The sequence below is a fragment of the Lactuca serriola genome, chromosome 5 (genome assembly GCF_051521515.1).
Source record: "Lactuca serriola cultivar US96UC23 chromosome 5, Lser_US96UC23_V15, whole genome shotgun sequence".
Lineage (NCBI taxonomy): Eukaryota > Viridiplantae > Streptophyta > Magnoliopsida > Asterales > Asteraceae > Lactuca > Lactuca serriola.
Window position 1 is genome coordinate 269,586,936 of NC_136412.1, and position 60,948 is coordinate 269,647,883.

The 60,948-nt window shown below is 34.5% G+C and overlaps 1 protein-coding gene across 1 annotated transcript; it reads right to left on the minus strand.

Annotated features, from left to right (window-relative positions):
• Positions 1-54,915: 54,915 nt before the first annotated feature.
• On the minus strand, positions 54,916-56,451 carry LOC145054272 (uncharacterized). Its single transcript, XM_079002423.1, has 2 exons — positions 55,945-56,451; positions 54,916-55,681 (listed from the first exon to the last, which is right to left on the minus strand). The coding sequence occupies exons 1-2, from the start codon at positions 56,312-56,314 to the stop codon at positions 55,272-55,274; spliced, it is 780 nt and encodes a 259-aa protein (XP_078858549.1). The 5' UTR covers positions 56,315-56,451; the 3' UTR covers positions 54,916-55,271.
• Positions 56,452-60,948: the final 4,497 nt, after the last annotated feature.

The window sequence follows — 60,948 nt, forward strand, 5'->3', positions numbered from 1 at the left end:
AGTGCAAAAGGGTGTGTTATGAATGCCGTGAAGAAGGGCATGTTGCTAAGGATTGCCCGAAAAAGAAAGAGGCGGAAAAACCAAACATTCCGCCAAAACCGAAGGCAAGAGCATTCCATATGATCCTAGACGAAGCAGACGACAATGCGAGGATTCAAGAATGACGGCTTGACATCCAAGGATCGAGTTATAATGTAGCCATAGAATCATATGATTTAGCCTGTTAGAGGCATAGTCTAGGGTGAACTTGAACACCTATGTAATCGTTTCAAGAAATAATATGAAACCTTTGTTTTGTTATCTGATGTGTTAAGTTGTTTTTTTTTTCGTGTATGGTGACTTGGAGAGACTGCGGGACAATACTTGGGACGAGTATGAGTAGGTGTGAATGGTAGTAGAGGCCTATACTACCGGAAGCACAGGACTCACACTTGGATCAGGGAAAGTCACAAGGTTACCAAGAAGCTAGTAACTGATTCTGTTTTTTTTTTTCAAGTATGTCATTACCATCGTTTCGATAATGACTAAAAAGATTGTTGATTTCCGACCCTAGTGGTCATACCGAATTGAGTCTGACTACGATGAGTATGTTGCGTGGTTCAGAGAACCAAGTTTGATGTAGCGTCCGACTTAAACCAAACGATTGAAATCAAAGCAATCAATAGAAGTATCGCGTTCGTTGTTAAAGAAGTTGGTAGCCAGAAACGCTACATGTTAAAGTGTGATTATATCACATTAGAACATGAAGGAAGGCATAGTCTATTTTAGAATTTAACTCTAAGAGACCTAAGTCTAAATGTGCATCACATGATGATAGGTCATAATTTGAAGTCTAGCCCGAGGTAGAGAGCAGGTGCACGATCGAGTACTGCTTACAGTCAATGAGTCTAAGAGATAGACTTGAAGGAATATAGAAGTTATAATTATTAACTAGGATGAAAAGATGACGTATGGAGTCATTATACGAGCCCTGTTTCGTTGATGATTCCGGGACGTAATCATCCTAAGGGGGAGATAATTGTAACGCCCGCAGATCCGGGCTAGTCAATTTAGAGGCAATAGGGGTCGAAAACGACTTTTTGACAAAAAGATTATTTAGAATAAATAATCTTAACCAATTTGTAGAATATGTCACAAGGTTTCCGTACATATAAAGAACGCTGAAATCCGAGTTATAACGAAGAAGTTATGACCCGTCGAAGTTTCGCGTCGGAACCGGCACGGCGCCGGGAAGCGTAAATAGTAAATTTATGATATATAGAGATTTAGCCTTAGCGCTCTAAACAAAAGTCGTAGAATATGTTAAACTAAGAACATCGATAAAAAGAACGCCCAAATCTGACTTCGTATGAAGAAGTTATGATTTTTCGAAGTTTCGGATTAGCGGTGTACAGCCCGAAATTCGAATTTTAGATCGATTGATTTTTAGCCGACACAACCTAAACAAGAATCGAAGATCTCGTTATTAGTAGCGTAACGATAAAAATACAGACGAAAATGGACATCGAATAAAGAAGTTATGAGATTTTAACGGACCAATCCTGTCCTGGCCTGTTAAAAATATAACTTTAAAAATAAAGTCAAAATTAACCAACGGAGTCTAAACGAAAGTTGTAGAGTATGTCTCCACCTACGCGTGGATATAAATAACGTCAAAAACGGAGTTCGTATGAGCGAGTTACAAATTATAGTAGTATATTTACGTATTAAAATAAAGTATAAATCATGTATACGTACACATATATATACATATGTATATATCATTAGAAAGGTATCGACGATGCGGTTATTATAAAACTAATGTTGAGTTCTTTCGACATTAGTTTAGTACAAAGATCATTAAATCCATTTAAAATAGTATTATAGAGGGGTGTTTAGTTGTTTATATAACTAAAAGGTCATTAAGTAATTATGGAGGGTAGTTTTTGAAAATTCAATTAGTATAAATAAGAGCCTTGGGCTCTCATATTTCTTGCACCATTCTCTTGATTCAAGAGTCTTTCTCTCCTTATCCCCCGAGCATTTCGGTCCCTCGTGATTCGACTTCTCTTTCTGTAGTTTTAGTATAGTAAGGTGAGCGCTGAAGCGCTGCACGAATCTTTCTTAGAAAGATTCAGCGACGAAGTTCTGCCCCTGCAGAGCCCGACTCTTAGCTAAAATCCCCTTGAAAGTAAGTTATTCTTACCCTATTTTAAATATAGTTTATATTTAAAATTAGTATGGTTATTATAAATTTATAATAAATATTTGAGCTATTATTATGACTTATATAAGTGTCGTTATAATATCTTTTAACTACTCGCGGTACGGGGAATCTGGTTTAAAGGGCCGCATAGGGTTGTTGGATTTCAGAAGTGCTATATGCCAAAATGGTCCTGCCCTCCGGTGTTTTATGTCTGGCCCCTGTCCGTACATAGTAGTTGGAAAGTATTGTTTAAACGTTTATATAATAATAATAATAATAATAATAATAATAATAATAATAATAATAATAATAATAATAAGACTAATAATTAGTCACGGTAATATTAGACTAAAATCTAGTGGTGATAATACTAGGTTTCGTCAAAGGAAATTATTTTAAAGTAAACGAAGCGCTGTCCGAGTACCGAGTCACCACCTTCTCAGGTGAGTGCATAGTTACTTTCAGCTTACACATAGATATGAAGTATTTTATATAAATTACGTGCTGTGTGTGTATATTATCTGTATACTTGCTATCTATGCTGGATGAACGTTTTATACATGTTTTCAATGATTTAAACTGTATATGTATTTTATATCTACAAAATGTGTTGGGTAAAACATGGGTAGATGTATTAGTTGCTGTGTGATAAAATGAAATAATGAGATGCCTCGTTATAGATGTTCTTGATGATCTAGTCATCTAGCGGAGTATAGATGACGACCACAGACTATTCTAGACAGTCCAGTGGAACACTAACAGGCTCGCAACCTGTAGGTGTTTATTCGAACTTTGTGTTTAACCGAACTGTGTGTTTATTCGAACTGTGTGAACTGTGTGCTCACCAGATATACTCCATCCCAATGATAGTCCTTTGACTAGGTCCCTTGTGTTAGATGTTTTAGGGACGTAATGTGAGGATAACGGGAATGGGTAATTGGGTTGATTGTTTGATGTTTAAAAATAATAATTATATTATTGTGGGTTGAAAACCCTATGTGCTCACCAGGTTTCCCAACCTGACCCACTCAGTTTATTTTTATCACAGGTGTTGATATGAAGTCACAATACACTGAGAGATTTAAAGAGATGTAGATCACTAGTGTAAATAATTGTAAGTTCTGTTTATGCTTATGTTTCTGTATTAACGATGACATCCCAAACGTTTTAAAATGAAATAAATACGTTTCATCGAAAATGTTTTAATAACATATTTACCATGTTTTTCTGGGAACAAATTCCGCAACATTTTTATAAAATGAAGTACTCTGATTTTTATAAAGCATAAACAAAATCGGTCTTTTCTGGCCGTGAAAATGGGGATGTCACACAAATTAATTCCCAATTAATTTATGACCAATACTAATTAAATAAATATGATTTCTCCTTTAATATATTATTCCTATAATATATTAATAAATCATAATACTCTCTATTTCTCCTTAAATTACCATGTTAAGTTGCTTTGGAGAAGGCAACCCAAAAGGACCATGCACAACCGGGTCAAGTACATACCAAATATAGTTACGGGCTTAGACACTATTCCAACACAAACATGTGCACATGTAATCATATAATCATGTAACAGATAATCATGTAACAGTCTATAGACATCAATCAATCTAACATATCATACCACATAATATTATCCTACTCTAGAGGATACCGATATAACAGATCCTACCACTTATCATATAATTAGATAACAATCCAAAGGGTCGGCCTTGGTGCCTTAGACCCTTGAGTATAGTGAGGATAACTCACCTGACTAGTAGTGTCGAAATGCTGAAATTCTAACCGCTGCCTCACTGGAAATCCCGAGCTGACACACATAATAAATACTATGTTATTACCTAACATCACTCCTTTGACTAAGTGTCCATTTAATTCATAAAGTCCATTCCTTTTTGTTGGTCCAAGGCCCATACCAAGTCCTTATCTTGAGGGCCCATCCTCTAAAGTCCTTTATTTACCCAATTTACCAAATTGGGCCCAACTTCCTTATTGGGCATAACCCCATGATTCACTATCATAATCTGGCCCAAAATATCATATTTGCAGAGTCCAACAAAGGCCCAAATCCATTTAGCCCACAAACCCTAAGCCTATTTGACATGAGTCCAATCAACGAGCGTACGCGTGCCGTACCTCTCTGGTTACGCTGGGCGTAATGCCGTTCTACGCTGACTGACATCGGGATAGCTGACCCCGTACACTGGGCATAAAGAATTTACGCTGAGCGTACGCGGGGTTTCACCAAGATCCTCATAAGTGCTTAATGGCTTAATCACTTAAGCCCATATCCCAGATCCATCGACCAAATATGCCTTGGGACCATAAAGTTTAGGACTTTATCACTTTGGACGTCCAGAAAGTCCTTAACTCATGGTCTTAACCCATTAAGACCTTCTTGCTTCATGCATGGGACAAGTCTAGCCTTTGGGAACTGATTTTTATCAATTAGGACCTCTCCTAAGGTCTGAAAGGACAACTTAATTCGTCTAGGACATCACATGCATCTTCTTGGGACTCTTGGGACAATAAGACCTCCATAAGGTTAAATGTCTAGATCTATAAACAAGCAAGCACAAAGTTTCAATCTTTTTACCTTCTAGAGCTTTAATAGCACAACACAACTTCAGATCTATTGCCTTGCTCTCCTCTTCTAGCTCCTTGGAGCAATGTCTTCACTTCCAAGTTCCAAAATGCACACTAACTGTGACTTCCCGAAAATCACGGCCAGAAAAGACCGGTTTTGTTTATGCTTTGTTTAAAAATCAGAGTAACATTTTAAATAAAAGTGTTGCAGAATTTGTTCCAAAACAGAATATGATAAACATTTATCAAAAGCATTTCCAAAGAAATGTATTTCATTAAAAGACTTGGGATGTCATGTTCGATATAGATCAAAAGCATAAACAGTACAATATAGCCTTACTACATTATTTCATATCTATAGGCCTATATCCATAAACCCTCATCCAAACATCACATATATGCTCATGCGCCACTACTTGTAATACAAGAAAGTGAGTGGGTCAGGCTAGGGAGTCTGGTGAACACATAGGGTTTTCAACCCACAATAAATAAGTTTATTAATTTCATCAATCAACAATAACCCGATTACCTATTCCCGTTATCCTCACTTTACGTCCCTAAACACCTATCATAAGGGACCTAGCCTAAGGATCATCATCGGGATGGACACTACTGCTAAGGGGATTCCTCAGCAATAAATGTCCTAAAGGAAACCATGTGGGGGATGGAGTACACCGGTGAACACATCGTTCACAAACACCTACAGGTTGCGAGCCTGCTAGTGTTCCACTGGACTGTCTAGAAGAGTCCGTGGTAGTCATCCATACTCCGCTAGATGACAGAATCAACAACATTAACATCAAGGCCTCTCATCATTTTATCACACATCACCTATTACATCTACCCATGTTTTACCCCAACATTTTCGTAGATATAAAATACATATACAGTTTAAATAATTGAAAACGTGTATAAAAACGTTCATCCAGCATAGACAGCAAGTATTCAAATATTATGCACACATAGCACGTAATTTATATAAAATACTTCATATCTATGTATAAGCTGAAAGTAACTATGCACTCACCTGAAAGGTGGTGACTTAACACTCGGACAGCGCTTCGATACTCTCAAATAATTTTCCTTCGATAAAAGCTAGTACTAATACTACTAGAGTTTAGTTTAACGATAACCGTGACAAATTAATAGTCTGACTATTATTATTATATAAACGTTAAATAACACTCAATATAAATCGTAATAATATCCCAGATAATTATTTTAAGGACCTAATAACATTACTATAATTATTTGAAAGCTATATTAAAATTTGCATAAGCGTAACTCACTTATAGCGGATTTTAAAGAAAAGCAGGCTTTATTTGGAGCAGCGTTTCGAAACCGAAAGACCCTTTTTCTCGAGACTACGGGAGCCTCGGGGCTTCCTTAAGGTGCTAGGGGTTCACCTAGACTTTAGGGGACTCAAAAGGGGCTAGAGAGAGAATGAGTTTTGTGTGCTTTTCTTCGGAAGCCCTCGCAGCCTATTTATAGCTGCGAGTCTTCGGTCGTACGCTGGGCGTACAGCAACACTACGCGGGGCGTAGTTCGGATAAGGTTATAGGCGGCGCGACTTCGGTGGAGCGACATGGAGGCTTGTAGACCGAGAAAGGTTCTTCGTACGTGGAGCGTTCCGAGCTCGGACGTTGGGCGTAATGGGAGGGGCGACGTGCCGCGATCCAAAGCGACTTTTAAGACGATCATCGGACGGTTGTGGTGCTGCCACGTCATCGATTTAGCAACAGACTTCGCAATTTCATGCTTCAACTTTAAAAATTCGTAACTTTCGCGTACGGGCTCCATTTTTGACGTTCTTTATATCCACGCGAAGGTAAGAACGTACTCTACAACTTTTGTTTAGACTCCGTCGGCTAATTTTGGCTTTAATATAAAAGTTATATTATTAATAGGCCGGGACATGATTGGTCCGTTAAATTCTCATAACTTCTTCATCTGACATCCGTTTTCGCCCATCTTTTTCTCATTACGCTACTCTTAAACGAGATATTCGATTCTCATTTAGGTTGTGTCGGCTAAAAACCACTCGATCTAATATTCGAATTTCGGCCTGTACACTGCTAAGCCGAAACTTCGAAAAATCATAACTTCCTCATACGAAGTCAGATTTAGACGTTCTTTTTATGGACACTCTCGGTTTAATGCATTCTATGACTTTCGTTTAGATCGTTAAGGCTAAATCTCGCTCTTTTGTGAATTCACTATTTACGTTTCCCGGTATCGTGTCGGTTCCGTCGCGAAACTTCAACGGGTCATAACTTCTTCGTTACAACTCGGATTTCGACGTTCTTTATATCCCCGGAATCCTTGTTTCGACCACTACAACTTTATATAAAGGTATCGGGTTTATCTCACACTTTAATTTTGAAGCTTATTTTTATTCTTTATTAATTATACATTTATAATTAAATAATAAGCACATAAATACACATAAATCACATAATACTCAAATATTTCATCTTTATTCCTTCAAAAAGAGTTACAAGAGTTGACCTAGACTATTACATTGTCAAAAATACTTAGCCCTGAAACCCGGACGTTACACTAACTCACACTTCTTTACACACTCTAGGGTTTGGGACGCTTTCTGAGGTATGGAGGCTGAGGATGAGCAAAAGAATGAGTCATAAAGGTGTTTATATAGGCCTCAACCCCGAATATTAGGGTTTTCATTGGACATAAGTACGCCTAGCGTACATGAGTTTACGCCCAACGTACTAGGGCGCGCCCAGTACGCTTAGCGTACCTTTATGTACGCTCAACGTACTACTTCAAATTCCAAAGTTGCAAGTCTATTCCTTATACTCCTTGTGACCCAAAACAACCAACTCCAAGGACCGACAATGACAACTAATAAAGGAAGAAGGGTTTTCAAGATATACCTACAAGGTTCGGGCGTTACATCATCATCTTACTAATCTCATCTAATTTTTTATTTTTTGTGTTATTTAACATATTAATATAAATGTCTAAAAATTTACATCATAAATCAAATTTTCATATTTTTTTAAAAGTAGTATTTTTCGTTTTTTTTAAATGCTGATTTTTTAATGTTTTTATAGAAAACACGAATTTTTGAAAAAACAATTGAAATTTGTTTTTTAAAAAATATGTAATTTTTTAAGAAAACTGCAGTTTTTTTTTTTCAAAAAAACTACAGTTTTTTTTTTAAAAAAAACTGCATTTTTAAATAAAAAAATTGTAAGTTTTTTTTAAAGAAAGTTACATTTTTTTCAGAAAAAACTGCATTTGAAAAAAAAATGCAATTTTTTTAAAAAAAAGCTGCATTTTTTTTTAAAAAAAAAAAGTAAATTTTTAGGTGCATATGTGCATATTTTCACAACAAATCTCATATTTATTAATTAATCTATAAACATAATAATACAAGTATTTTATTCGAAACAAAATAAAATCTAAAAAATAAAAAATGCTACAAATTTCAAAGCGTTTTCATGTCTTCGTGTCAATATTTTCTTATTTTCTTGAATTTAGCATTTTCACCTCTTCAATATTCACCACAATTCCTTCCAAATCTACCAGAAAACTAAAAAAAAATTATTGATGCGAAAGCACTCACAAAAATACATATGTGATTTTTATGTGATTAACATATGAATCACATGCAATTCACATATGAATCACATTTGCATATGACATCATATGTAAATCACATGTGATTTATATGTAAATCACATGTGAATTACATGTGAATCAAATGTGATTCACATGTGAATCACATGTAATTTACATGTGAATCACATGTAATTCATATGTGATTTACATGTGAATCGCATGTAATTGATATGTGATTTACATGTGAATTACATGTAATTCATATGTGAATTATATATGATTTACATGTGAACCGAATGCAATTTATATCTGAATTACATATGAATTACATTTGAATTACATATGAATTACATGTAATTCATATATGAATTACATATGAATTACATTTGATTCACATGTAAATCACATGTGTTTTACATGTGAATCACATGTAATTCATATGTGATTTACATGTGAATCACATGTAATTACAAGGTTGAACTTTATATAAATTTAGCTAAGTAAAAAAGTGTCACACCCCGAAAACCGAAGGCGGAAACAATTCCGGGATTGACTCCACGTTGAGTCTCAAATCCAATGTACATAGTAAGTAAAGTAAACAACCATTACATTACATATAGAAAAGTTTTACATTTGCTTCAAAAGCAAAAGTTATACATGTGATACATAGTATATATGAACAACACAAAACGAGTCTTCTGAGAACTCCGTCTTCGCACAAAAGGATCTTCGGGTACCTGTCTAACACGGACCTAAGAATACAAGCGGTTTGAAAATCAGCATAAAGCTGGTGAGTTCATAAGCGGTTAGTTTTTCTGAAAATGTACGAGTTCCTTTGTTTTCCTGAAAAAGTGGTTATCCAAGAAAATCCCATATTTTCTTATGTAAAGTTAGTTTCCAAATCCAAAAGTAAAGTAAACGATGTATGATGAAAACATGATTGCTCTTATGAATTGTAGTTCAGTTGTTTAACTTGTTACACATTTCTAGTTACGTACTATTGTTACTCAGGAAGAACCCCATGTTCTCTTGACTGTATGTGTGTGTGAACTATTACCAATTCTGATTATGTTCGGTGTCCTTCCCAGGAAAACCACATGTTTCCCTGACTGTGTGTGTGTATCTTTGCCGGTTCTAGTTATGTTCAGTGTTCTCCCCAGGAAAACCCCATGTTTTCCTGAATGTGTGTATGTGTGTGTGCTTGACATCCTTGAACATACATTATCTTTACTACATACATAAAGCTAGTAAATGAGTCTAAAGCGTTAATTATCTAGATTGTGAGTCCTTAACCATACTCAGACTGGATATGACTCGAGTCGTGGTCAATATCCTTTTTATGACTTTCGTCACCCTTGAACCTTTCGGTTCGGCTGTAGCTAGCAGCCAGGTATGGGATTGTCAGTCCCGTATAGATCTATACACTCAATCCACGCTCTCCTACGTTCGTAGATTCTAGTTATAGGGTTAGTCCTCCACTATCTCGTGCCATGGAAGTGTTACAAGGACGTGTCTCCAATCTTTAAGATTACTCTTTACTTTTCGACTAGGAAAGTAGTATTTACGACTAGCTATGTTCTACGTACCTATCCTTTACACTCGAGCCTAGGTGTTTTATTAAGGACATTACACTCGAGCCTAGGTGTTATCTAATGATGACTGTCCTTTACACTCAATCCTAGGTGTATTATTAAGGACATTACAATTGATTTGTGTGTCATGATGGTGTTTATCTTTCACACTCGAGCCTAGGTGTATTGTTAAAGATATACAGATGTTTTATGTTTTTTGATGGTGTCTGTCTTTTACACTCGAACCTAAGTGTTTTATTACAGACATTACAATATTTTATGTGTTCTATCAATATAAGTGTGAACAATCATATGTAAAGTATACAATATAACAGTGTATAATAAGAATTGAAAATCGGGTTAAAACAAACAACTCTGCAAGTTAAAGCAGTTTGATAAAAGGTTTTCAATTCTTAAAAATGTACAATTATGAAACCATTTAACTGAAATCATGTGATTGAGTACAAGATATTCTTGTACTTTTGCTTGTATTCCCCCCTGAAAACATTGAAAAACCATTGAAAAAGGGTAGGGGTATGAACTCACCGGACGCGGAAGTGTGTCGATTTTGGATGCTAAATGTCGAATCGAGGCCTGATAACACGCGAGGTTCCTATGTAACAGGAAATGGCATACAAATATATCTAATTAGATTCACGAACTCTAATTAGATATGAAGTTACACTCCAACGAACGAAAACACCTCAAAACGGGTGTTTGGAGTGACCCGGGTGACATCTACGGACGGGAATTGAAGCGAGGGACTTGGGATTTGAGTTTACTCCCCAAGAGTAAACCTCCTAATGAGTTTACGGCCTAAAAACTACCCACACATGAGTTCACGGCCGTGAACTCATGTTGGCAAGGGTTATGGAGCTTAATGGGTCATAAATGGTCAATATCACTTGGGAATGCTTGGAATAATTTTTCCTAAGGCTTGGAATTAATTTAAAACATCCATTAACACACTTAAGGGAGTTTACGGCCTTGGCATGGAGCCTATGGCCGTAAACTCTCATATTCCCTTGAATAAGTGTTTTTAAGGTCCCAAAGTTAATCACATGTGATTCTAAAAATTCCTACAAGCCTTGAAATGATTTTTGGGCACAATATGACATACTTTTAGGAGTTACGGCCATGGAACACATGCTATGGCCGTAAACTCTCAAATGAAGAGTTTTGTTGTGTTTAAGGCCCCTAAACTATTTTTGGTTGGTTCTATGATTTATTCCAAGGCTTTTGGTGATGTTGGATGGCTTTCTAACACCTTAAAAATGAGTTTATACCCATGATTGAGGATTTTACGGCCCAAGCACATGCCTTGGCCGTAAAATCATACAAACCCCTCAAAATTCATGTCTAAGGTGTTCTAGGTCCATAACCAATATTCTAAAAGTCATATCTAAGTCTTGTTTGTGTCTTGGAAGGGTTTAAGGGCTTAAAAACCCTTTAAATATGGGTTTATGGCCTAATCACCATCCTGGGCCGTAAACTCATATACAAGCCTCTAAATCATGAATAAATCTCGAATTTGAAGGACCAATATGATGTAAAATGAGTATAGGAAGATACCTTGAAGATTTGAGACCTTAAACTCAAGATTTGGACCTTTAAATCTAGTTTGAGGAGAGAGGTTGAAGTGATAGTTGTAAAATGGAGCAAAAGCTTCAAAATGGAGACTTGGATCACTTTAAATAGTGTCCAAGTTCGGGACACGGTAGAATTCTACCCGATACCGACGTTAGACGAGGCTTTTGGTCGCACCTGGCCAATTTGTCGTAACCCGATATGGTTGATTCTAAAAATGTTCCGATCATTAATATGAGACGTTAGAATGAGTTCTAAGGGTATTAAGACACTTATTAAGTCATAAAATAAAATCCACAATAACGACTTAATAAAAGGCCGGAAACGAAACGAAATCGGAAACAGCGATTGGATGATCGGAACGAGTCGCGAGAAGGGTTACATTTAGGGATATGAATTTCGAGTTGTTACAAAAAGAAACAACCATAATTGTCTAGATTTAAGTGTTGAACTCTTTAAGCCCATTAAGTGAAAAATAAAATTGCCCATGAGTTGTATTAAGAAAGAAAATAGAGATCAAAGATTCAAATCTATTTTTCAAAGTTATAAACCAATTTTAAATAAGATATTAGAATCCAAGAGAATACAACATGACTCAACATAAGTTGACATTTAGTAGAAAGTCGTCCACTGCTGCTCTCATCTAACTAAAAATAACTTGTTGTATAGTGCTTTAGGATCCTACATAATTTTCAACTAAACCAACAATTGACTAACAAATTAGATTAAATATATAAATAACAAGAAACATGATAAAACTTATATTGAAACTATATGGGTAAAAAATGACAATTGCCTCAGAGTGCAAGGACCAGATGCGTACAACCATTGATTTCCATAGCTAATGATCCTGGCAATGCCACATGGGATGAAATTTTTATCTTTGAAGTTCCTCGCAAAGTATGTTGAAATTTCACAACTTATAGTAATTATTTGTTAATAATCCTCAAAAATGTCATTTGGTATTGTTACAAGGGATGGCTAGGTTGGAGGTTGAGGTGACTAATCTTGGAACCAAAGCAGGAAAAGGTAATTTAACCCTGATATGGTAAAATATGTTTACTATTGGAAAGTAATAAAAAAATAAAAAGAAAATGATGAAAGAAATAGAAAATAATTTACCAGTTCAATGAGCACCCTGTAGGGAAAGAAATACCAACTTGTAGACCATTTTCTTGTATCAACCTACGAACAGTATTCTCCAAGGTTTCACAAAGATCAACCATCAACATTCCAGGTTTTATAATGCTCCTAACATATTTCCTAACCTGCAAACAGATGAAAAAATTGCCATATATTATTAAGAACACAAGTAGTAACAAATATTCTATACTCTCAAAGTCAAAATATAATTCAAAACGAAACATTTGTAGCATAGTGATATCAAGTTGTTGCAGGATCTAATGCCTTCTCTTCCTTATCAGGTAACCATTAACAATTTCCTTACACTGATTACTTATCTAAAGTTTGAATTAATAGTGGTTGTGAAATGAACAAATATTGTTTCTGGAACTAAGGAAAGTTGAAGAACTTGCTGAAGAGAATGTGGTTGAATTTGATTTATTGGTGATGTTACTGAAAGAGCTCATTGAAACTATATTTGATTGGATTTCCAGAAACTATGAAATCTGGATAACTAACAAGGAGGATACAACTTTTGATGAATCTGATAGATTAATTCAGGTGAAAGATTTGGTTTCAACCTACAAGAGTGTCTTTAAACATGATTTAGTTAACTTTTGTTTTCACAACAGTTTGCGGTTGACATACAATTTATGGTTGAAATCGCAAGGCATGGAGGATATTTAACTACAAATATGATGAATTCTTCAAAAGATGTTATATTAGAGATGGAATCAGCCATGGTTTCTGGTGGATTTGATATAAACAGGTGCATAATTCTCATTATATTGCATCTTCTTTTGCCATCTCTATGATACAACATTATCAAACATACAAATCATACATAAGATTTAGAAGAATTACAAATTAAATAAATATTAATCAAACAAAAGAAATGAATAGCTTCAATAGATATAAAAAGGATCAAGAAGAAGGCATACTAAGAAAACGGAGCTCAGTCGTATTGCGATCATCAATCGAGAATCATATTGAAAAGTTGTAAACAGAGAATCATATTGAAAAGAGTAATGTTGGATTTAAATAAATTGTAGCAAGCAAATCTTCAATCGAGCACCTAGACTTTGGCAAGCTGGCGGCATTCCCGCATAGATCGATGTAGAAGATAGAAGAAGGAGACGAAAGAGGGGATATGGAGGAATAAGACGAATCATTTGAAGTCTCGTCCGGTCAAAGGTCTCCGTCCTGTCGCTTCACAGGGATTACGTCGGCATACAGCGGCGAGCGGGGAAGGAGTTGACATGAGAGTTGACGATAGAGATGCGATGTTGTAAGTTGACATGAGATAGTGAGAATAAATCCGTCAGGGAGAGGTAGAGGCGGCCGATGAAGGGAAAAAGGAGGCAATTGACAAAGGAGGGAGGAGGCGCTCGTTGATCGTAGGTGAAAAAGACTGGAGCCGATCTAGGGTTTGTGTAGTGAGAGAAGAAGAAAGAGAAAGAGTGTTTTAAATGATTTTTGGGAAAAAAAAATTCATATACCCAATTTGCCCTTATGATAATTTTCTAAAATCCTAATACACCATTAAAGTTGATCATATTTACATCTATGCCATTTTTGATCTAGGCCATTAAAAGTTTTCATCTAACGTTCCACTTTTAGTTCTCGGGTTCTCAGGAAACTATAGGTTCTCAAATAATCATTCATCTCTCTCTCTCTCTCTCTATATATATATATATATATATATATATATATATATATATGTGTGTGTGTTTGTGTGTGTGTGTGTGTGAGGTTCAATAGAGAACCATAATTAACAAGGAACCAAGAAACCAATCATGAGCGTCAGAAATGACAATGATCACCGGCCAAAGAAATAGATATACACTTCTATATTGGACGCACACACATCGAATTATACCAAAAAATTCATCTCTTTACCAAAAAACCCACCTCTTTTTTTCGTTTAATTTTTTTATGCCACATTTTTATCGAAAAAAAACCGAATATACCGTTGTTCACAATTTTCCGTCATCTTTCCATAGAGATCCATGTTGGTATATAAAAAAAATGAACTTTTTGTACGAAAAAAACTCACTTCATTTTGTTATTTTTTCAATATTTAAGTTTGTTTTTATAAAAAATAAAACTAATTATACCAAAAATATTAATTTTTTGTACTCTACACAGATTTAAAAATAAAAAAAAAAACTCGTTCAGTTCATAATTTTACTGTGAATCTAAACTGTAAATATTTCAATTTGTAACATTCACAATATGAATTTGACTTACTATTTCAACTCTTTGATACTTCGCAAATTAACTTAGTGAAATTTATATATGAATCAAAATATATTCCAATTAGTTTTATAATATTTTAACGTTTTCAATACTCATAAATTAGTTTTGTAAAATCAACAAATAGATTTATTCACATTGTGAATCTGACTTACTATTATTCACATTGTCAATCTGAGCAGGTTCACACTATGAATCTGAGCAGGTTCACAATGTGAATCTGAACAGGTTCACAATATAAATTTGAACTAAAATTTCGATTTTTTTTAAACATCAATATGAATATATGTTTAAAGAGTACCAAAAAATTATAAATTTTGATATATATATATATATATATATATATATATATATATATATATATATTTAATAATTATTCTCTACAAAAAAATAGATCTTAACTTTTCAACAAACAAAGAAAATGAAGTGAGTTTTCTGGAAAAAAAAAGTTTATTTTTTATATATCAATATAGATCTCTATGGAAAGATGATGAAAACTCACAAACAATGGTATATTTGGTTTTTTTCGATAAAAAACATGGCCTAAAAAAATTAAACTAAAAAAAAGGAAGTGAGTTATGTTATAGTCTGTCGCATATGTGTCAATTGTAAAAGTCTACAACTCTTCCTTTTGTCGTTGACTGTTTTACATTTCGACGCTTTCAATTAGTTCCTTGTTTTTTCCTTGATTAATAATGGTTTTCTATTGAACATTTTCCGACGTGTGTATATATATATATATATATATATATATATATATATATATATATATATATATATATATATATATATATATAATCAAGATCAAATAAGAAGGAAAATTTTGATAGGAAGGTAACAAATTTTTTATACATATTTTTTTAGAAAACAAACGAAATAAATCATTAAATGATTCAAAAGTAATATGATTATATATATATATATATATATATATATATATATATATATATATATATATATATATATATATGGGTAGGTTATTTTGTTTCTTACATTTATTGTGTGCTACAATGCACCAATATGAATTTAGTAAATTAAATAATTATTTAATTAAATAAATATAAATGTTAAATGATTTCCATAATTATATGTATATTAAATGATATCCATAATTATAATTCTCTTTTTATGGAAACTAATTAAATTCGTCATAAATGTCAGCAATAACATTCTTTCAGAATGAATTCGCATTTAGGTTTTTATATATGTGTTCGTATTTTGTTTCAGGACTCACTCACTTACAATACAATAAAATTACATGAAATATGAAGAACGAGAGTGCATTCTACTAGAATACAGTCTCATTATTCTAGATATGAATTCATTCTGAAAGAATATTATTGTTGACATTAATGACGAATTTAATTGGTTTCCATAAAAATGAGTTATTAGTATGGATAGCATTTAATATACATATAACTAATACTAAATTCCTATTGGTGCATTCTAGCACACATAGTAGATGTGAGAAACATTTGAACCTACCTACCTACCTATATATATATATATATATATATATATATATATATATATATATATATATATATATATATATATATTAATGCATGTAACCCTGAGGAATAGTAACATTGCAATCTTGTCATTTTTGTCCCAATATTTTAATTTTAAAGGATTGACAATTGTATATATTAATTTTTTTGCCTTTTGGACTTTCACCACAACACTTTTTAGATCTATCATTTTTTCCCCTTAATTTCAATTCTTTATGTTTTGGCAACATTCTTTCCTGCAAATTTATATAATATATTTTTTAATTACTGTGGTGGGCGACTGGGCATGGCCCATCCCTTGAGTACTACACGTGTTCTTCTTCGCTTCTTCCAGATATTCGACTGATCAATTCACCCTTACCCATGCATCTCTAATGCACCGCTATAAGAGCTATTCAAGGGTTTCATTGGGCTAACTGCTACCTATCATGGTCTCTGATCGTATTCTAATCAACTTTAGTTTTCAACTTTGAAACCCGTTGTTGTCTTCCAAAATTGATCGTCGATTTCTCGTGCAGGTTCATTTTGTTTCATTTTGGTTTGATAAATATTCTTGGATAAGTCACATTCCTACTAGCTGGACACTTATCTTCCATCTTATCTTCGCACTTGAATCAAGTATTCTTGGCTGCGGAGGTTATCCTGTGGTTCTTGGCATTATAGTGTTCACTTCGGAGAATGCAGACTATAATCTACAGAGCGACGGTGACTTCTTCCACGCGAGGAGGCGGAGTGTCCTAGGCACTGCTCATCGGTAACGGGGTGGACGAAGTGCCTGAGTAGTGCGAACATCTTCTGCAACTACTCTTTCGAAGGTTCTGAGTTTTCTCGATCTAGGTCAAATCTACTGGGTATAGGATTCCGTCACTCGGAACTTAAATCTCCTCATCCATTCTTCTCAGAGTTTAAGCGTGAGTGGATGGTTGTAGTCAATGTCCTTGACTCTTATGACTCAGATTTCTTTACCAACCGAGGGTGCCAGCTACTATGTTGGCTTAACCGGGATGACAACAAATTTCGGATTTGTGGTCATTATAGTAGCTCAACCCGCAGGGGTTCTCTTGAATCTAGCTCCTATTCTATGGAATAGGATGAAGGGTTTACTATGAGGTTCGTGGTAGAGCTCATACTTGGCTTAACCACTAATACTTGGTGTATGCAAGTCGTATATAATTGAGTTCGGCAGGATGTTCAGTTGTGCGACTCCACCCCAGACCCATAACCCAACGAGGAACAGGGAGTAGGGAGGAAGCACACATCTTAAATCTTTTTGATCTTAATTATATATCACCCTTATGCATAGACTCAGTTATAGTGGTCAGTCCCATGAGTTCTATCCTCTTGATTCACGAACCTGATTGCGAGGTGCGAAGGGTCTTTCTGGGGAATCTACGGAGTAGGCTTCGAGTGGTTATCGTCTTCTGGAATACCTGCAGTGTCTTTCGCTTCGGTTTCTACCTGTCTAAGAAGGGTTGGTTAACAGCGCGCGGTACCCTTCTCCTGAGTACTTCGGAAGGTTTGAAATAAGAGTGAAGACTGACAGATCACATTAGTCTTTATTATTTTTATTATGTTTAGGTTCGGTAGAACCTTTATTTGCTAAAATGGCTACGGTGAAAGTTCTTTTTACACAACACTAGGGAGTTACACACGGTTGCACGAATTCAAACCATGATTGATAGAGGCGTCGAAGTTTGCATACTTCGACATGATATAGAATGATAGTCGATAGGGTCATGTGCTGAACGGGCACACAAGTTCTAGGCGTCTCGGGTTTCGTACTGTGTATCACTGTCACGGATACTTGGACCGATAGAGTCGACGCGGAACTATAGAGGGTCCTGAGTGTTCCTGAGTAAAGTACCTTTTCATGAATGGATTTTCACAAGGCATTTCTATAATCGCCTAACATATACTAGTCATGTATAATTAAGGTGGGGAGGAGTGTTGATTGAGCGACTCCGCCCTAAATCCACAAGCAAACGAGGAACAAAAAATGAGGCGGCGTTAACTCACTCTAGGTCTATCCATCTCAATTATACATGGCCGTAACGTATATATCTAGCCATTATAGTTTTACCTGATGAAATTTTAAATTTTATAACAGTGTTGCGACTTTCGCCTTAATGGGGAAGTATTTACATTTAGAATTAGCTTTTTAATGTTTTTGGTTAGTTATCTGAGATTGAGAGACGTACCAAGAATCTACCGGGTTCCTTGATGCTTCTCCCCCAAGCATTAGAGTTAGACTCCTCATGTGTCCTTGTCATTTCTTTCCATTGGACAGTCCCTCTTGAAGTGTCCAATCTCACCACATAGACGGCAAACTGTATTGGTCGCCACATTGGTGGTTGATGTAATAAACTCAACCGGGGTTCTGCAGATGCGAGCAGTATGCCCCCTTCATGTTGCACCTAGCACAAAAGAGTTCCCGGCATATACCATGATGATGGTAGCTACACTTTCTGTAGTGGGGAAGGTTTCCTAGGTATGGTTTTCTTGAAGTCGGGATGGAAGGGCTAGCAGGGGTACTGACTGTCTCGGCTCGTTGCCCTTCGAAAGGTCCTTGAGTCGAGGTACTTCCCTCCTCGACCTTGAGTTTTCTCTTCAGTGGATTTGGTTGAGGTTCTTGGGTGGCTGGGTATACAGAGGTTGGCTGCTGTTGTCCATGACTAGGATCGGAATTCCCGATAGGGCTCTTGCTAACATTGGCGTTGTTAGCATTTAGTTGAGCCATGACAGCTGCTACGGCTGCCGAGACTGCAGCCTGGAACGTAGCTTCATCGAGTAGGATAGTCGGTTTCTTACCAGCGGATGGGTTACACTTCTTCGGAGGCATGGGATTTACCTACACGGAAAGGAACACAAACTGATGAGAGACGATGGTTAACCCTGGACGTATCAACCCTTACTATATTAGGCATAAAATTTTCCAGTGCTTCGGATACTGGTTGTCTGAGTGTCGACCTACATCCCTATGATGTAGTCCAGGTATTCAAGGTAGGAGTATGAGCATCGGAAAAGCCATAAGATGGGAGTCGTTCCTACTAAGTTACCTTTATACTGGGAAAGGTTTCACTCTCCGGCTTGGAAAGATTTGAAAATAGTTTGGAACGAAGACCGCGGGAAGAAAGGCTCATGAAGACTTATGGCTAAACACCCTCAATAGAGGTGTGGGGATCCGCTCTAATCGTATTACTTGCAACGGTAAAAAGGCGATTTCCTAACACATAGTGTGAGTAGTGAAATCACCAACTCACTAAATTGTATTATTTTATGGGTGTATTAGCATGACGAACACGAGGAAAAGACACTTCTCGGGTTCCATGTACTGGCTCCCTCTGTCTACCTCGTATCTTTGACCGGGACCAGCGTTGGTTTCCTTCGGGTAGTTACCTAGGGTTCTCTTCTCCTATAGACATATTGAATTTCTACTCCGCCTTACTTCCGAATCCGACTCTGGGTGTCATCACTTCATGATGGATGACTGGAAATCTCAGAAGTTTAGGCGAATTTCTCACCGATGTCCCTAAAAAGATATAGGCACTTGGTGATTTCAATAGTCTCGACCTAGTTCATTTATTTCCAAACTGGAAATCTTCTCAATGAACCTCTTCGGGGTCTGAATCAATTCGTTTTTCGAGTACTGAAGTGGATAGGGTTTTCTACAGGGTTCGTGCGAGAATGGAAATGTCTAAAGAATCCTAAGAGATTATTAACATTTCACTGGGTGACCCATATCGAGTCCTGCTACAATTACATAGGGTACACAAATCATATATAGCTTAGATCTGATAGGCCTTCGAATATGTGATACTACTCTATATCCACATCCCAACGAGGAAAAGGAAGTAGAGCGAAACCACACATTCTTAGCCTATGGGATCCTTATTATATATAATCTTGGGAGTATACCCTCTGTAATTGTAGGTATATCAATAAGGATCTTTTTAGTTCTTCACACAAGGTTATCTATGGATCCTAAAATACCCCTATGGTATTTAATTTCTTGTTTGTTTCTTATCTTCTGAATATGATTCTGGGATTAATGTGAGTCTTTTAGTATTCCAAAATACTCCCATAGTATTTTAATCTTTATGTTTGGCTCTAGCATTCCTAGTTGGTAAGTTTTAGACTTGTTTCAACACCACTATCACTCCCAAGCACACGTTCATCGCATCTCGAATAAATGTAATTGATCAGGTTACATTTATTCCAGCTTATGATTACATAACTGCCCAAGTTTGACGGTAATGCTCAACATCCGAAGACTTTTATTCTTGTTCTTCTTGTGATAATTGTGTTCGCGTGTTTAGATTTTGGATGTTCTTATACTTTGGTAAAATATGGTTATATTTTAAAGTATAATTCTTGGTCAGGGTGTTTTATCCCTATGTATTTATAGGTTGTATATCTTTTATGAATTGATATACTTAGCTCACTATAAACAATGCTCTGATACCAATCTGTCACACCCCAAAACCGGAACGGCGGAAACGTTCTGGGGTGGATGACGTCATGTTAAGTATCACAACATATGCAGTATAGTAATCAAAGTAAAACAGCCATTGCATTAATAGTAATAGTTTTACATAAGTTACATTTCGTAGCAACATTAAAGTAATACAAGTAATAATATAGATGTAGCTTGCTACTAGGTTGTCTCCACAAAAGCTCCTGGGATGTACATGTCTATTGCTGACTTGAGAAAAGAAGTTATTTTGAAAGCGAGTATCAACATTTTTATGAATGCTGGTGAGTTCATAAGTATTTAGTGTCATTTGTGTAAGAGAGCATTTTATTCAAATAACTTTATAAAAGTAGTAGTTTAGAATCAACGGTGTATTAGAGTCCTTTCCAGAAAATCCTATATTTTCTAAATAAAAGCAGTCTTCTACCAAGACTCGACAGAGTTATGTTTTAAAGAGTAATTTTCCCTGAAATACTATCATTACCAAAATACGGTATTTGATTTTAAAGTAAGTAGGATAAACAATAGGGAAAATAACATATGCCTCAGCAGTAAAATACTGCTGACTAAGACAAAAGAAATCATAGACTTTAGGAGAGTATCGAATGAACGACATGCCTGGCTCAATCTAACAAAATGAGACACAGACCCAGACGGTATCAAATGTACGATACGGCTAGCAAGGTCTAAAACAAAGAAACGCAGACCCCAGACAGTATCAAATGAAAGATACAGCTAGCAAGGTCTAAAACAAAGAGATATTCTAAGAGTGTGTTTCCAGCATACAGTTTTAATTATCGTTACCTTAAGGCCATGAATTATAAGGTAAACATGGAGATACTCGTAACCATATTGTTCGACACTAGAGTACTTGACGCCCTGTAAGCGTCGGTGTAAATATGACATTTGTCACCCCTTGGCTTGGTAGGCCGTGGACTGTAGCTAGTAGTCAGGGTGCGGGGGTGTCAGTCCCGTATAGATCTATACACACAATGCCCGCTCTCCCTACAGGAGACTCTGGTTACCAACTCGACGACGGGGAGATCCGTGTCTTCAAGATGCATCTCGTAAAGTGAATTCTGATGTAAGTGCTGGACTAATGATAGAGACTCACAACTGAACTGACTCTTTTGAAATTTGCGTACGAGAAGGAGCGAATAGAGCTTCCTAACTATTCCTATAATAGTTACTAGTGTCCCTGATCTATGAGTGACGAGTAGGAGGATGCCCTTGCTACCCAAGGGAAAGGAACTAGCCGATGTAAACCTATATGTCTATACATGTATACATAATATATAATTAATGATTAAACGACCTTCGGACGGATATCCGGTCCCACCAGACCACATCCAAACGAGGAAAAGGAACTAGCCGATGTAAACCTATATAACTATACAAGCACAGACATACATTTAACTAAGTAGAAACATTTAACGAAGTAGAAGCGTTAACAAAGTAGAAGCGTTTAACGAAGTAGAAGCGTTTCACGAAGTAGAAGCATTAACAAGTAGAAGCGTTTCACGAAGTAGAAGCGTTTCACGAAGTAGAAGCGTTTCACGAAGTAGAAGCGTTAACAAGTAGAAGCGTTTAACAAAGTATAAGCATAACGAAGCAGTAGTATCTAACAAAGTACGAGTATAAAAACATGGGAGAAAACTTTGATGAAAACTTTGGAAAACCTTTACACTTAAGAAAATCATGACTTGGTATTCTTTTGTAAAATAAGTTTGAAAACCTTTAGAAACCCTTGAAAATCTTTCATAAACAAGTTTTGATTATAACTTTGATAAAACAATATAAGTAAAGAAAACCTTTGTTTAAAATACTGTTGTAACTGAATTTGAAGTAAAACATACAGCGCGAGAGACAATTTGAGAAAAGATTTGAACGAGTAAGGACGTTTTGGAAAACCATTTACAGTATCATACTTGGTAAAACAGTTGACAGTGTAATAAATCCTTGTGCATGCGGGTTATCAATCACATGTGATTGATATGATAACTGACATGTTTTAACTTGTATCCCCCCCCCCCATAAAAGCATGTAAAAACATTTAAAAGGTTAATTCATGGGTATGAACTCACCTGTTGTAAGCGGATCGAACGAAAGGGCCAGTTAGGTGATCGGTGTCAAGTAAAGACTTGAACACACTTAGTGACCTATTAACATATGATGACATATGTTTACATACAATTAGTAAATATAATACTAATTAAACACATATACACATCCTAAAATGTGGAAAACACTTTGGTCAAGTGCTAGGAGTGTCCCGGGTAACATCTGAGGGTGTGTATGGCCTAGATAGGGAGTTTACTCTTCAAGAGTAAACTCTTTATAGAGTTTACGGACTTAAGACCTTATCCCCATGAGTTTACGGCTGTAAAATCATGGGTGGTGTGTTCTTTGATGCATTAAGGTCTTATAACACTTGTGGAACTAGGCTAGGTTCAATTCTAGGGCTTATGAAGGGTTTAAGGCTTCAAAATGGACCATTTGAGGAGTTTACGGTCCATTGACACTCCTTGAGGAGTTTACGGCCATAAACACATGAGTTTACAGTCGTAAACTCATGCTTGGCCATTTCTTTTGTTGTTTGGTGGTTCTAACTCATGCATGTAAGGTTTTAGTCACTTTTAGGAGCTTAGGAAGGTGTTTAGGGCACTTAAACACCTTGGAAAGGTGTTTACGGTCTAAGAAGATGTTCTTGGGGAGTTTACTACCTTAAACACATGATCTTACGGTAGTAAACTCAGTTTGTCCATGAATCCTATGTTTTGGTGCATCAAACGAAGGATTACAAGGCTCTAGGCACTCGTGGAAGCTTTTGGAGGTGTTTGAGGGGTAGTTTAACACCTTAAAAGGTGTTTATGGTCCATGAATATGGGTTTATGGTCTAAGGATGCTGTTAGACCGTAAACTCATGTTTACTCCCCAAAATTCAAGTTTTTGGTGTTCTAAGTCCTTTTGGATAAGCCTCTAAGTCATTGCTAAGCATTAGAAGTGGTTTGGAAGGGTTTTTGAGCATTAAAACCCTCTTCAAAGGGGTTTACGGTTTTGGGAGGCTCCCAAGACCGTAAACTCATGTTCTTGGGGTTTTTGGATGATTAAGCCATGAATTTGCAAGCTAGATAAGATAGACAACGAGCTAGGAAGGTTAACTTACCGATTTGAAGCTCGAAGGGGTGGTTTTGACAAAAACCCATTTTGTAGAGAGAGAAAGTAGAGAGAGAGTCCAAGGTGGGAAAAAGGTGGGAATGAAACCCACTCCACCCTTATATAGGGTGGAGCTTATGGCCTGGTTGGGGTTCACCTGACACCAACCGCGAACGGGGTTTTTCACAACTATTTTTAATCACGGCAAATTTTAAAATTATACCGCCTTAATTTTGGTTCGCTTGACGAATATTATTTAAAATATTCTAACGGGTTTAAATCCGGTCAAAAATATTTTCGGGATAAATTTGGCTAATTTTTGACGTAATTAATTTCGACGTTACAACTAATGGAAACTTTTGGGTTGTCACAAATAAATAAATGCAACCTAGTGAGTTAGTGATTATACTACTCATGTTAGGTATTAAGTTTATCATCTTTTTCCGTCACAACTAATAACAGTAAATCAGATCACAAAATCTCAATTGAGAGTCATTATTTATAAAATTCATGAGTCTGCTTTATGACGACTCCGCTATGAATTGTTTTCAAATCTTTTCGCAAGTTGGAACATGATATCCACCAATCAAAGATAACTTAGTTCGGATGACACTCGACTTATAACCATTCTAGAAACTTACTTTTGCTCTTTACCAGGAGTGCATCATAGGGATGTAGGTCGAAACATTGAGAACCGTATAACCAAAACGAAAAATTTATATGTATATATATAAATAATTAGAATACATCTAGAGACAACAATCATTGCTCATGAGCTCATTTTCTCATTGTGTAACAGAATTATGCCTCTGAAGAAACGTAACCAACCCTCCGACATAACACCAATCCTTCAGATAGATTTGGCTACGTTTCAAGCTGCAGTCACAGCAGCCGTAGCAGCTGTCATGGCTCACCTTAATGTTAACAACGTAAATGTTAGTGGAAATGTTATCGGCAATCCCAATCGTGGTGATAACCAATCTCATAAAGGAGTGTATGCTTGTAAAGACACTCCAGACCTCAAATCTAATATCCTGAAACGAAAGTTCGAGAACGAAAAAGGGAGTTGTTCAACACAAGGACCTACCAAAGGGCAACAAACTGGGGTAGTCAATACCCCCATCAATCCTGCTATCCCAACACCAACCACACCATACCTAGAACCTCCCACACTGCAGCAAGTGCAACTACCATCATTATGGAGTCTGCCGAGTGTCGCATTGCAATAGATGAAACATGAATGGGCACATCGCCCGTTCCTGTAGAATTCCGACTGAGTACCTTACTTCAACCACCAATGTTTGAATCAGTCCAATATGCCACCTTTGTGGTGAAATAGGACATTTCAAGAGGGACTGTCCAACACAGAAGATTAACAGGGGAGCAGGAGGAGTTTGACCTCAGTGCATGGGGAGGCATCAAAGAAGCCTACTATATTTTTGGTACACTTCCAAACCCCAATAATTAGTCATAATTAAACTTACTCTCTCGTTCGGACCAAATCGCAGCAATCTCATAAAATTAGGAACCCTAGCAGGTAAGCTATGATGGCTTAGTGTATACATATGGGTCATTTATAATCAAGATTTGTAGACTTGGAGTGAGTGATTTTGCCTAATTTCCTGTTCCTTTGTTGGTTGTGGATTTAGGGCAGGGTCACTTAGTCAATTGTCTTACCAATCTTAATTATACATGACTTGTGTACACCAATAGGTTATAGAGAGACCTAGTAGGGATCATTTCATGAAAGTTCATTATTTCAAATTATCAGAACCCTCATATTGTTAGTACTCGTTAATTTCAAAGCAAAAAGTTCACGGTAATAATACCAAGAACAAAATCGAAAGCACTGAAAACATATGTGCATAATTTAGCACATCGCCCTAATAATCTTTTCTTCCAAATCGACTTAATATGTATTACGTCGAGAAGTTCCGACATCATCATCCGACATGGTTTGGCTTGGTCCTCACCATGCAAAATTCCTATGTTGTGTAAAATAAATTTTCCCTTAATCAACAGTCAAACGGAATTCTTTCAATCTATAACGACAAACCTAATACGAGCCCTTATATTGTATCTCGCTTCAGAACTCCAGAAGTACCCATGCGAGGGGTACCACACCCTTCTAGCCTACTCAGTAGATAGGAAACTCGAAGCGAAAAGCACCAAAGGAGTCTCAGAAGTCAGTAACCACCCGAAGTATCCCCAATAGATCTCATAGGAAGATCACTTGTACCGCAGGTCAAGTTCAAGAATAGAGACTAAGAGCTCATTTGGTTAATCTATCGCTGCTAAGTGTATACGTGAAAGTGGTATATAATTTAGACTCAACAAGATTTAGGATGTGTGATTCCGCCCTATCTCCTGTTCCTTGTCTGGTTATGGACTTGGGGTAGAGCCACCCATCCGAAAGTTTTGTCAATCTAAATTATATATGAATTGTATACACGAGGTGATGGTGGATGAGCCAAGTATGAGTCTTATCATGAACTTCATAGCAAAAGCCCATAGGATTACTACAACAACTGGAGATACCTGAGTGGAAGTGGTAGCGGATTGCAATGGGTTTCATAATCAAGTTACCCAAAGCAATAGGTGGATTTGATACCATTTTGGATGATTGTCTACAGATTAAACAAGTCCGCACACTTCCTGCGAATTGAAGGAAAAAGACAAAATAGATAAGCTAACTAGAACGTGTGTCCGAGAGATTAGTTAGAATGCACGGTGTTACAATATCTGTTATCTCCGTTCGAGATAGTAGAATCGTCTCCATGTTCAATCAGTCGCTTCAAAAATCTCTGGGAACTAGGCTATTCATGAGCGTAGCCTACCATCCTTAAACCGACCGACAGAATGAGAGAGCGGTTCAAGCATTAGCAGTCATGCTGAGAGCATATGTGATCAACTTTGGTAAAGCATAGGATACCCATTTACCAACTAATTGAGTCCTTTACCATACTAGCATTTAAAGTTTCTCCATTAGAAACCTTCTATGGTCGCAAGTGCAGATCCTCTCTCTACTAGACTAAAGTAGGTGACACACAACTAGCTAGTGGTCTAATTTCCAGAGAGCACCTTCACTGATCTGGAAATCATACTAAAAACTACCAAAAAGAGAGTACGAACACAAGAGCGACGTGAAGCTCCTATAGTCAGACAGAAAAGCTACGACTTCAATAGGAGAAAACCCTTGGAATTCTAGGTTGGTGACCTCATCATGTGAAGGTCTCACCCCGGAAGGGCATAATATGCTTCGGAAAGCATGGAATACTAAATCCAAGGTACATAAGACCATTTGAGATTCTTACTAGATTTGCTCCAGTAGCTTATAGACCCTGACTACCTTGAGAATTCAATAACATACACTCTACCTTCCACGTCTTTAACTTGAAAAAGTGTTTGTCCGACGAGACTATTGTTATACCACTTTATTAGATCGAGGTAACTAAGAGCCTCAAATTTGTGGAAGAATCCATAGAAATCCTAGTCAGCGAAGTCGATAGGACTAATATGATCCCTATCCCGATAGTGTGAGTCTATTTAAGTGCATAGCGAGGACCCAAATTCACTCGGGAGAGTGAGGACCATCAGAAACATAAGTGTCCACCTCTTTTCCTTTAGTTCATATGTATACCTTAAACTTTATTTTGGGACGAAATTCCCTTTAACGGGGGGATAGTATAACACCCCGTTATTTTCTATTGTGCAAAAGTCAACCCAATATCAACTATAGTCAAACTTCTTATTTTGATATATCTTAATCAAGAAGATTTAAATTCTAGATAGGTTCAAAATCCTTTTAAATTAGAAGTGTTGCATGAATTTGGAGTGTAATGCATGAAAACCAAGAATTTCATCCGAGACGTGAACATCCGAGCTCATCCATATATATATATATATATATATATATATATATATATATATATATATATATATATATATATATATATATATATATATATATATATATATATTGAGTTTAGCTGATTTTATCCTCATTTCTTCATTCCTAGCCGTGAGCTCATCCATTCTCTCTCAAGTTTCATCAACAAAAAACCCTTATCTCCTCAAAATCGTAAGAAACACTTTCCTTTCATGTTGTTCATCTGAAGTTATTTGATTTCAACTTTGAATCATCATCTTTTATCAAGATCTTCAAGTGTTCTTGGGTCGTGAACCATTCTTAGGGCCGTGAACACCTCAAGGTGGCCGTGAACCCCTCTTCAACCTTCAAATTTCGATTCTAACACTTCTTTGTAAGTGTTCCCTACTTCATTGGTTGTTTCCTTTACACATTAGCTGTTAAATACACTAATTGTGTGTGTGTATATATATATATATATATATATATATATATATATATATAGGGTTAGGATTAAATATGAACTACAAATTTAGTGTGAATGTATGACTACTTTTGGCCCATTAGATTAAAAATAATGAAAGGTTAAGATCTTAAGGTACATGTTAATAATATAGGATAACATGTATTATATAATTACATTTAATTAATTGTAAGGGTAAATTAGTCAAACTGGTTAACAATAATTTATGGAAAGTGAAGATATTAAAAGATGCAATTAAATTAGCTTTCAAAAAATAAAATTATTATTTTGCATTTAAAATTAATTATCGTATTTGGAGTTTTTTTTAAAAGTGATTATTATACGTACATTCTATAAGAATATGGTATAACAAATTATGCATATTGTAAATTCTTTAAGAATTCATCATTTCTTATCGTTATCATTCTGGAAAAATTTGTTGTTATTGAAGTTTGCTTTCAACGTCTCCAAAAATGCAATTCAATTTTGATTAGTAATAAATTATAAGTTCATATATGATATTCTTTAAGAATAATAGTTACATTTTGGAAAAAATAAAAGACTTTCTTGAAGACTAAAAAATTAAATATAATTGGACAACTAACATTCTTGAAGAATAATATAACATTTTTGAAATAATAAAATACATTCGTAAATAATAATACAACAAAGAATACAATAAATTTTAAAGAAGAATATAACACTTCTTTAATAAACATGCATATGATCTTTTGTTCTTGCAGCTCATGACATCAAGTATAAGTTTTAGAGTAGGTTTTGTACTTCCAACATCAAAACCTTGATAGACCTGTCATGAGGAAGATCATCAAAATCCAATTGAAAGTAGACAATATGTATTATAAATGAACCAATAATATAGAATTAGCACATAAAAGAAAAATATGATACTGACATTAGATTGAGCACAAAGTGTGAAAAACAAAATGAGATTGTAATACCTGGAAGACAAGCAAAAATAACAAAAATAATGGAAGAACATGGTAAATCCACATGTAGAAATATATTAAGACAAAAAGGTGAGAGGTTTATGCAAGATAGGATCCCTGGTAACTATCATCCATGATTAAAAAAAATAAAACTCATTAAACAAATGAGGATGAATGTTAAAAATTAAATTCAACTACAATATGAAAACATATAAGACAAATTACTCAATTATAACAATCAAATAAAAAGCCATTTAAAACAACTTTTATGTTTGGAAAAGTGTAATTTCATATTGTTTTTAAACCTTTTGATAAATAAACACATCGATAGAAAACATAAAATCAATGTGACCAACAATGAAATAAAGAGCATATATAACCTAAAGTCTAAAAACACTTTATCCAAAATGGGAAAAAATATACATATGCATTATGACATTTCAAGTTGGTTAAAAATAGTTTTTGTTTTTTTGTTTTTTTTTAACTAATAAAGGGTGTGCATTCTTATTTTTTTACTCTACTAAAATTATAAAAAAAAAAACAAACAAAACAAATGGATGAAATCTACATATTTCTTACAGAATGGAAGTGCTAAATTTTACCAAATAAAAAACACATTCATTCTTCGTGAATATTACTTCATCAATCATTTTGACATTTACCTAATAAACCACACATTCTATAAGAATATAGGGCTAAAAGCCACGATCTATAAGAATGCGTCACCAAATAACAATGTTTATTTTTTACCTAATGAATACCACACTCATTCTTCTAGAATATTTCTTCAACAACTAGTTTTACATGTACCAAATACACAACATTCTGTAAGAATATGTGGCTACAAACCGTTGCAAATTCAAAGTCACGATGCTAGAAACTTGGAAACAAAATATTAAATCCTAAATCTGCATAATTCTTAATAGAACATGAAGAGTATTACTTTAACCAAATTAATCTCATAGCTTCTACAAGAATATCTATTATACAGTGGGTTATTCTTTACCAAAACTTGTTCTTAAGAGAAAAACCCAACAGAAAAGCCAAGAAAATGCATCATAAAAAATATTATCTTTTTTTGTTTTATAAACAAATTTAGAAATTATGTAATCACAGTTATGAAATCTTATACGGAGCTATCCTTCAAATTAACTCAATAAATACAGGATTCAATCTGAAATAACTAAAACCTTTAATCAATTAAATTACTTTTAGTGTTCTATTATTTAAGAATATAAAGATCAACGAACCTGGTGAGGGAGAAACAAGTTCATCATCGTCATCTTATGTGAAAAAGATTTTATGCTCTGTAAAACTTTTTTTTGTCTCCATACACCAGACGATTCATGTAGTGTTGATTAAATGGTAGCAAAAGCTCCATTGACCAAATGATCAAGAAACATAGAAGAATATCGACATCAAAAGATTTACAAAGGGTGTACATCGGGACATCAAAAATAGACATCAATTTTTGGAGAAGAAAAACTTACAGATGAGGGAGGCGCTGGCAGAGGAGGGCAGGCTTAAGGATGGAAGATGTTGACGTTGGAGGTGGCAGTGTGGGAGAAACCGAAAAGAAAGACGACACATGTCATGGTTAAGCAAGAACAACTCATACTCATCCAAATTCATTGACTGTAAAACCCTAGCAATTTCATTTTAGGGAGGACGAAGGAAATGGGGAAAGGGAGAAAAGGCACAATTAGTGAAATGTTTCAAATAAGGGTTTGAAATTGCGATGGAATGGTTTTATGTTTCTAAAAGGGAGCTTCCGATTGAGGACCTTTGCTGCTAGATATTAGCATTCGATGACTTATGTTGCCGGAGGGGAGTCTTTAGATGGAGGAGGAAATATTGGGTGAAAAAAAGGGTTGGATAAATACGGGTAATACAATATATTAGGGAAATTATTAAGGAATTAATTAGTTTACCATAATTAAATATAATTGAATTACTTTTATACCCTTCTCAAATGATTGGTTGAAATTTAGCCATACATTCACACAATAGTTATGGTTTATATATGAACCTAACTCTCTCTCTTTCTCTCTCTCTCTCTCTCTCTCTCTATATATATATATATATATATATATATATATGTGTGTTATTATATGCTAAATAGGATCCGTTTGTGCTTCGGGACTTCACTAGTGGAATTTAGCATCCTATATCGAACGTTTTTATCAAATCACTCACTAACAGGTGAGTTCATACCCCTATAATCTACATTTTTAATGATTTTAAATGCTTTTAAGGGGGAAAACAAGTTGAACATAATTAATATTGTGTTAATATTTACCTGTGACAACAATCACACAAAAGGTTTTCTTATGTTTTTAAATATTGTGTTAACAATAAAAGATTACCAAATACTTCCAAAATGATTTAAAGTCATGTAGACTCTTTTTAAACACTGTTAAACTCTTTTAAGATATTTTATAAACTCTTTAAACTTATATTTGTCAAAATCATGTTCATATATGTATAAGTATATAAATAAGACTTAAAGGGCTTAGGACTAATGTGTTGCCTTATTTCCTTTTCCTTGTTTGGATGTGGGCTTAAGGTGGGGTTATTTGTCAGAAGGTCGTTTCCCTCTTAATTATATATATTATACAAATGAGAATATAAAAGGTTACTTCAGTCAATATCATTACCTTTGTTTCACGCTGAGCAAAGGGGTACATTCATGAGAGATCATGATAACCAGATAGAATATATAAATAATAATAGGTATAATTTATGAAACAAATGAGAAATCTATTTTTACTAATAAGTATATCAGTTTAAACTACTTTGTTAAGAAAAGGATAAAATTCGATCTTTACTTAAACCAGATAAACCAGAAATGTGAGCCACTACTTCACGGTATAGCAATTTACTTGTTATGTCGCGTTTTGTAACCAGAGTCTCCTAAAGGGAGAGTGGGCATTGTGTGTATAGATCTATACGGGATCGACTATCCCACATCCCGGTTGTTAGCTACAGTTTGGTCGGCAGGCCAAGGGTTGACAAATGTCACACTGTTCGACGCCAAAAGGTCGTCGTGTTTATCCTTGTCAATTAGCATGGTTACAACCATATCACATTTTAACCCTAATTAACCAGTTTAATAATAGGGTAGTTATTACACCAGTAGTTTATTTTTAAGAAATACTACTATATTAATCACTTTCCACAAACAAAACAGAATGGTTTTATGGGTTTAAAAGTACTTTATAGAACAGTTTTATGAGATTAAAACTACTTTACAGAACGGTTTTATGGGATTAAAACTAATTTACAGAACGGTTTTATGGGATTAAAACTATTTTACAGAACGGTTTTATGGGATTAAAACTACTTTACAAAACGGTTTTATGGGATTAAAACTACTTTTCACAAACAAAACAGAAAACATTCTTCTTATAATTTTATGGATAGTTAAAATTATGTTAAACTTTATTATAAGTACAATAATACTTAAACAAAATGGTTTTATGGGATTAAAACTACTTTTCAGTTGTAAAGCAAAAAATATAGGATTTTTTGGAACTTAATCAATCACTTTCTTAAAACTAAAGCAACCATAACTAATACTTATGAACTCACCAGCTTAAATGATGATCCTCCCTTTCAAACTAACTTGTATTCTCTGGAATCCAGTAGACAGGTATATTCCCGGAGCTTTTGAGAAGGCAGCCTAGTACCGTGCTGCGTCTTTTGTCTTTTACTATATATACTTTTGATGTTTGAATATGTAATGTTTAAACACTTATGTAAAAACTTATACATTATTAATGCAATGGTTGTTGTACTTTGATTACTATAATGCATGTGTTGTGATACTTGACATGACGTCCTCCACCCCCGAACGTTTCCGCCGTTTCAGTTTGGGGGTGTGACATATAAAGGAGTAACTCGCTCCAAAATTAAACAATAAATTGGCAGGCAATCCATTTACAAGAAAGGTATCTGAAGTGACATCCACTACATCCATTGCGGCTTCGAATGTTATCTGGAAAGCTATGGCTTTTGGCTTTGGTGGGAGATTGGGCCTTGCTGCATACTTCTTCTTTGGGCAGTCCTTCAAAATGTCCCCTTCTTCGTTGCACCCATAGCACACCCTTTTGTTGGATGTGCACTCGTTGGCGTAGTGCCCTGTCTTTCCGCATTTTAACAAGTGACTTCCTCACTACATTTCCCAACATGTATCTTTTTACATTTGTCACACCATTTTGCTTCGCCTCCTCTTCTTCTCGAACCAGACTTCGAGAATTTGCTCTTCTTGTTGGAACCTGAAGTTCCTTCAAAATTTCTCTTTTCGCCAACTTCAACCTTGTTGGAGGCTCTCCTCTTGATCATATCTTCAACTAACTTGGCAGCCCAGATAGCTGCCTCCAAAGTATGTTCCTGATGCACTTGCACCGCATACTCCCATGGAAGTCCCTTTGCGTACCTATCAATTTTTGTCAGCTCATCTGGGACAATACACAAAGCAAACTCCATTTTGTCTGCGAATTTATTGGTGTATTCATCGATGGACATACTTCCCTTCTTTAATGTCAGAAATTGGTTCTCTAGCTCAAGCAGATTTTGGGTCGAGCAATACTTGCGCTTGAATTGCACCAAGAACTCTGCCCAAGTCAGTTGCAGTGGCTCATTAGGGCTTAGGGTATTCCCCAGAGTGTTCCACCAGCAAACAATGCCACCTCTGAACTGACGCACTACAAATGTGGTTTGTAACTTGCCTTGGCAACCACATGTCACGAAGGCCAATTCCATTTCCGAGATCCAATCCATTACTCCTACGGGATCTTCTTTTCCAGTGAAAGTTGATGGCTTGCAAGTCATAAAGTCTTTGTACTCGCATCAATTTCTCTCCACTCCGTCCTCGTGGTTATTCCTCCTAACCACAAGCGGTTCAGTTTAACCAACATATCTACTATAATTTCCTTCCTCTGACTGGTTGTCATTTAATTCAGGTTGTTCAACATGCATTGAAGGTTCATTCATGTTTTTCAGCAATAATTTTCTCATTTCCTCCCGTTGTTCATCCATCATAGCCTGAATCATGGCTTGTACTCCAACCATTGTGATCGATTCTAGTGCAGCTTCTGCTATAGGCACCTGTTCCATCACTTAGGGTTGAGGTTGCTGATTTCTATTTGCATTTCCAGCTCTACTTCGGGTTCTTGCCATTTTGATCTATACACCAAATTAGGAAAATTTAGATCTTTATTCATGATAGATATTTAAATTCTCTTTATCACTCCGAAACGTTACATGTTAGTTCTAATATCGTAGTCGTACGATTAGAATCCTGAACACATAAGGTTTCCAGATCCGGTCGGCAACAGACCATAGATCCGAACAAATAATGGCATATATGGCAAACATATAGCATTTAGTACATAAAAACATTTTATGCATCTTTCCTAAAATATACTAATGCTCGTGTCTAAAATATGGTAGACACTCATCTCACGATCATCACTTAGTCTTCCAAGTTTAAGTCTAGATATCCTACAAATTCCTAGTTCGCTTAAACTAATGCTTTGATACCAATTGTGACATCCCCATTTTTCACGGCCAGAAGAGACCAATTTAGTTTATGCTTTTAAAATAAAATCAGAGTAATCTTCCAAAAGGTGTTGCGGAATTTGTCCCAAAAACAAAATATGATAAAAAAATTTATCAAAGCATTTCTTAAAGAAATGTATTTTTATTACATAACAAAACTTCGGGATGTCATGCTCCGATACAGACCAAAAGCATAAAGAGTACATTATAAGCCTTACAACAGTTATTTACATCTAATGACCTATAATCTAAAAATCCCTCGTCATCATCCAACTATACTCTGGGTCCACTACCTGTAATATAGAAAGCTGGGTGGGTCGGACTTGGGATCCTGGTGAGCATATATGGTTTTTCAACCCACAAATAATAATAAATTTATTAATTTCATCCACCAACAATAACCCTGATTACTCGTTCCCGTTATCCTCACTTTACGTCCTTAAACACCTATCATAAGGGACCTAGCCTGAGGATTTTTATCGGGGTGACAACACTGCTTTAGGGATTACTTAGCAATTTATGTCAAATAAGACAACCATGAGGGGGATGGAGTACACCAGCAAACATATCGTTCACCAATACCTACAGGTTGCAACCCTTCTAGCGTTCCATTGGACTATCTAGAAAGATCCATGGTCGTCATCTATACTCCACTAGATGACTACAACAACAACATCGAGGCCTCTCATCAATTTAACATACATCAATTATTTCCTCTACCCATGTTTTACCCAATATATTTGTAGATAAAAATACATATACAGTTAAAACTTGTATAAAACATCTATTCAAAACTCATCTCAAATATGCAAACAATATAATTACACATAGCACGTACTTTATAAAAATACTTCATATTTATGTGTAAGATGAAAGTGACTATACACTCACATGATTTAACAATGATTGGACAGCACTTCGTCTCTTAAAACAATCTTTTTCGATAAAATCAGGATGTTTTCTAAAAATCGGGCTTCACACGGGCAGAGTTTTGACTCAAAAACTCTTTTTTCGCGGGATCTTCAGGCTCTCCGGGGCTTGCTTACGATTCTAGGAAGGTATTTTAGGCTTGGGGGGTTTTAGTGTAGTTTAGAAGAGAGAAAAATGGTGAAAGATGAAAATTTTGTAAACAAAATCGGGAAGCCTCGCACTTCTATTTATAGTGTCTGAAGCACCTAATTACGTTGGGCGTAATTTTAGATTACACCTTCGTTGGGCGTACGCTTTCGTACTTTGGGTGTACCAAGGGATTAGCTTGGACGCGTCAAGGCTACAACACATGTCCATCGTGTGAAGGAGAAGGGTGGGTGACTGACTCCGGATCACGTACACGAGTACGTTGGGCGTACGCCTTCGGACCGGCCTCGGAATTTGGGCCTTGAACTTTAAAAATTCGTAACTTTCGCATACGGTCTCCGTATTTGACGTTCTTTATATCCACGCATAGGTGAGACTATGCTCAACAACTTTCGTTTAGACACCATTGGGTAATTTTGACTTTATTTTTAAAGTTATATTTTTAACAGGCCGGGACAGGAAAAGTCCGTTAAAAATTCATAATTTCTTCATCCGACATCCGTTTTCGTCTGTCTTTTTACCGTTGAAATACTATCAACAAGATCTTCGATTCTCTTTTAGGTTGTTTCGACGAAAAATCACTCGATCTAAAATTCGAGTTTCGGGCTGCATACTACTATACCACATCTTAGAAAATTCATAACTTCCTCATACGAAGTCAGATTTGGACATTCTTTTTATGCACACTCTCGGTTTAACATATACTACGACTTTCATTTAGATCGCTAAGGCTAAAAAGCACTTTATCGTAAATTCACTTTTTACGTCACACAGCGTCATGTCAGTTCTGTCGCGTAACTTCGACAGGTCATAACTTCTTCGTTATAACTCGGATTTTAGTATTCTTTATATCTCTAGAATCCTTGTTTAAACAACTACATCTTTCTTCATAGATATCGGGTTTATCTAACATTTATTTTCGACACTTATTTTTATCCTTAACTTATTAAATCATAATAATTAAGTATGAAACACATAATACTCAAATAATACATCTTATTATTTCAAAACAAGTCACAAAGGTTGACCTAGACTATTGCATCATCATTAATGTCTAGCCTAGAAACACAAGCGTTACATAGAAATCAATACCCTTTGACTTTCTTAAGGAACTGAAGAATTCTGTAATGCGATGTTTCGATAAGTTTCCAACTAGACTTCTTAAGATTATACACCTTAGGTGGATAATGTGTATGTGTGTGTGTGTGTGTTTAAACGTTTTCAAGACTGATAGATATATCTCTCGAAAGTTCATATAATTCCTTTCCATTCCTCATAATTTAAAATATGAGGATGGATTTCATAATCATACTGTGAATTTGAGAACGTGATTAACACAACTAATATGTATGTAGATAAGATCTTCAAAATCTATTAGCAGAAGTATTTCCTCATAATGATATTCATGAATTAGAGCGAAACCTTTTGCCATTTAGATTTCAAGGTGTACATGTTCCTATCCATGTGAATCTATCATTTACAACCTACAACCATAAGAAAAGGTTTAGGAAAAACCAAATTCAATTTCAGCTTTCCTTCATGGACTTTCTTGTTTATTGGCAGCACAAGGGACTACCAGTGCTTCCATGTTGTTAGAGGCTCACCTATATTGATCAATGTACTTTCGCTGACCAACATGGCTTACTTTTGCAGTTAAATGAAGAACATATAACTCATAAGTATTGTCAACTCAACTGAAATGCAAAGAAGTAAGATCTTTCAATTAAACACAACAGGTAATAAACCTCTGGTCACGTGCTAGTGATAACTAAAAGGTTTATTGTCGGTTGACTTTTGAAACTCTCAAGAATAGTATGACTCCCACTGACTTCTTGACATATAAGTTTCTCTCTCAAGAAACATTCCTTGACGAGGTAAAACAAATATTCAAAATTTTGTGTGGATTCCCGACAAGAAAACACTCCATAGAATAGGACTTTGTTTATCTTTTGTTTCTCGATCAACGAAAGCATCAAGACTCCAATTCTAAATGTGCTAAAGTAAGGAAATCATTCTTTATTCCACATATTACAAGGTGTTATCATCCTTCTTAGTTTGAAATGGGTTTCTAGATATGATTTACAGTTACTAGAGCATGACTCTAAAACTTGATTGGAACAAAGTATGACTCATCTATGATCGAACCATTTTCCACCCTAATTCTGAAATATTGTAAAGAAGATTAAAAGATAAACCGCATCCCGGAAACCAAGTGTTACAATAAAAGTTTTGATTTTGCTTTTGTTGCTTTTGTTGCGTCTGTTTTGTAAAAACCATCATATTCTAACAACATGAAACTTGGTAGGCACCAAATGAACCAAATTATAATAGTATATATCTACAGACAAATCAATATCATACTCCTTCATTTTGATGTTATGTACTTCATAATGATATTTTCTATACCAAATACCTCTGGTATGCAAAAGCACTCTAAATATATTAAAAGGATGGATGCACTCTGTGTTTTTAAGACTTTGAAGAGTGTGGACATTATGCTAATAAGAACTTCTAATTATAGAACGTAAGCATTATAAATTCGATGTTTTTCAAAGCTGACAATAAAAATCTTGTCACTAGAAAGAAGTTCGCAATTTAAGCATGAGTTTGAAATTTGAAAACACCATTTCTTAGGAGAAAAAGTTTATAAAAATCAAAGTTGTTTGAAAATGTCAGTCAGATTGGTTGTTTATTTCTGAAAGTTACTAAGTTTGGCCAATTTTAATATGTATATACAATGGAATACGGTCATTTTGGATATTTTTTTATTTTTTTACTACACAAAATACATTTCAGATGTTTAATAAATTTACAAAAACTGTCATTAAATAATGTGAGTGGTTCAAAAAGGGCTTTGATAATTATGTAAGCCACTAATCCTAGTAAGAAAGAGATACTAACCAATCATTAACAAAAAAGAGCCCCTATCTACATGTCGATTAGAAACTCAAATATCTAAGAGGGTAAAAAGGACTACCATACATATATTGAAAAATGGTCATATTATGGACACACCATCCTGGTCCCTATATATTATATATTATTATTATTATATATCATTATAGTCTTACTTTTAGGTAATGACTGTTATTTGGCTAACTTTTTTACTTTATTTCATTATAATCTAATAATTATTGTTTTATTAATAACATTTTTATTATTAAATTTATTAAAAATTAATAATTTTAAACTTAATTTTTATTAAGGTAATAGAAACAACAATAATATTGTTTTTATAATATAATAATATAAATAACATTATTAAAAAATTCTAAATAAATTTTCAACAATTTTTTATGATGTTTTTAATCGTAAACCCACAAATTTAATATATTTTTTTCATTTTCCATAAACCTAATATCATTTTTTTAAATGATGGGGTTAGTAGTTAGAAATTAGTATCACAAAATCATGAAACGTCTCGATTAAAACTCGGGACCTGCAATCTAAAATACAAATAAATTTTGACCACTAACCCCGTCGATTTTTTTTAACTTTAAAAAAAAAATTGTCTTCGCATTAAATGATTAAAATACCCTTACAAGTATATTAGTGTAAGTAATTTATATAAAAAATAAAGTTATAATTTTTTTTGAAACGACAAATCTAATCTACTCATAAACTACACCTTAATTTCACATATGTCTACAACGAGACTTGAACCATCAACCTCAAGAAAAGTGACAACACCGACATCCCAATATTGCTCACCAATTAATTCATCAATATAAATTTAATTTTGTTAATACTAAAGGGTTTCTAGCTCAGCCGTATCCAGTGGTCCTTTTATTTTTGAGGTTGATGGTTTAGGTCATGTTGTGGAAATGGGTGGATTTAAAAGTAATTTAGGAGTTAGTTAGATTGTCGTTTCAAAAAAAATTAATTATATTGTTATTACCTGACAACTACATTAAATAAGTTTGTATAATCTGTCCTAATAAAAGAAGATCATTTTTGTCAACTGTCATTTTCTCATTAAAATTGTCACATGTAATTTTGTGATTTTTTTGAATAAATTTAAATCCACATGTCATTTTGTGGTTTTTTTTAATTAAATTCAATTAATATGCCACATAATACTAAATTTATATTTGTAAAGTATTAAATACATTTAATGTAATAGTAAATGCAAAGAATCTTAAAAAATATATAAAATGTATTAAAATACGTTGAATGTGATAATAAATTCAATGAATCTTAAAAAAAGTGAAAATTTTTCACAAAATAATTATTGTTGTATTCTCGATTGTATATGTAAATTTATTTCTATGTAAATTTGTGTTTTTCAGTGTTACATGTTAAAGGACTAATTATTAGACAAATATAGAAAACACATATTTTAACGTATATTTCAGTTTATAATTCATATTTACAAGATCACTATTTTAAGGTTCATAATTTTTTGGCACATTTATAAGTAAAAAGATCTTATTATTTAAAATTTTATCGATCAATTCTTTAGAGTTACCATATTTACTAATTGCATGTAATTTCATTGAACATATCAAAAGCCCAAAATTTTTGGATTAACTTATTGTATGAGACTTCACATATGTACTTTTATATTTGTAAATCTTTTACCAAATAAGACACAATTAATGTTGGCTACATCATTTATATTAATTTTTAGCTAAAAAAATAAATTTTCAGGCATTTTGACTGTTTATTCAAATGACAAGGATCTTATTAATAAGTCTGTGGATCATTGAATTTTTACTTTTACAAAATCAGTGTCAATTTCATTTATAAGGTAAAAAAGGTGAATATTTATGTGGTAAGCACAAAGCGAACTATTCTTTCGCCTTTTACTAAAAAAAAGGTGAATATTTATGTGAATTTGATAATGCAAATAAATCATTTCATACTTGATGCAAATACGTAAGCATAGTTTCCACCATATGAAGATGATATGAGAAGTGAAATGATCACTTGTAATTTATTGATTAATAGAGTGATTTAGTTTAAGTTATGAAAAATTATGATTAACGCTTCAAGGATATGTTTTTATTAAAAGTACTAACTAATTACTCATTTCATGTTTACAAAAGTGATTTGGTTGCCAATGTGGGACTAGCCTAATTAATAGAGGCTTTACATCTTAGAATGGAGGTGATTAATAGAGGTTTTGCATCTTAGATTGAAGGTCGCGAGTATTAATTTGGATGTTGGCAAACTCTACTAATTTGGTGATACTAACTTCTAACCACTAAACACTATTTAAAAAAATTATAGTGATTTGGTTGAAGTTATTGCAAACTATGGTTAACGCTTCAAGAATTTATTTTAAAAAAACACCTAATAAATCATTATTCCAGTTAAATCCTATTGAAATATATCATTTGAAATTCGTCAATATTTAGTCCCTAGTTTTTAATATATTTTTTTTAAATCAACCCATGTTATACACTGGTTTTTGACAAAAATGCTTCATTAAGTTCTTCCTACATTCAGTCAAAATGCAAAGTCCTAAGATTAACAAAAAAAACATATGGTTAAGTGTTCAAACATCTAATATTGAAGAAACAACATTTGTGAACTAACTTTTAGATATACGAGAATGAAAGGTCGGTGGTTTAAATGATAACATGACAATTGATATTCTAGATGATCTTCTCAATAGTGATTTTTTTATTCTAATTGTTAATTAGTTGAATGTTTCTATTTATTTCAAAGTTTTACTTTTAAAAATTCTTAATATTTACACTTTGATATTCTTTTTAATCAACTCGTGTAATACACGGGTCTCACACCTATTATATATTAAAAGAGAAACTCGATGACATCACCTTTAACAATCATGACCATTCATCGTGAAATAAAATTAAATTAAGTTAATATTGACTAAATTTGAAAGCTTGACTAACTGATTTAATGTTAATGTCATTTGTAAAAGGAATATATTCAACTTATTTAAACCTATCATAATTTTTGAAAGTAAATTTCGTTCCTTCTTAATTAAAATCGCGTTCTTAGCTGACACCTTTCGTATATTCTTTCAATTCACATCTGTTATATGAAATGTATCTACAAGATTACATGATATCGTTGCTCAATTTCAAAGAATCAAAGAATTCAAAATTTGATATCCTTTCCATAATCATTGTTGACAGTTGTGTATAAATCATGTGTTGTTGTTCGTACATTATGTTTTCTTCAGACCCTTTACAACATCATGTTTGAACAGCATCACCATTTGCAGTATCACGTTCGTCATCCATGTTCCCTCTTTAATATGGTGTTCTCAATTTTTATTAATTGTATTCGATTTTTTGATTCTCATTAGTGTTGTATTTTACTATGATCTTTGAATGCATGAATAATCTTGATTATAAATGTTAGTATTAGTTTTTCAATCTTTTATATTTGTCTTTTAACCTTGCATTTGATGTTGCACTCTGTCAATAAGAAAAGCACAATGACTTTTGATTAACTATATGTGTGTCTGATATAATTAATTTTTTCTAAGATTGTTTTGATTACACGGTAGTTGATGATTGAAGACTACCATTTACCCTTTAGTATTTTTAATTATCAATATTATACTACTATTAATTTGACATATTTGCCCATAATTCTTGGTTTTTAAGAGCTTTAGTTAATAGCAATGTACTTTGACTTTAATATATAATGTTTTGAATTGCAATTTCTAAATTTCTTTTGAGTTGTTGTAACCGTGTTCAGTGGATACAAAGTGCATTGTAATTTCTATTTTTTAACAGATTTAGTTAATAGCAATGTACGTATGTGTTTTTTTATTTAAAAAGTCAAAACTCTTATTTTAACATTTTTCTTTAATGTGTCCTGTCTTTGAAAGGTCATATCTCGGTCATGGGAAACCGGAAACCCTTTGACTTTATTTAAATAAATGAAATAGTTGTCCATATTTAATACTATAATTAAATTCATATAACATTTATCATTTCATAAATTATACTCTATGACTTTGTTTTATTAAATGATATATTTATCAATATTTAATGCAATGAAAAAAATGATATATTGGTTGTCAATATAGGTTTAAATTAAGTAACCTTATTATGGAAGGAACGTCTCGTTAGAATGTATATGCTTATATAACAATATAATTAAGTAACATTTTTAAATAAATGAAAAACATAGAATAATGACAAGTGGAAAATAGTTAATTCAAAAATACCAAAAATTGTCATACGACAAAATGAATGAAAAACTGACATCTGACAAAATGATTCTTATTTATTAAGATAGTTTTTTTTATGTTGCTCTATCTTATTTTTTTTTATTGTGTCGGGTTTTTATAGTTTTATATTCATTTTTTATATGTTCCCCTCCGTTTAAAATTTTATATTTTAACGACTTACGCCTTTCCTTTATCAAATTCACATTTTCCAAAATCATATTCTGATTGTAACCTACCAATTTAATCATCATTAATTTCAACTATAATTTCACCCAATTTAAATTTGTATTTTCCTTATATAAAAGTTTTTAATGATCCCGATTTTCCCTCCAAAAATATTCCAAACATTTACTTTTTATGCATTTCTTAATAAAATTTAAAATTTTATTTTCCTTATATCCATAAAAAAAATTAGTTTGATAACTTATATGTTTCCTTTATCAAATTTAAACTTTCCAAAATCAGATTCAATCGTAACCTACCAATTTAACTGATGGGTTTTATGCACAAGAACAATCCTATGTGCTCATACAAACCCTAATACTTGGATCTAGGTTTCTCTATTGTACATGCTTTGAATCCAAGACTAATAAACTTAGATCTAACATATAATAAACCGAATTAGGGTTTATAGAATTACCTTCGATTGTTATATAGCAATAACAATCAATTCCTTGCTTGGATTGGCTTCAAAAGCTTAGTGCCTCAAGTGTTGCACCTCTAATGGAGTCACAAACACCTTATGCAACTTGGATGAAGAGGAGAAGAAAGGAGGCTGCCCAAAAAAATGACTAGAAACCCTAGAGAATCAGTTGTCCATGTTTTTGGAGCCTAAGGGGTCCTTTATATACTTGTGTGGGCTGCTAGGGTTTCAGTCAAAACCCTAATAGACAGCTTAAACTCTAAGCAGCCCATGGAACCTTCTGGATAAGGCTATGGACGAAAATATGATGGGCTTCCATCATAATTTCGTTCACCCCTTGTTCCTTTAGCATTCCTTAGCCCAATAACTCAATTATCCAATAATTGCAGTCTAGTCCCCTAAATTTAATTAATCTCTTTTAGCCACAAAATTAATTATCAATTAATGCTTGACTAATACTAATTAAACAATATGATTTCTCCTTTAATATATTATTCTCATAATATATTAATAAATCATATTTAAACCTCTCTCTCCTTAATTCATCCTACATATTGCTATGGTGAAGGCAACCCAAAAGGACCATGCTCATAATCGGGTCAAGTACATACCAAAATAGTTATGGACTTAGACACTAATCCAACAGTCTCCCACTTGGATAAGTCTAATAACTATTTTCCGTATGACTTCAGAACCTGATTAACAATCGTAGCTTTCAAAAGCTGCTGTCAACTCTGATCTTATCAGATAGCGTGTCCTCTAGATAAGGGATTATATATTCCTCCATTCTCAAGATATCGTATAGACAAAAGACATGAATTTTAATCATTCTCTCTATACTGTTTCCCGACTTCCGATTTATGACGACTGATAACAGACTACAATTGAACACATCAACTTAGTCCTGGCTTGGCCAAGCGCTAAGGTGTCATCACTAAATCATCGAGAGGCCCACAGATATCGCTTTTATCCCACTTTGGGTAAAAGGAATGGATAAACTTCGACTCAAATGCTCGCTTGCATTTATTGATCGAATCACACACAACAATAAGTTTATAACACCAAGTTACTGGTGCGTTTACTTATTATCAATGTGCAACCGACCAACAAATAACAACTCACATGTCTCGGTTTCAAGAATATACAATATTATCGTCTCACTAATCACTCGTGACAAAACCATGAAGTGATCCAAGTGAGCATGGGTTTAATCCAATACTCTAAACTTATCAAAGCATTCATGAATTCTGCAGCAAACTTGTGCCATGTCTAAACACTGCAGACAATCTACAGACAGATTCATGACAGTCTTTATTCATACCTACTCCCAACGTATGACCGACCATGGATGTTTGAATAACCTAGTTATTCTGGAAGTCAAAACATGCAAACTGAAACATAATAATAATACTTAATGCTATATGGCCCCAAACTTGTGAGAGTAAATAAAACACTTCTATTTAACCACCATATTGATTACTCATTATTTATCATTTAATGTTTCGGATAATCAACTTATTACTTGAATTACAACAACAATTGTCCCATGCTCCAAGCATGCACACTTTGTTTCCTATGGTCCATGCTTTGTGAAATAGATCACCTGAAAACTTTTCCAATGATGCTCATTTCACAATTCCTTAATCCTAATTATTAGTGCAAGAACACAAGGTTCTTGCCCCTACTAGAATATGCTAGATTCTAACATTTTATGCAACGATCCCTTTACAAAATCATAGCACAAAAGTCACCAAGACTTAGCCAATGAAATTACAAAGTACTCTATCGGAAATTGTTACAAGACAATTCTATAGACGTGAAGTCTCACATTCGAAGTGCATTCCTTTGAACATCCTTCTGGCATAAAAATTTCTAATCTAGACATAGATTCTCAATATCCAACTCCCAATATGGAAACATTTCCACATTTTCTATATGACAACTCATTCTTAATAGAATCTTATCTATTCATAATAATGTCGATATGGTCCATCCAATACCATACTCCCAACTACTCACAAGCAACCAATCCTCAACGAACTTTGGATCGTTCCTTTGATAGTTGTTTAATTATTTTAGTCAAAACCAATTCTAGTCCTTTTTCCCTCTTAATGCGCTAGACATTTGAAAAAATTTTAGAATGGTAAATATTATAGCATTTGCAATCGATCCTATACCCGAAGCGTATGGGACACGATGCATAATGTCTTACATAAAGATATGATACTTTACCAATCTTTTGCCATAATATTTTATGTGTCATGTTCTCACAATTCGAACTATGAAGAGGGATGCCGTAATCATAAGCAAATTTTGAGAACACACAATGTATCCTTTGACTGAAAAAATCAAAATTTCTCAATCTAAGCTTTAGATTTTGAAACGAAGTATAATATTTTCTCCCTTAATTATAGCAAAACAACTTTTCAAACCTTGCAACTTTGCAAATTGAATCTTTGTTTTTCTATAATTAATATTGCTAACTTGCAATATTTGTCATAATGATCATACAAACATAACACTTATGCTCCCACTATCATGATATTATCATATAAGCATATCACTTATGCTCCCACTAGCTTTGACATGTATTTAGAAAACAACTGAACTTCTAGAAAACAATGCTAATTGAATTCTACAAAATTCATATTTCTAATACCAGATGCTTCGATAATCCTTTATCTAAGATTCTTAAACTTATACACCTTTGGCTTAGATAGCTCATATGTGTGCTTAAACAATTTAGAACTTATGTTACTAAGTTCCAAATGTTCAAACTAATTGCCAAATCTCACAATTCGAACTATGGAAATGGATGTCGTAACCATAATCGAATTTGAGAATACAATTTTCACAATTGCTATATTCTTAAGATCTCTCTTAGTGAAAGCATTTCCTCACAATCATTTTCATGAAGGAGGGAATCTTATTACACTTAGATTTTATGGTGTATGAGTTCCTATCCATCTGAATTTTCCAAAACCAAGGTTTGCGACAAATCCAAACTCATATGGACTGAACTTTCTTAATCTTGATTTCTTGCCCTATGGTAACACGATTGCCCACCATGTCTTCCAAGTAGTTTAGTAACTTGTCCTTACATATCAATGTACTTTCCATCAACTAAGGCTTTAGTATGCATTCAAATGAGAACTCATATAACTCACATACACAATTAATTCAATTGGAATAGCACAGAAACAAAATAATGTCAGCACGATAGGTTGTAAACCTCAAGTCGTGTGTTAGTGATGATCGATAAGGTTTATTCTTGATTTGTTCTTGAAACCTTTCAAGACCATTAAGACTCCCACTGACTCCTTGACATATAAGATTCTCTTGTCAAGAAACATTTCTTGACAAAGCAAATACTCAAGAGTTAGTGTAGTTCTTATCAAGACAAAACACTTCACATAATTGGTCCTAGTTGGTCTTTGTCTTACCCAAGACAACACAACTTACCAATTTCAAATGTGTAAGAATAAGAAAACTTTTCCAAGTTCCACATTTGATGAATGTTATAAACCTACTTAAAACTTTTCACTCAATGTCACAATCTTGACTCTAAGACTTGATATTGGAACGAAGTATGATTGACTTATTGATTTAACCATTTCTACAATACTTGATTCCTCTTCTTAGACATGCAATTGCACTAAGACTCACTTAGAGGATCTACTGAGACATGGTTCTTAATCTTTAAGACTTATCATAAAACACAATAAAAGGTACTCTCCCTTCTTCTTAGAAAAGGAGAAACTTTTATCTTTCTGCCTACTTGATTCTTCTTTATTCGTTCTACTATTCATTGAAACTCTTTCAATCAACTCAGAATTACACTTAATCTTATAAGTATAATCATATTTACTAAACTTTAGTAAATCATGACGAATATCTTTGTCACTCTTGTGGTGGACTTGATCAACGCACAACCTAGTGTACTTGATCTCCTTGTCCTTTAATTTACACTTTGTCAATGAATTAGCCTAAGTTTCCCAAATGTGAAAGTTTTTCATTCATCATAAAATACACATTGCATGATTCCAAGTTTCTATCCAATTGAAACTTGGGCGATGAGAAACTCTCCCTATTTGGTAAACTTTTGATATGTCCACAAATAATACAATTAAGAATCAAATCCATTATTGCTAATAATAGAAACCTTCAAACATCAATTTTTCATACATGCCATTGCAAGGATAAATAAGATAAAATCAAAATTCATTTTATTGCGGAAAAAATTTGTCCTTACAATGCAATTCAATTGAAAAAACTATGTTATTACATATTTCTTTACAATCTATTCTAACTCCAAGTAGTAGCTCAAGAATCCATTCTTCAAGTAATGCGATCGAAATCCATTTCTTCATGATTAGATTCAGCTCACTTCTTTTCTCAAGCTTCCTCTCTTTTCTTCGATCCTACAAAACATCAAAATGTAATCTTATCACATCATGTATTAAGAATCTAGAATGGGAACTCAAAAGAGTTAGATAATGGATTTTACCTGAAGTAGAGCCATACATCTTGACTCTCCCATCTCTTAGATCTCTCGGGTAGTTAGGGCAGCTTCGTCTCCAATGCCCCTTCTCTTGGAAATAAAAGCAAATGGACTCCTTTGGCACAGCACATCGGACAATCACAGACTTAGTTCTTTCTGGACTTCCAATGTTGCCAATGTCCATTGAACTTTGGGAGTTTGATTCACCAGACAAATTTGCTTGACCATCACGCCAAATCATTGCTGATTCAGCAGCTATAAGCAAATAAGTGAGATTAATGAGGGTCACGTCGTGGTCCATCATATAGTACTCTCTAACGAACTTACTATATGATTCAGAAAGTGACTGAAGAACCCAGTCAACAGCCAACTGACTTGAAATATCGACACCCAACATGTTTAACCTATCAATGTGTGACTTCATCTCTAAGACGTGCGCACACACAGGTTTCCCATCTTCGTGTTTACTTTCCAAAAGGGCTTGAGTGAGCTTGAACTTTTCAAGCCTTTGAACTTGTGGGTCAAGGAGAACAATTGGAGGAGGTGGAGGAAGTGAAGTATGACTCTCATTTCCTTGATCGTATCTCGGAACGTCATCTTCATTTGGAAAGCTTGTTCCAAAGGATTTGGGAAGACCATTGTAAGATTCAGACATCTACAAAACGGGAGAAAATTGAAGTTAAGTTGATTAGAATTCTTGATGTAACACCCAAATGAGACATCAAGCTAGGATCCAACACAATACTCTACAACCTAGAAGAGGGATGCCGTAATCTAGTTGCAGAATATTTGAAGGTAGGTAAATGACGATTTACCAATTTCCACCATGAAAAACGAAAAGGAAGTTTAATTTTTAAATGAATTGAAACTCCTAGATCTTTTGAGATTCATTGAACTTTTCAATGGCATGTTTAATCTCGATTATGCCCTACTATTTGTGACTGGGATGTCGAGGATCACAAACAAGGTGTGAATAACCATACGAATCACGTGGTGCACCTAATGCTACTATCACCTAATCAATGTGCCGGTTAGCCACACACGCTCCATTGATCTATGATAAGCATCGAGCCACCCTTCGCCACCAATGTCATCCCCAAATTAGTGTGCCGGTTAACCACACACGCTCCACTAACGTTCGACAAGGGTACGAAGTGTAATTCCATGGGTTAGCATACAATTTCACATTTTTCCTAAAGTAACTATGATTTGGGAATTTGTAAAAGCATTTATTTACTTTGTACTTCATTATACTTATAATGGAAGGTTTCTGTCCTATCCTACCCGTTCGGCTAACGACCCTCCAGTAGTCAAGAGTGCGGTGGGTGGGTAAGAGTGGATACCCATTCAATCGCCATTTTATAGGCAATTTCCTTAAACACCCCTTATAGACCAGCTTCGTGAATGACGCCTACTAACGGTAAGACTGACTGTTTACTCATACATACATACATATATATATATATATATATATACATATATATATATATATATATATATATATATATATAATATTAGACTTTTAATGTTATATATAGTATAGGGTGTATTTTACACTTTTAAAATACTAGGTGGTTTAATTTAGTAAAATTATACTTTTAATTTAATTAAATGTAAACCAAAACTTTATGGGTTTATTAAATCACTTTTAATTATACACTTTAATTAATTAATAAAACCATAAGGGTGTGATTTGAACTTTTCAAATTACTAGGGTTTTAGAATTTAACATTTCAAAATTAAACTTTTAATTAACTTTTAAATTCTAAAACTTGAGGGCAAGTTTTGAAACATTTCAAAACATTAGGGATCAAACAACAAATAATTCAAATTAAACAATTAATTACATAATTATCTATATTTGACCTAATCTTATTTTAGTCATTAGATAATTACCAAATAACTTTAAATAATCCATGTTTATCACATAAACAACCAATATTTAAAAGATTTGAAATTATCTATTGTTTTGGCAAGGATAAACAATAATTAAGATAAAATTCGGATTTTAACTTCATAAAACAATTTAAGCATCAAATCCAAGTCAAAACAGCAGCTAAATCCCGAAATACCCTCTGCCTGACGCACTGACTCGCCGAGTTGAGTCGGGCAGAGGCAAAAAACTTGTTTTTCAGTAAATAATACAACAAAGCATCACATACAACAGAAACCAATCAAGTCTCTGATACCACTGATGGGTTTTATGCACAAGAACAATCCTATGTGCTCATACAAACCCTAATGCTTGGATCTAGGTTTCTCTATTGTACATGCTTTGAATCCAAGACTAATAAACTTAGATCTAACATATAATAAACTGAATTAGGGTTTATAGAATTACCTTTGATTGTTATATAGCAATAACAATCAATTCCTTGCTTGGATTGGCTTCAAAAGCTTAGTGCCTCAAGTGCTGCACCTCTAATGGAGTCACAAACACCTTATGTAACTTGGATGAAGAGGAGAAGAAAGGAGGTTGCCCAAAAAAACAACTAGAAACCCTAGAGAATCAGTTGTCCACGTTTTTGGAGCCTAAGGGGTCCTTTATGTACTTGTGTGGGCTGCTAGGGTTTCAGTCAAAACCCTAATGGACAGCTTAAACTCTAAGCAGCCCATGGAACCTTCTGGATAAGGCTATGGACGAAAATATGATGGGCTTCCATCATAATTTCGTTCACCCCTTGTTCCTTTAGCATTCCTTAGCCCAATAACTCAATTATCCAATAATTGCAGTCCAGTCCCCTAAATTTAATTAATCTCTTTTAGCCACAAAATTAATTATCAATTAATTCTTGACTAATATTAATTAAACAATATGATTTCTCCTTTAATATATTATTCTCATAATATATTAATAAATCATATTTAAACCTCTCTCTCTTTAATTCATCCTACATATTGCTATGGTGAAGGCAACCCAAAAGGACCATGCTTATAATCGGGTCAAGTACATACCAAAATAGTTATGGACTTAGACACTAATCCAACATTAACATCAATAACTTCATCCATAATTTCACCCAATTTAAATTTGTATTTTCCATATATAAAGTTTTTTAATGATCCTCATTTTTTCTTTCCAAAAATATTTCAAGCAACTATTTTTAGATAATGTTGCCCCATTATATTTATTACTTTTTTCATATAAAATAATAAAATTACCAATATATATATATATATATATATATATATATATATATATATATATATATATATATATATAGGGAAGAGTTATATGGAAAATGAATGATTAGGGCAACACATATTTGAACCAATGAAAACATGACAACACATCACTTCCACAATAACTTCCACAATACATTACTTGTGAAGAAAGAAATGGACACGTGTCATTTGATTATTGGTTCCGGTAGATGTTGCCCTAGTTATTTGTTTTCCATAGAACTCATTCTTCTATATATATATATATATATATATATATATATATATATATATATATATATATATATATATATATATATATTCGATTTTATAATCAACATTAACACTAAATAAAGTGATTAATTTTTTTTGTATAACATGTCAACCTACTTTTTTTATCTTTATATAGTAACAATAAAATTTATAAATTTACACAACAAGTATATATATTTCGAATTTTTTCATAGTATTATACCTTATAAAATACAATTCCCTAAAAAATAATATTCGTCATTAATTTCATCCATAATTTTAACCAATCTAAATTTGTATTTTCCTTATATAAAATTTTTTAATGATCCTGATTTCTTCCTTCCAAAACAATTTCAAACATTTATTTCTTAGATAATTTTTCCCATTATAATTATTATTTTACTCATATAAAATAATAAAGCTTAACAATATGCCTACATATTTATATTTAAGTTTTATAAGCAATATTAACACTAAAACACAATGATGGATTCAAGTAAAAATTCATCTTCTTTAAGAAAAAAAATTAAAAGTCTTGTCTTTTATGTTTTACCCATCAATCTTTCATCAAATTGCACCAATGTAATTATTTATGATTTTGAAGGTACTCATATGTGATAAAGAATGCCGTTCAACTATTAAAATAAAAAATGTTGTCTACAAAGAGGTCATTCAAGAATTATAGATATTTATCGATTTGAGTGTATCTTTTATACATTTCAGTAATATCAATAACCATATTTTTTAATAATTATTATATAATTTCTGTAGATATTTGTATGTTTTTTTATACAATCACTTACGTTTAACGCGGATTATAATCTAGTAAATTATAAAATATTATGAATAAATTTTTCTAAAATGATGAACTCACGTCTACTTGTAAATCTATATTTTATTACAAGAACGTAACTTGTGCCACTAACTTTTGGACGACGAAACCTTTCCATCGACTAGTACAAAAAAAATTAATAATAAGCGTGAACATATTTAAATAAAATGAGCGCGTATGAATACTTATAAAATGTCCACCTTTATAAATATTAAGATATAAATGATTTTAGAAAAAACATATAAAAATGTTGATTTTGAAAGAAAAAAAAAAAAAAAAAAAAAAAAAAAAAAAAAAAAAAGACATAAAATGAGTCTCCACATAAAAACTTATTGGAAATTGAAAAATAAAAAACATGTGAAAACTAACTAATCAATCTTTGTGTGCCTAAATCCCAAATACCACCATGAATAACTAATGATCAAAATTAGACTGATGTGTAATAGGTATATAATAGAGTAGTGTGTATAAAAAATGCCCATTGAAAAATGAGTTATGTAGTTGACATTAAATCATCATTCATCATGATAAAAATGTGTCTATCAACAAGTGTAACCATCAAAAGAAGTAAATCGTATTGCTTTAGAATAGGAAATTTGATAGCCAGCCTTGCATATTTAACATTATTTATGAATTCTTACATCACCATAAGCATAAATAAAACCTAATCTACATCGATCATACGAGTTGAAAATTGTTTCATTGAATTTTTTTAGATATGTTGAAGCAAAAATAAGGGAAAATATTTGGCAATAGAGCTCATATAATGAAATGGTTGCTAATTAGAACTATTTGTAGGGGTTGAAAAAGTCAGTGGTTTGCATTGAAAGGATGAAACGGTGAATGACTTCTTGTCTAAACAAAACCTGCAAATTCGAATTTACGAAAAACATTTCTGTTAATGAATCGCTTTCCTTAATCATTCGCCACTAGACTATTATTTATGAGTTTTCTTTCACAAGTATATACAACACATTACACATCCATGATTTATGAGTGGATAAATGATTGTACGAAATGGAAATGGAATGAATGAGAAAAATGTCAAGCGTGAAGAGTCATGTCATTCGATTAATCAGAAGAATATCAAAATAAGGGGTTGGCATCCACCTGAAACTTGCTCAATGTGTTCGATGATTGATCAACTTGATGTACCTTTTTTTTCTCAAATGAAAAGTCGAATTTGGTCATGATGTTTACTTTGTGTTTTTTATTACCTTCCCATTATCTTCTCCAACTATAGAATTTGATCAACCGGATGAAATTTTGTTTTTTTCTTGGATTTTTTGATATTAAATTTTGCTTTTGTTGTTTAAGACAAGAGAAAAGATTTGAAGGTGAAAAGAATGAAAAGTATATGCATTTTGGTCATTTTACTTTATTGTAATTCTTTATTTGAAATGAACATGAAGAGAAATATTGTCCAATCATCCATTTTTGGCAGGAAGTTGCACCCCAAGACAAAGAAAAACGATTTATTCATCTTTGGTTACCAATTAAGGATAACATAACATCATTTGTATTTTATGTTTTTCATATATATTTTTTTATCCAACTAACATTGATTACAAGTTCTTAACAAGACTACAATGCCTCTCCATACTCCATACTTTTTTTTCTTTACAATTTCCATATTTTCTTATTTAGTCTTATCAAACAGCACGACTTTACCCTTCCACCAGCTCAACAAGTTGTTTGAGAAAGTCTTCAACACACACATATATACATATTTATGGAGAGATAAAAGAAGGGGAGTAGAGTGGAATGGAATATAGATAAGTGTGGGTTGTTGGGTGAACATTGAGATGTGCTGGATTGCATTACTTTGTCCTTCTACTTGGAACCAACATTCAAGTTTTGGTTAGGTTTTTGGTATATCCTCTACATTTATTCTTCAAAACACCTATTTGGTTCACATTGTCCTCCTTCATGTTCATCATCTAAAATATAAATCATGTACACAATGAATGTTATCCGCAATAACCCTAAATTATATAGAAACCAAAATTTTCATACTATGAAACGTAAATCAAATATATTACACCCAAAACTCCTACAAGAACCCTAAATCATATTGGAACCGAAACTTTCAAACTGTGAAATATAAATCAAATACACAACATCAAGTGCCCACAAAAACCCTAATCCATATTGGAACCTAAATTCTCATATGTGAAACATAAATAAGATGCATCATGCTCAATGCCTATAAAATGTGTAATCTATTATACTGAAACTGAAACGCTCATACTGCAACTGCTGAGACTCAAACCCTCATTTGCTTTTGCAAAGATACTAATTATACTCCAAATCTCCAAAAACCTAACTAACACTTGGAAACAATCCGAAATTTACATGAAGTTAATTTAGTCGACATCAAATTCGATATAGTACAAAGGTAACACATCACAATTGCTGCGTAGATAAATTGGCTACCACCTCTTACATCAACTCCTATTTCTTAGGCACACAAATTGAGCCACAATATTTTTGGCATTATCCATCAACTAGACATGTCATGTCCTTGCATTCCGATTCTAGGACCATTCATAGTGGGGAATGAAAATGTGGTGTGCAGATTCCATCAACATCGGCATCCACCATTCCCATTACAGATAATAAAATCATATCTTTATATGGATCTCATGCTATAAACTACATCAAAGAACCTGCTTTCATAGTTTTTAGATGAATAATCAACGATTGTAAAAAAGTTGGGGAAATCTTTATACAAGTGGCAAGTTCTTACACAAACATATATCACAATCCCCATTGATCCCAACTAAAAAACGACATCTTTTTACTAGTGGAATGGGACAATCTTTCATTTATGTCGTGTAGTTGATCTTTAAGATCTTTGTTCTCTGTTAGCAAGTGATCGTATTCTACATGAAGCCCTACTAATTGGCTTTTTAGGGTACTGGAATTGGCTTTTCTGGACTGCACATCTTTTTCCCTTTTATCACATTCCAATTCCAGTTTTGTGATTCCTGTCTTCAACCTAGAAATCTCATCTTTTATAGATTTGGCTAAATGTGCATTCTTTTTGTTGGTGTCTTCACAGGCCTGGTTTTGTTTCCTTGAAGCTGTTATGGTCTCTGTAAGTATAACAACGGGTTTAATGAACTGGTGTAGGCTTTCTATCATCACCAACAGGAACAGTGAAACGCCTGCAAGTAATGATTTAAGCAGTAACATTATAATCAACAGTTCATGGAAGGTGGATTAATGCTAAATCTAAAGTAAATTGTCAACTAGATATAGTCAGCTGATTGTAGGCATAGGAAAATATGATAGCAAGCCAGTCGCATGAAAGATCAATTTAGGCATATGATTTCAAACTAGGGTTTACGAAAGACAATTTTCTTGCGAATAGGATATCACTTTCAAGAACAATAAATCAAAGCAATTGGGGGGAGTGACGGAAGATTACCCATGAGAGAAGCTTCAAGGATACGGAAGGCGAGAATGACGCGATTGGGGGAATCGACGGCATCGGCGGAGCAGCTACGGATTTCCACTACGGTGTAGATATTGTACATCATTACTACGAACACGGTGGCACCGACAGATGTCACAGCCAATTGAGCTTTTCCTTGTTTGAATCCGTCTAAACCGGCAACTAGGGGCTCTCGGAGTGGGGTTTTGAACAGAAGTAACAGAATGATAATCATTTCGGCGAATAAAACGGTGAATAACAGATAAATCATTCTACAATTGTTAAGAACTACACGAGTGTCGAAAAACCCTAAACCGATCGATAGCCCACGACAATGTGTTCTTGAGTTCGAACTAGGGTTCATCAACCTCCGGCATTCCTGATCAACTAGAGAGGTGTGATCAAAAAATGGGACGCGCTTTTGGTCAAGGTTGAGATTCCATTTCCAAAGGGAGTTCTTTCGGATTTCTTGAAAAATTGAAAGGAATTTAATAAAAAAAAGATATATGACATAAATAACCAGATCCTCAATACATTCTTGCAGTTATTGCTGATGAACAAATTATCAAAATATAAATTAAACTTTTTATTAGAAAAAATTATTATGTAGAAAATTCAAAATAAAATAGTATTTTCTTTATTATATTATATTCTATTAGGGAAATATTTAGAAAAATCTCAAAGTTTGTCCCAATTTATGATTAAGTCCTAAGTTAATTTTCTTTAATGAAAAAATACAGGTTACCAAAGGGCTTCTAGCCTAGCGATATCTGATGTTGTCCTCCCTCCTTGAGGTTGAAGGTTCAAGTCCCGTCGTGGACATATGTGGATTTAAGGTGTAGTTTAAGAGTATGTTAAATTTGTGGTTTAAAAAAAAAGTGTTTCCCTTAAAATATTCTAATTAATGTTTTGTTTTGTAGTGATAAGGCTAAGCGGAGTGGAGGTCGCCAGTGGCCTCGCTACGCTTGCTAGCCACCTTGAAACACCGCCCCTTAGCACTCGCTAGGGGGGTCGCTACCGGGCACTCGTCGATGTTTTGGCGAGAAGAGAGAGAAACAACAACACATTTGTAACGTCCCAAAATTCAAGACTAAAAATTTCTTTTAATAAAACATTACTTTAAGCGAATTCAACATTCCAAAACGTAAACAGAGTTTCAATTTCCAAAATACATGTTCGTTATCAGAGTAAACATTCTTAGGCTGTCTAATCTATGGTGTGTGCCATGCGATCACCCCGAGCTCCTCCCTCCGCTACCGGAAGTACCTGAAACCAAAACTGAAAACCGTAAGCACGAAGCTTAGTGAGTTCCCCACCCTACCACATACCATGCATAACCACATACTGCACATACTGGGCCATGCCCGCTATCCTAGGCCTCGCCCCCCCCCCTACCTCGGGCCTCGCCCGCTACAACGGCCCCGCCTGGCTTCGAGCCCCGCTCAGATACAGATCTGTTTCACTTAGGCCTCGCCTGTCATAGGGCCTCGCCCGCTAACATATAATAGCACATAAACATATCACATCACATAAGCTAAACACATATTAACGAATCTTGTCCTAAGGCCTCGCCCTTGTCCTGCTACTGATGAGTCATGGAACCCCGTCCATACTCCTGTTGATAGTAAGGTACGGGCCCATCCCATTCTCACTCCTTCCCTAACTTGGGCCTCGCCCCTGATCTACTGCCAATGAGATGTGGAACACCATCCACACTCTGCTATTGGTGAGTTACGGGACCTCGCCCACACTCACCTCCTTACCAGGCACATACAAATATCACACAGGCAACAAGTATAAACTATCACATAAACCATTCCTTGGGCACCCGCCTGCTACCACTGGACCTCGTCCTGAATATCATACTAGCATACTGTGCCTAGGGCTAACCCCCGGGTCTTCTACTCATAACTACATGGGCCGGCATTGTGGCCTTAGACCCATTCACACAAAGGGAAACTCACCTGCACGGGCTGAACTTGCTGACGATCCCACTAGCCACTGCCCGGCACTCTCTGAACTCCTGCTCCACTCGCTCCCCGAGCTACCAATATCAATGCAACACTGAGTCCAACTGACCCCCGAAAGACAACCAAGTCAACTCTGGTCATAGTCAAAGTCCTGGTCAAAGTCAACCTTCCAGGTCAACCCTACTCGCCGAGTCACCCTATTGACTCGCTGAGTTCATATGTTCAGAGTCCTTCCATTCGCGACTCGACTCGCCGAGTCAGTCCATGACTTGCCAAGTCTACCGATTTCCGAGTCCTGACTTGTCCAACTCACAGAGTCTCCATTCGACTCACTGATTCGAGTCTCAACTCGAAGGGTTTGGGGTTTCACGACCTGACTCTCCGAGTCCAAGAACAGACTCGCCGAGTCCAAGACAATCTTCAACAGACTCGCCGAGTTGTTCTTCCAACTCGCCGAGTTCCTGCCCAACTTCATCTGACTCAACGAGCTGTTCATCCCACTCGTCGAGTTCCTCCAAATCTTCATGCTACTCGCCGAGTCCACTCAAAGGACTCACCGAGTCCATTCAGATCTCCATACATGCAGAGGACTTTTGAGTCATGCATGGACTCCAAACTGTAGATCTACCCCTCCCAAGCCTATTCCTCACGTAAAGTTGCAAACTTTACGTGTAGAGAAGGAGATCTAGGCAAAATACACCATAAACTAGGGTTTAAGGCAAAGAGGCTCCATAATCAACTCAAGGGCAGATACTTTATGCTTCTCAAGACTATAATATGCTTAGATCCGAAGTAGCAACTTCAGATCTGGCTTCTAACTCAAAAGGGTAGCTAATCATGGCTAAAAAGCCCCCAAACTCACAACCAAAATAGATCTAAAGGAGGGAAACGACTTAATACCTTCAATAACTCAGAAAGTTTCCCCAAACTTCAGATCCAAGGCCAATCCTTGAAGCTTCAATGATTCCCCCTTCTTCTTCTTCCTTCAAATCACTCAAAAATGGCTTGGAAGCTTGAATGGGCAACAATGGGGCTTAGGGTTCGATGTTTTGGGTGAAAGAGGCAGTAAAGGAACCCTAGGGGAGAGAATGAGACGTTTAAATCGGCTCCAAGTCCCGAATTTAGGGTTTTCCTCGCACAGACCGGACTCGCCGAGTCTCCTTGGCCGACTCGTTGAGTTGGTCAATTACTCCTCGACCCGGATCCCGCTCGGACTCGCCGAGTTCCTCCTTGGACTCGCCGAGTCGCCCCTTAAAATTAGGGTTTTCTTTCCTTTCTTGGCCTTCCAAACTTTGGGTGTTACAACTCTCCCCCACTTAAACTAAACTTCGTCCTCGAAGTTTGCTATGGCCCACCGCCTGCGATCTGCCTCCAATATCCCACCAATTATTCCAACACCAGCTGCCTACCTTCGTTGGCCTTCCGCTCGGTTATTTCGGCTAACACTAATCCTTGCGGATAATCATCTCGGGTCAACCCTGACCCTAAACATTCTGGAAACGCAACTTACTTAACGGACAATCCTTCTGGTACTCATCAAGTACTGCACTGAACCCATAGGGGTTCACTCCTTCTTCCTTGCGTGATTCCCTTGCCTCCCCAAGGCAATGCTCCATAACCAACTATTTTCCTCTGTCACTGTGAAGATCCTATCTTCACCAATCCATTACTCCCGCTACCTCCAGTACGGGTCATTATCACCAGTATCCACTGGGCAATTCTTTCTACTATAATTTGGTGTCGAGCACCCCACGATTAACTAACTGAATTCCACCATACGCTGCATACCCGCACTACTACTGACTGGAAATTCTGCTATTCTTCATCTGACTTCCGGATGAACTGATACCACCCTGGTCCCTACCAACCTATCAATATCTGGATTATTACCGGCTCCCACCGATCGCTGACCCAACACAACTACTAGTCGCTCTCAGCGACTTCCGATTAACACTTTGAATTTATGATGGCAGTTAAGTTAGAATATAGTATGTGTAATCTATTGTTTGAGGAGTTTAATTAATATGGATAATGGAGTAATAGTTGCTATGTATCTTAAAAATGATATGATAGGAGCTTGTATTATATATATTATATAGAAATTATTAATTGGGGTTTTAACAATTCATACCCTCCAAGGGGAGTGACGTAAATACCCTTGGATAGAAACAAGAATAGCTTCTCTTCGGGTCATGCTCACGCTATTTTGGGGTTTTGAGCATTCAGATTTGAAGCAGCTATCAAAGTAGGATAAAATAGGAGGGTAACATATCAACTGTCAAGGGTAGTTTCCAAAATGAACAAGGGCATTTTCAGCATAAACGCAAAGTTCCCCATGTTTTTCAAAATCCCAAATGTGGGATTTAAGGTTTTTATGTTTTGGTTCTTTGTGGATGCAGGTTGAGTTTAAAGCTGGTTTGCCGAGTTATTCTTTGAGTAGAAAGGTCTGTAAGCTATAACATAAATATTGTGGATTTGGGTTGTGAGAATTTTTTTATTTAGTTCACACGTAGTGGTTTAATTTTTCATATCTAATATCTAATTTGAATGTTCCCGCATGATTCGTATTTGGTTTCATTCCAAAAAAAATATGAAAGAAATTTGGAGTTACTGTATTTCTTTCAAATCTAAAAAAAGAGTAATTTATTTGAATGTTGGTTGATTATTTATAAAGTAATATAATTAAATTAGAAAAGGAAAAAATAATAAAGTGTTAGGAGTGTTGCCACTCCTTACCAAATGCTAAGGTTGGGTGCTAAATTATCAAAAATGAGGTGGCACTCCAAAATCTGACGTGGCAAGGTGTTAAGAGTGTTACCACTTCCCTTAGCCTAATGGAGATAGTAGATGACTTGGATACCATTGACGTGGAATTGGACGAGTTTTTCAAAAAAAAAAAACAAAGAAGTTAATGCAAAAATGAGTTCCTAAACACTCTCACTGAAGAAGCGCTTAGCGAATACACCATACCTAAGATAAGCCTATAGGATTTTGAAGGAATCTCAGAAGATGAAGCACAACAGGAGCT

Excerpts from the sequence above, each read along its gene's own strand:
- LOC145054272 (XM_079002423.1), bottom strand. The coding sequence starts at position 56,314 with ATGAACCCTAGTTCGAACTCAAGAACACATTGTCGTGGGCTATCGATC. Across the intron at positions 55,682-55,944 it reads CCTTGAAGCTTCTCTCATGG|GCGTTTCACTGTTCCTGTTG; the intron begins GTAATCTTCCGT and ends CATTACTTGCAG.